Source organism: Oncorhynchus keta, chromosome 35 (assembly GCF_023373465.1).
Source record: "Oncorhynchus keta strain PuntledgeMale-10-30-2019 chromosome 35, Oket_V2, whole genome shotgun sequence".
NCBI lineage: Eukaryota > Metazoa > Chordata > Actinopteri > Salmoniformes > Salmonidae > Oncorhynchus > Oncorhynchus keta.
The window spans coordinates 31,684,559-31,744,567 of NC_068455.1; the positions used below are offsets into that span (position 1 = coordinate 31,684,559).

General features: G+C 42.1%; 1 protein-coding gene and 1 pseudogene across 1 annotated transcript; one reads left to right on the plus strand and one right to left on the minus strand.

The window, feature by feature from the left end:
• Positions 1–21,683: 21,683 nt before the first annotated feature.
• LOC118369091 (acid phosphatase type 7-like) lies at positions 21,684–46,866 on the minus strand (annotated as a pseudogene).
• Positions 46,867–48,079: 1,213 nt separating this feature from the next.
• Positions 48,080–54,878, plus strand: LOC118368344 (KATNB1-like protein 1). Its single transcript, XM_035752369.2, has 10 exons — positions 48,080–48,221; positions 48,878–49,004; positions 49,166–49,203; positions 49,694–49,961; positions 50,087–50,202; positions 50,293–50,343; positions 50,431–50,526; positions 50,607–50,705; positions 50,815–50,908; positions 51,007–54,878. Exons 1-10 carry the CDS (start codon positions 48,085–48,087, stop codon positions 51,037–51,039), a joined length of 1,059 nt encoding a protein of 352 aa, XP_035608262.1. The 5' UTR covers positions 48,080–48,084; the 3' UTR covers positions 51,040–54,878.
• Positions 54,879–60,009: the final 5,131 nt, after the last annotated feature.

Sequence of the window (60,009 nt, forward strand, 5' to 3'; positions counted from 1 at the left end):
CCATCTCATCTTCCTTCCTCCCTTTCTGTGCGAGGTATGTGATCACGCAGAGTGCATGCTTATTTGAATAGAATCCCTGTCACTTCTATTTTAACCAGGCATGGCCCGGAGATGAGTGCAGATATATCAGGGCCTGTTTATAGTTAGGCAGGTGCTTCTAGTTATTGATGTGATGGAAAATAATGGGTCATGTTTTTGAGAGACAAAATGATATGTTGGACTTGTCTCCCTTTTCTTCTATATCCTCCCTCCTTCTCCTCACATGTTTGGTGAATGGCATGAATGCCACCCTTCTGTGTCTTTCTATCCTGTTCAAAATAGCTGTATCTGTCTATACCTGATGGCCAAGAGGACATTGACAGGGACTTGTCTCTTACTGTTCATTTATTCATGTAGGCTGAAATAAGTAACTCCCTTGCAAAGTTCTACATCTCAGTACCAGGAATAGTTTCTTAGTTTCTGTTTTGGGGATGTGGTCTCATTCCCGGAATTCTTTGGTCATTGCCGCAAGAGTGTGTCACTACCAATAAGTACATGCTATTCCTATCTTCCTTGGAATCTTGAGTCATTATTGGCATGCAAACGGTCAATAATTAGAATATGTTGATTTACTCCTTGGCTTTTTCAAAAACCATAACCCCAAACCATCAGGTTATTCACTGTTAAGAAAACAGGGAGAAAACAGTTTGTTTATGCTGGTACAAATATGTTGTGCTTCTTTGATGCAATCTTGAACAAAATGAGCACCCTGAAAATGGTAAATAAGTTGTTATCTGACTCCATTTGAGCTCAAATTGAGCCATTCATAGTTGTATCCTGTTTGAATGAGAAAAGCAAAGGCTAATATCCACAAAATCAGCATGTGAATCAAATGATTTATTTATGTATAAAATAATAATTCCAGTGAGGTAGTGCCTCCGTTTTCTTTACAACCCCATGCAGAGTGTTTTTCCTACTAATTTTATGCTCAATAGTGTTGATTGCTATTGAAAGAAACTACAATATACAGAGAAACTCACATTTCACTGTGGGTATACATCATTCTTTGATTATAAAGTTTAAAGTCAGGCCAAAATTAATTTCATAAGCTCTTTTTTGGAAGTTCTGGATACCAGGCAAGCACCCACTCCTACAACACACTTCATCAGTGCCAACAGCTACTAGTTCCCAAGGAAAACAGTGTAAACATAATGTTTTCAATATTATTTAACGGCATTGATAATGTCTACTATTTGGATGATTGAGTCATGTTCTTAATGTTTTTGATTTTCCTGGACAAATGGGATTTCTTTCATAATTACTTTGTTCTGTCACAGTAGGAGCTCATTTATAATTTAGACTGGCCAAAACGACTTACATTTACCTGACGCATGTATCCAGAACCACCAGGGTTACGTGCCTTGCTCAAGGGCACATCACTTGATTTTTCAGGGATTCAAACCAGCAACCCTTCAGTTACTAGCCCAACGCTCTTAACCACTAGGCTACCTTCCGCCCACTTCATTGTCTAACAGCTGCAACTAAATTAGCATATTCCCCTTTTGCTATAGTACTTTGGCATTGCTGGTCCACAGTGGGCTTATTAAGTGTTAGAGGGAGGTTTTCTGGGTCCAGGGGAATAGACAGGCTTGGGCCACTCCCTGACGCACCCATACTGTAGTCGGCTATGTAGCATTTGGCTCCTAGGCCTGTATGAGACCATTTTTCTGTGCATAGGCCAGACTAACTTTTCCCTCTTATTTGACTTAACTGGCTGCATTCATTATAATCCATTATTCTATACTGTCAGTGGTGATATAAATCATTCCTCAGCTCATGAGGAATCAAAGTAACACATGAGGAATCATAGTAATACATTCAGTCTCCTCAGTAGAGAGGCTCCCAGAGAGGCCTCTGAGGATATGACTGAGGATTCTGTCCCTCGACGTGTTATTCAGAGTCTCTATTTCTGTAGTGTGATTGAGTCACACACACCAGTACTCTATCTGTCCTAGAGTGACCAGCACTATGATATCCTTGGAGATATAGACTGGCAGAGCCATCCAGCAAGGCCCGTCTTGTGTAATCAACATCAATAGCAGTTAATATGCCTTCTGGATCCGTCTGACAAGAGGATATGAGACCTCAGGGTATCAGAACAAGCCTAAACATCTGCAGTCCTCTTCCTATCTTGTCTGAGAAAATATGTGAATCGGAACCCTTTTGGTCCAAAACATCTCTGTCCCATCATCTGTTACTCCTTAACAGCCCGGTAACAGCAGCAGCCCCACCGGCCTGGATGCGGATTTATTTGATACCTCGGCTTGGCAACTTTGGAAATATTTGGCGATGTGGGACCAATTTTCAGGGATCACATCTCCTCGCCGAAGGTTGCTTAAGTTTTTTATTTAGACTGAAAGCTCATGAAAGGACCTATTCTTCGCATTCCAAAACCACCAGTCTGCATGTGCTGATCCATAGCAGAGCAAATGCACGGGGGATTTCATTTGTGGCATGGTTCTCAAGCAAGAAACAATGCAATACTAACGTAGAAATGGCAGAGGTATGCAGTTGAGCAGATGGTGACTGTGAATGTACTTGGAACCTATTAGTCAGACCCCTTGACTTGTTATGGCCTTATTCTAAATTTGATTCAATTGTTTTTTTCATCATCAATCTACACACAATAAACACAATAGGTTTTTAGAAATGTTTGCTCATTCATTCAAAATACAAAACTGAAATACACAAAATTATTCAGACCCTTTCATCAGTACTTTGTTTAAGCACCTTTGGCAGTGATAACAGTGGCAGGGTAGCCTAGTGGTTAGAGCTTTGAACTAGTAACCGAAAAGTTGGAAGTTCATATCCCTGTGCTGACAAGGTACAAATCTGTCATTCTGCCCCTGAACAGGCAGTTAACCCACTGTTCCTAGGCTGTCATTGAAAATAAGAATTTGTTCTTAATTCACTTGCCTAGTTAAATAAAGGTAAAATAAAAAAAAACATTTTAAAAAACAGCATTGAGTCTTATTGGGCAGAACGCTAGAAGCTTGGCACACCTGTATCTGGGGAGTTTCTCCCATTCTTCTCTGCAGATCCTCTCAAGCTATCTCAGATTCGATGGGGTGTGTTGCTGCACAGCTAGTTTCAGGTCTCTCCAGAGATGTTCGAATGGGTTCAAATCTGTGTTCTGGATGGGACACTCAAGGGCATTCAGAGACTTCTCCCGAAGCCTCTCCTGCGTTGTCTTGGCTGTGTGCTTAGTGTCGTTGTCCTGTTGGAAGGTGAACCTTCACCCCAGTCTGAGGTCCTGAGTGCTCTGGAGCAGGTTTTCATCGAGGATTTCTCTGTACTTTGGTCCTTTCATCTTTCCCTCAATTCTGACTAGTCTCCAATCCCTGCCGCTGAAAAACATCCCCACAGCATGGTGCTGCCACCACCATGCTTCACCATAGGGATGGTGCCAGGTTGTGCCATGATTCTTGGCATTCAGGCCAAAGAGTTCAATCTTGGTTTCATCAGACCAGACAATCTTGTTTCTCATAGTCTGAGAGCCCTTTAGGTGCCTTTTGGCAAACTCCAAGCGGGCTGTCGTGTGCCTTTTACTGAGGAGTGGCTTCCTTCCGGCCACAGCACTATAAAGGCCTGATTGGTGGAGTCCTGCAGATATGGTTGTCCTTCTGGAAGGTTCTCCCATCTCACACAGAGGAGCTCTGGAGCTCAGTCAGAGTGACCATCGGGTTCTTGGTCACCTCCCTGACAAAGATTGCTCAGTTTGCCTGGGCGGCCAGCTCTAGGAAGAATCTTGATGGTTGCAAACTTCTTACATTTAATAATAATGGAGGCCACTGTGTTCTTGGGGATCTTCTGCAGACATTTTTTGGTACCCTTCCCCAGATGTGTGACGCGACAGACTCCTGTCTTTGAGCTCTGTGGACACTGTCACTCTCTGTTGTTATCTATGCATAGTCACTTTAATTAACTCTATCTACATGTACATACAACCTCAACTAACCGGTGCCCCGCACATTGATTCTGTACCGGCAACCCCCTGTATATATTGTTATTTTCTACTGCTGCTCTTTAATCACTTGTTACTTTTATCTCTTATTCTTATCCGTATTTTTGAAACTGTACTGTCGGTTAGGGGCTCGTAAGTAAGCATTTCTCTGTAAAGTCTACACCTGTTGTATTCGGCGCGTGTGACTAATATAATTTTATTTGATTTTATTTGAATTCCTTCATGGCTTGGTTTTTGCTCTGACATGCACTGTCAACTGTGGGACATTATATAGATAGGTGTGTGCCTTTCCAAATCATGTCCAAACAATTAAATTTACCACAGGTGGACTCCTGTGGATATAGCCACTATATTGTGGTCACTGCATCCCATGGGCTTTAGAACAAAGTTCTACATTATTAAAAATGTGATCGATATGTGTGGATTTTTTTAAATATTTGTTGGTCTGATGTGATTAATGAGGAGCATTGTAGAAACATCTCAAGGATAATCAATGGAAACAGGATGCACTTGAGGTCAATTTCGAGTCTCATAGCAAAGGGTCTGAATACTTATGTAAATAAGGTATTTCCGTTTTTTTTTTTAAATGTATTAGCAAAAATGTCTAAACCTGCTTTATCATTATGGGGTATTGTGTGTAGATTATCCATTTTAGAACAAGGCTGTAATGTAACAAAATGTGGAAACATCAAGGGGTCTAAACACTTTTTTAAAATGTTTTATTTTTATTTTATTTAACCTTTATTTAACCAGGTAGGCTAGTTGAGAACAAGTTCTCATTTGCAACTGCGACCTGGCCAAGATAAAGCATAGCAGTGTGAACAGACAACACAGAGTTACACATGGAGTAAACAATTAACAAGTCAATAACACAGTAGAAAAAAATGGGAGTCTATATACAATGTGTGCAAAAGGCATGAGGAGGTAGGCGAATAATTACAATATTGCAGATTAACACTGGAGTGATAAATGATCAGATGATCATGTACAGGTAGAGATATTGGTGTGCAAAAGAGCAGAAAAGTAAATAAATAAAAACTGTGGGGATGAGGTAGGTGAAAATGGGTGGGCTATTTACCAATAGGTTATGTACAGCTGCAGCGACCGGTTAGCTGCTCAGATAGCTGATGTTTGAAGTTGGTAGCTGAGATAAAAGTCTCCAACTTCAGCGATTTTTGCAATTCGTTCCAGTCACAGGCAGCAGAGTACTGGAACGAAAGGCGGCCGAATGAGGTGTTGGCTTTAGGGATGATCAGTGAGATACACCTGCTGGAGCGCGTGCTACGGAGCATTACAATCAGATGGGATGGCATTTTTTTTTTTGTGTGCTCCTTTGGTTGTGTGTTCACATAGCTCTGTGGACGAGCTGGCAAGGCTTCGGGTGACATTCAGAGCTCCATAGAGGAGAAGAGACACACTGGGTACATACGTCAATTCAACATCATTCCACATTGGTTCAATGCAATTTCACTGTAATGACGTAGAAACAATGTTGATTCAACCAGTGTGCCCAGTGGGGAGAAGAAGAGAAGAGAGGAGATGGTGGAAGCACGGTGGGCTTGGAGTCATGGGGCACAAAGGAGTGAATCATCTCTCTGCTGGGCTTGGTGACTAGTGTATGTACTGTACACAACCGTACAAATGGCTGGAAACCTGAAGACTGACTGGAGAGACAAGTGTGTGAGCTGATCCAACACACCCACATTCACACAACCACACACACACACACCCACACACACACACCAACTAATGCCCATGTCAATAATCATATCCAGGGCAGGTCTGTCTTATGGTTGTGCAATATCAAAGGCACACATTATTTGTCTTTCCCAATGTGTGATTTTTCAAACAAATTACGTTCAGAGAAGAGCAGTTGTCATTTCTGTTATAGTCAACCTTTGTGTTAAAATCTCCTCTGTCGTTGCTTCATTCCTCTGGAGCTTTATAGGGTTGAATATTGGTATATTTGTGGTCTATTGTAGTCCTTACATGCTGACCAGACCACATGTGGGCATCCCCCCACACCAGAAGCTTCAAGAGGAAGCTTCTTACTGTGACCAGTGCCTGTAATCTGGTTCAGGGCATTAATCAACCTAACAGGGTGTTTACAAACAATACAGGAACAAGATCATCCACAAGATCACATTTGTAATACTATAGGACTTTGTTCTAAAGCTGTTTCTGTACCCATTGGATACAGTGATCACAATATAGTGGCTATATCCAGGAAAGCCTAAGTTCCAACAGCTGGGCCTAAAATAGTGTATAAGAGATCATACAAAAGATTTTGCTGTGAATCTTAGGTGGATGATGTTAAAACATATTTGTTGTCTTCTGTGATTAATGAGGATCATCCAGACGCTGCACTTGAGGAATTTATAAAATTGCTTCTTCCAATTATTGATAAACATGCACCTGACTGTTAGAACTGTTAGGGCTCCATGGATAGATGAGGAATTGAAAAACTGTATGGTTGAAAGAGATGGGGCAAAAGGAGTGGCTAATAAGTCTGGCTGCACATCTGACTGGCTGACTTACTGCAAACTGAGAAATGATGTAACTAAACTCATCAAGAAGAAGAAGAAACTTTATTATGAAGCCAAGATCAATGATATAAAACTTTGGAGTACCTTAAATGAAATTATCGGCATAAAGACCAATTCAACCAAATCAGATGGCTTATTCATCACAAAACCATTTGATGTTGCCAATTATTGTAAAGATATTTCATTGGCAACGTGGGCAAACGTAGGCAGGAAATGCCAACAATGAACAGTGAGCCATCGTATTCTGGCATAAAAAAAACAATAATGAAAGAAAAGCAGTGCAAGTTAGAATTTTGTAAAGTTAGTGTGGGAGAGGTGGAAAAATTATTGTTAACAATCAAAAATGACAACTTAGATGGAAAACTACTGAGGATGGTAGCTGACTCTGTAGCCACTCCCACTGTCATATTTTAATCTGAGCCTAAAGGAAGGTCTTTGTCCTCAGGCCTGGAGGGAACACAAAGTAATTCCGCTACCCAAGAATGGTAAAGCAGCCTTTACTGGTTCTAACAGAAGACCTATAAGCTTCCTGCCTGCTCTTAGCAAACTGTTGGGAAAAAATGTGTTTGACCAAATACAATGCTATTTCTCTGTAAACAAATTAACAACCGACTGCTTCTAGAGAAGGGCAATCAACATGTAATGCACTGACAGAAATGACTGATGATTGGTTGAACGAAGATTTGTGGGAGCTGTGCTTTTAGATTTCAGTGCAGCCTTTGATATTATTGGCCTGTTGTTGAAAAAACGTATATGCTATGGCTTTTCAACCTCGTAGATTCAGAGCTATCTATCTAATAGAACTCAGAGAGTTTTCTTTAATGGAAGCATCTCTAATGTCAAACATGTAAAGTGTTGTGTACTGCAGGGCAGCTCTCTAGGCCCTCTACTCTTTTCTATTTTTACCAATGACCTGCCACTGGCATTAAACAAAGCATGTGTGTCCATGTATGCTGATGATTCAACCATATACGCATCAGCAACCACAGCTAATGAAGTCACTGAAACCCTTAACAAAGAGTTGCAGTCTGTTGTGGAATGGGTGGCCAGTAATAATCTGGTACTGAACATCTCTAAAACTAAGAGCATTGTATTTGGTACAAATCATTCCTTAAGTTCTAGACCTCGGCTGAATCTGCTAATAAATGGTGTGGCCGTTGACCAAGTTAAGGAGACTAAATTACTTGGCATTACCTTAGATTGTAAACTGTCATGGTCAAAACATATAGATTCAATGGTTGTAAAGATGGGGAGAGGTCTAGCCGTAATAAAGAGATTATCTGCTTTTTTGACACCACACTATCACTTCTAGTTTTGTCTAATCTTTATTGTCCAGTTGTGTGGGCCAGTGCTGCAAGGAAAGATCTAGTTAAGCTGCAGCTGGCCCAGAACGGAGCGACACATTTTGCTCTTAATTGTAATCAGAGGTGTGCGTGCTCAGTCCCCTCCTGTACTCCCTGTTCACCCACGACTGCATGGCCAGCCACGACTCCCAACACCATCAGTAAGTTTGCAGACGACACAACAGTGGTTGGCCTGATCACAGACAATTACGAGACAGCCTATATGGAGGAGGTCAGAGACCTGGCCGTGTGGTGCCAGAATAACAACCTATCCCTCAACGTAATCAAGACTAAGGAGATGATTGTGGACTACAGGAAAAGGAGGACCGAGCACGTCCCCATTCTCATCGACGGGGCTATAGTGGGTCCTGAGATCCTCAAAAGGTTCTACAGCTGCAACATCGAGAGCATCCTGGTTGCATCACTGCCTGGTACTGCAATTTCTCGGCCTCTGACCGCAAGGCACTACAGAGGGTAGTGCGTACGGCCCAGTACATCACTGAGGCTAAGCTTCTCAACAGTTTTTACCCCCAAGCCATAAGACTCCTGAACAGGTAATCAAATGGCTACCCGGGCTATTTGTATTGTACTATGTCATTCATGCATAGTCACTTTAACTATACATTCATGTACATACTACCTCAATTGGACCGACCAACCAGAGCTCCCGCACATTGGCTAACCGGGCTATCTGCATTGTGTCCCGCTACCCACCACCCGCCAACCCCTCTTTTACGCTACTGCTACTTTCTGTTCATCATATATGCATAGTCACTTTTGACATATCTACATGAACATACTACCTCAATCAGCCTGACCAACCAGTGTCTGTCTGTATGTAGCCTCGCTACTTTTATAGCCTCACTACTGTATATAGCCTGTCTTTTTACTGTTGTTTTATTTCTTTACTCACCTATTGTTCACCTATCACCTCTTTTGCACTATTGGTTAGAGCCTGTAAGTAAGCATTTCACTGTAAGGTCTACAACTGTTGTATTCGGTGCACGTGACAAATATACTTTTATTTGATTTGATGTGAATACTATGCATGCCAGTCTCTCTTGGCTTAGAGTTGAGGAGAGACTGACTGCATCACTTCTTCTTTTTATAAGAAACATTGATGTGTTGAACTTACACACAGCTCTGACACACACACTTATCCCACCAGACATGCCACCAGGGGTCTTTTCACAGTCCCCAAATCCAGAACAAATTCAAGAAAGCGTACAGTATTATATAGAGCCCTTATTGCATGGAACTCCCTTCCATCTCATATTCCTCAAATAAACAGCAAATCTGGTTTCAGACAACATATAAAGCAACACCTCGCGGCACAACGCCTCACCCCTATTTGACCTACATAGTTTGTGTGTATGCATTGGTATGTAGGCTACGTGTGCCTTTTAAAAAAAATGAATGTAGTTCTGTCCCTGTGCTGTTCTTGTCTATTGATGATCTGATGTCATTCTGTATTATGTTTAATGTTTTGTGTGGACCCCAGGAAGAATAGGTATGGGGATCCTAATAAAATACCAGGGCACGCAGGTTGAAATATCAGAACAAACCCTGATCCAACTATATTAATTTGGGGACAGGTCGAAAAGCATTAAAGATGTATGGTAATTTAGCTAGCTAGCCTGCTGTTGCTAGCTAATTTGTCCTGGGAAATAAACATTGGGTTGTTATTATACTTGAAATGCACAAGGTTCTCTACTCTGACAATTTATCCACAGATAAAAGGGTAAAAGTTTGTTTTCTAGTAATCTATAATCCTTCAGGTTTCTTCTTTTTCTACTTTGGACTTTATATGGCAGTTGGCAACCAACTTTAAGGTGCATTACCACCACCAATTGGAATGGAGTGTGGACCTCAGTTCATCTTTCAATCACCCACATGAGTATATGCTCCTAAAAACCAATGAGGAGATGGGAGAGGCAAGACTTGGAGCACGAGTGTCACAAATAGAATCAAGTTCTATTTTAGCGCCTGGCTACACAGACACTCATTGACACGCACAAGCAGCAAGGCGGAGCTGCTCTTCCTCCCGGGGAAAGACTGCCCGTTCCATGATCTCGCCATCACGGTTGACAACTCCATTGTGTCCTCCTCCCAGAGCGCTAAGAACCTTGGCGTGATCCTGGACAACACCCTGTCGTTCTCAACTAACATCAAGGCGGTGGCCCGTTCCTGTAGGTTCATGCTCTACAACATCCGCAGAGTACGACCCTGCCTCACACAGGAAGCGGCGCAGGTCCTAATCCAGGCACTTGTCATCTCCCGTCTGGATTACTGCAACTCGCTGTTGGCTGGGCTCCCTGCCTGTGCCATTAAACCCCTACAACTCATCCAGAACGCCGCAGCCCGTCTGGTGTTCAACCTTCCCAAGTTCTCTCACGTCACCCCGCTCCTCCACTCTCTCCACTGGCTTCCAGTTGAAGCTCGCATCCGCTACAAGACCATGGTGCTTGCCTACGGAGCTGTGAGGGGAACGGCACCTCAGTACCTCCAGGCTCTGATCAGGCCCTACACCCAAACAAGGGCACTGCATTCATCCACCTCTGGCCTGCTCGCCTCCCTACCACTGAGGAAGTACAGTTCCCGCTCAGTCCAGTCAAAACTGTTCGCTGCTCTGGCCCCCCAATGGTGGAACAAACTCCCTCACGACGCCAGGACAGCGGAGTCAATCACCACCTTCCGGAGACACCTGAAACCCCACCTCTTTAAGGAATACCTAGGATAGGATAAAGTAATCCTTCTCCCCCCCCCCCTTAAAAGATTTAGATGCACTATTGTAAAGTGGCTGTTCCACTGGATGTCATAAGGTGAATGCACCAATTTGTAAGTCGCTCTGGATAAGAGCGTCTGCTAAATTACTTAAATGTAAATGTAAATGTACAATGATTGAATAACATGTACATTTATTTAGCAAAGCTTGCGTACGCGACACGAGCGGTGTGGTCAGCATGTTATAAAATCAAAGAGGGCCTTGTCTTCTGAAATGCGCCTTTTCCTATACTGTAGTCACAATGAAAATTCCTACTATGAGTGAAAATAGTTCTAGAAGGGGAACACACAAAGTATCTTTGACTACTAGTTCAGTGAGCATACACATGCACCAGACAAGGCAAGTGACATTCCAAGCATACGAGCACAGACAGGAAGTAAAAACCAAAGACAGGAAAAAATATCTCACCTTCACGTAAATCCAAACACTGACCCCACATGTCAGCTCTTGGTGCACATTGAGCTAAAATATGCTAAGGAGGGATTTAATAACACTGTGTGAGATGATAAAGACATGACACTGACAGAGAGGCCTATTTTATTTCTGACAGCAATTTCTGAAGTCAGACTGCAGCATTTTCCTCTCAGTGATATTAGCCAGAAGGTTTCTGTATGCTTAGACGTGGGCTTGCTGACGTAATTGTGTGAGATAGCCAGTCCAGCAACCTCTTCAAAGGGGAAACGCAGTGAGTGTCTGCACAGCCTCACAGCTTGCAAGCTGCCCAGTCAGTATCCAATGTGTCATCATGTACATTCTACCATGTAGAATCTACATGATATATTCTCACTGCTAAAAGATGGCAGTCAAATTGCATCTGTCTACATCAGTCCACAGAAAGTCTTTATCAACAGAACTAAGTTTTTCACATGCTTTCTTGTGAGGCAGACAGACAGACTGAGCCTGAACAGAATAACAGCTTTATTTCAGCTAAGAAAAAGTGGGAAAAGAGGAAAACGGTATTAACACTTGAACCTTTTACTTTCTTTTGATGATAACCCCAACAGGAAGGACAGGCAACGTCCCAATCTAAAACTATTTCATCTTTTGTCTTATTGGCAGGGATGTACAGTATATTGTTTTCAAAAATCTGCAGACTGGGAAATCCTAAATCAACAACAGAAGTTGGTTTGATTTTGCCAAGTCATGTTGTTCTTCTTCTTTCTCTCTCTCCGTTTCTGTGCTTTTGCATAACTCAGCTGCACTGCAGACGTAGACTATATTGTCATTGGATATGCTTGTTGTGTTTACTCCCTGTGGAATGAGCATGTCTGAAGTCAGATTTCGTGATTATCATTGGCTATTGTGTTCCCAGCTGTATCAACCTAAAAAGTTTCCGTCAAAATATCTGGAATTAAAAGTTTATTGAGTTTTAGGATTCAGAATGCATTTCTCTGATGAGCTCCAGAAGGTTGTGTGGGGACACCATCACTATAGGTGAAATGTCAATCGAGAGGAATATGAATGTGAGGAATAATCACCAGTCACATCAGGCTTCTAGAGGTTTTTCCATAGCAGCACTAGTGTGCCGCTTGTGATTATCACTTGATGTGTTTCTTTAATTATTTGTATATTCTCTACAGACTATCAGTAACATTTAAAATATCTATTAACCCTAGCCCTAACCTTATTCCCTATCCTAAGACTAAACTTAACCCTTACCCTAAACCTAGAACTAACACTAACCTTAACCCTAGCCCTAACCCTTATCCCATCCCTAAACTTAACCCTTACCCTAACCTTAGAATTAACCCTAACCCTAACCTTAACACTTACCCGTATTCTAATCTAACTAAACCTAATCCTAATCCTAACCTTAACCATAACATCTACAGATGGACTATCTAAATAACGTGTGACCAGACTGTAAACTGCAATTGAGCTCTTAGCTGGCTATGTTGTACACCATGACAATAAACTAAACCTTGAATATATAACTCCTAATGTAAACTCTAGTGTTATTTTTTGGGTACCGTGCTTCCTTATCTAGGGCCGACACTGAGAACTTGGGAAGAGCAGAATCAACACCCTCTGCATAATCAAAACAGTTGCTTTGTGCGAAGGTGTTAACTATGGAAAGTGCTAACCCATTTTCACAGTTAGCCATTGTTATGTAAATGTCAACTGAGAAGTACCAGCAGCCAGAAGTCAGAGCAGGTCCACTGAGTCCATGGCCTAGAGAGTCTCTGGAGCCAGGCCGTGGAAGTGGAAACACCAAAGTCTGAGCCTTTTTGATAAAATCGAGGTACACTGGGGTAAATCGTCAGTGGAAATTAGCCATTGGCTCTCATGACAAACAATATAATATTAGTATAGTATATTGCTGAAAACAATATATATATATATATGATGGTAGATTTTGGACCGGGTTAGGGTTAGCGCTAGGGTTAGGGTCAGTGTCATTATGCTCTGCAAATCAAACACTACACTTCCAAAAGTGCAGTGAGGTTGACTACTGGCCTCAGTTAGGCCACAGCCAGCCTCGTCCATATGTTGCCTTCTGGAGAACCCTCCTTCTATTGTCACTGAATAAAACCTTAGTCAGAGAAATTAATGAAGGCTCCACCACAAGACTCCTCAGTCCAAACTTTGGATTTGCTTTGGCTACTTTTAATCAAGAAGGGGAACACCCTGTACCCCAGCATTACATAGGATGGGTGGCTATGAACAAGAGATTTACAATCAAGTATGTGCTAGACCTGGAAAAATGATAAATACTTGATGTAAAGTGGAAAGGTGATTAAAATCTTTTCAGATTTTAAGGGTTTATTAATGTAGTTTAAAATGCAGTTTTCTTGTGCTGGAGTCAAATCCAAAATAATGTTGCCACAAAGTTCATGCACACAAACAAATGAAATAATCTCCATTATTTATTACAATAATATCTGAAATAATACCATCAACTATTTATTTACCTTTTATTTTTGAACTGGTGCCATTTTAGTTTTATGATGACAAATGTCAATCATTCAATCAAGGGGAGCAATTGAAAGTATAATGTTTCTAATGTGTCATGCATGGAAATATTTCATACCTTTTACATTTTGATTAATAACATTTACAACCTGGCAGGTAGCCTGGTGGGTAGGAGCGTTGGGCCAGTAACTGAAAGGTTGCTGGATTGAAACCGCGAGCTGACAAGGTAGAAATATGTCATTCTTCTTCTGAGCAAGGCTGTTAACCCACTGTTCCCTGGGTGCCGTGGATGTTGATTAAGGCAGACCACTGCACCTCTGTGATTCAGAGGGGTTGGGTTAAATGTGGAAGACATTTCAGTTAAATGCATTTAGTTGACTTGGTATTTTCCTTTCCTGTTTCCAAGAAATCACAAAAAATCTATGTGATGGGACAGTTTTAATTCTTCATAGAAATAAGAAAATGTGTTTGGGGTCAGAATGAACAACAGGTGTGAAAGCTAATCCCTCTGAGGTTGCGAGGGAGTGCGTTAACTCACGAGCAGTCCCCCTGACCCTCTGCACTGCTTCAGCCTGGTCCAGTTGTGTGGGATCATAATCACAGCACCAGACCAGACCCAGTCTCTATCAGATAAAGTGTCCCGGGCCAGCCGGAGAACATTCCAGAGCTGCTCCATTTCTGATCAACATGTGGACTCTTTAGAGCGAGAGCTGCGTGGAAAATCCTGCATGGAGAAAGCTGCCTAGGACTGATGATAAGATTTGCCCAGAGGGCTCCTGGTCAAGCCAACGGTACTGCGGTCGGACCCTCTGAAGATTAGGCCACATCTGGCCAGGGAAGGACAATGCAATCTGTCCCTCCCACGGCATGCCTTTGGGATGCCATCAATACGCGATAAGCTGTACAAAGATAGTGATTTGATAAGGGTGTTTGATTGATTTCATTACAGGCGTGATATTGCATATTTCTTCATATTTCTTTCAAATTGTATTAGTCACATGCTTTGTAAACAAGACTAACAGTGCAATGCATACTTACAGTCCTTTCCAACAATGTAGGGATAAATATGTACTGAAGAAAAGTATAAACACAACATGCAACAATTTTAAATATTTTATTGAGTTACAGTTCATATAAGGAAATCAGTCAATTGAAATAAATATATGAGGGCATAATCTATAGATTTCACATGACTGGGCAGGGGTGAAGCCATGGGTTGTCCTTGGAGGGCATATGCCCACCCACTTAGCATATCCCCCCTCAGATGATCCTGCAGGTGAAGAAGCCAGATGTGGAGGTCCTGGGCTGTCGTGGTTACATGTGGTCTGCGGTTGTGAGGCCGGTTGAGTGTACTGCAAATTCTCTAGAACAACACTGGAGACAGCTTATGGTAGAGAAATTAACATTCAATTCTCTAGCAACAGTTCTGGTGGACATTCCTGCAGTCAGCATGCCAATTGTATGCCCCCTCAAAACTAGAGACATCAATGCCATTGTTTTATGTGACACTGCACATTTTAAATTGGCATTTTATTGTCCCCAGGACAAGGTGCACTTGTGTAATGATCATGATATTTAATCAATCATTCAAATTTATTTATATCAATCAAATGTATTTATAAAGCCCTTCTTACTTCAGATAATGTCATAAGGTACTGTATGGAAACCAAGCCTAAAATCCCAAACAGCAAGCGATGCAGGTGTAGAAGCACGGTGGCTGGCAAAAACTCCCTAGAAAGACCAGAGCCTAGGAAGAAACCTAGAGAGGAACCAGGCTATGTATGAGGAGTGGCCAGTCTTCTTCTGGCTGTGCCGGGTGGAGATTATAACAGAACATGACCAAGATGTTAAAATGTTCATAGATGACCAGCAGGGTCAAATAATAATAATCACAGTTGTTGTAGAGGGTGCAACAGGTCAGCACCTCAGGAGTCAATGTCAGTTGGCCTTTCATAGCCGATCATTTAGAGTATCTCTACCGCTCCTGCTGTCTCTAGAGAATTGAAAGCAGCAGGTCTGGGACAGGTAGCACTTCCGGTGAACAGGTGAGGGTTCTCACAGAGGACAGTGGATAAGACAGGAGAAATACTCCAGATATAACAGACTGACCCTAGCCCCCCCAACACATAAACTATTGCAGCAATACTGGAGGCTGAGACAGGAGGGGTCGGGAGATCCTGTGGCCCCGTCCGACGAAACCCCTAGACAGGGCCAAACAGGCAGGATATAACACCACCCACTTTGCCAAAGCACAGCCCCACACCACTAGAGGAATATCTTCAACCACCAACTTACCATCCTGAGACAAGGCCAAGTATAGCTCACGAAGATCTCCGCCCACGGCACGAACCCAAGGGGGGGCGCCAACCCGGACAGGAAGATCACGTCAGTGACTCAACCTACTCAAGTGGCGCACCCCTCCTAGGGACGGCATGGAAGAGCACCAGTAAGCCAGTGACTCAGACACTGTAATAAGGTTTGAGGCAGAGAATCCCAGTGGAGAGAGGGGAACCAGCCAGGCAGAGACTGCAAAGATGGTTCATTGCTCCAGTGCCTTTCCGTTCACCTTCACACTCCTGGGCCATACTACACTCAATCATAGGACCTACTGAAGAGATGAGTCTTCAATAAAGACTGAAAGGTTGAGACCGAGTCTGTATCTCTCACATGGATAGGTAGACCATTCCATAAAAATATAGCTCTATAGGAGAAAGCCCTGCCTCCAGCTGTTTGCTTAGAAATTCTAGGGCCAGGAAGGAGGCCTGCATCTTGTGACCGTAGCGTACGTGTAGGTATGTAAGGCAGGACCAAATTCGGAAAGATAGGTAGGAGCAAGCCCATGTAATGCTTTGTGGGTTAGTAGTAAAACCTTGAAATCAGCCCTTGCCTTAACAGGAAGCCAGTGTACAGAGGTTAGTACACGAATAATATGATCACATTTTTGGTTCTAGTCATGATTCTAGCAGCCGTGTTTAGCACTAACCAAAGTTTATTTAGTGCTTTACTTTCCGGTAGCCGGAAAGTAGAGCATTGCAGTAGTCTAACCTAGAAGTGACAAAAACATGGATACATTTTTCTGCATCATTTTTGGACAGAAAGTTTCAGATTTTTTGCAATGTTACGTAGATGGAAAAAAGCTGTCGTTGAAACAGTCTTGATATGTTCATCAAAGGAGAGATCAGGGTCCAGAGTAACGCCGAGGTCCTTCACAGTTTTATTTGAGACGACTGTACAACCATTAAGATGAATTGTCAGATTCAACAGAAGATCTCTTTTTTTTCTTGGGACCTAGAACAGGCATCTCTGTTTTGTCCAAGTTTAGAAGTAGAACATTTGCAGCCATCCACTTCCTTATGTTTGAAACACAGTCTTCCAGGGAGGGCAATTTTGGGGCTTCACCATGTTTCATTGAAATGTACAGCTGTGTGTCATCCACATAGAGAAGATCTAAATCAGGCCAGAACTTGTCCGTGTAGACCAATTTGTGTTTCCAATCTCTCCAAAAGAATGTGGTGATTGATGGTATCAAAAGCACCACTAAGGTCTAGGAGCACGAGGACAGATGCAGAGCCTCGGTCTGACGGCATTAGAAGGTAATTTACCACCTTCACAAGTGCAGTCTCGGTGCTACGATGGGGTCTCAAACCAGACTGAAGCATTTCGAATACGTTGTTTGTCTTCAGGAAGGCAGTGAGTTGCTGCGCATCAGCTTTTTCTAAAAACAATTGAGAGGAATGGAAGATTTGATATAGGCCAATAGTTTTTTTTCTGGCTTTGTCAATAGAGGCTTTATTACTGCCACTTTGAGTGAGTTTGGTACACATCCGGTGCATAGAGAGCCGTTTATTATGTTCAACATAGGAGGGCCAAGCACAGGAACCCAGCTCTTTCAGTAGTTTAGTTGGAATAGGGTCCAGTATGCAGCTTGAAGGTTTAGAGGCCATGATTATTTTCATCAATGTGTCAAGAGATATAGTATTAAAATACTTGAGTGTCTCCCTTGATCCTAGGTCCTGGCAGAGTTGTGCAGACTCAGGACAACTGAGCTTTGGAGGAAAAAGAGGAGTCCCTAATTTACTTTCTAATGATGATGAATTTATCACTGCTGAAGTGAAAGCCATGCTCTCTTGGGGAATGCTGCTTCTTAGTTAGCTTTTAACAGTATCGGAAATACATTTTGTATTGTTCTTATTTTCCTCAATTAAGTTGGAAAAATAGGATGATCAAGCAGCAGTGAGGGCTCTTCGATACTGCACAGTACTGTCTTCCAGTTTGGTGTAGCGCCATTTCCATTCCAATTGTCTGGAAGTTTGCTTCAGAGCTCGGGTTTTTTCTGTATACCAGGGAACTAGTTTCTTATGACAAATGTTTCTAGTTTTTAGGGGTGTGACTGCATCTAGGGTATTACGCAAGGTTAAATTGACTTCCTCAGTTAGGTGGTTAACTGATCTTTGTACTCTGACATCCTTGGGTAGGTGGAGGGAGTATGGAAGGGCATCTAGGAATCTTTGGGTTGTCCGAGAATTTATAGCGTGGCTTTTGATGATCCTTGGGTGGGGTCTGAGCAGATTATTTATTGCAATTGCAAACGTAATAAAATGGTGATCTGATAGTCCAGGATTATGAGGAAAAACATTAAGATCCACAACATTTATTCCACGGGACAATACTAGGTCCAGACTGTGGCAATGAGTAGGTCCGGAGACATGTTGGACAAAACCCAATGATGGCTCCAAAAGCCTTTTGGAGTGGGTCTGTGGACTTTTCCATGTATATTATCTGCCATGACTACAAGTTCCGATAGGAATTCAGGGACCTCAGTGAGGAACGCTGTATATGATACAGGAGGCCTGTAAACAGTAGCTTTAAAAAGTGATTGAGTAGGCTGCATAGATCACATGACTAGAAGCTCAAAAGACTGAAACGCAGTCATTTTTTTTTGTAAATTGAAATTTGCTATCGTAAAATGTTAGCAACACCTCTGCCTTTTCGGAGGTGTTGCCACACCTGTCAGGTGGATGGATTATCTTGGCAAAGGAGAACTGCTCACTAACAAGGACATAAACAAATTTGTGCACAACATTTTTGAGAAATAACCTTTTTGTGCATATGGAAAATATCTGGGATCTTCTATTTCAGCTCATGAAACGTGGGACCAACACTTTACATGTTGCGTTTATAGTTTTGTTCAGTGTACACAATGAGTAAATATAACTTGGCTATATGCACGGGGTACCAGTACAGAGTGCAGGGTTACGAGGTAATTGAGGTATATACTGTAGGTAGGGGCAACAGGATACTACTGTAGGTACTAAACAGACGCAGTAGTGTGTATATGGAGTAAAAATAGTTTGTGCAAAAAGGGTCAATGCAGATTGTGTTAGCTAAATAAGTGTAGTAACAGGGCAGTATTGGATTATTCATAATAACTGCTCTGGAGGTCCTCCTGTTGATTTGGACGAAGCTCAGATAGTCTTCCAACTCAGGCGGTCAGCATCTGTACAGTAACGCTTGTTACTGGGAGGGGCAAATATATCAATCTTCCAAATTCATTCCCAAACATAATTATGATCAATTTCAGGTCTAAATCCAAGTTTCCCACTCTACCAAAACATGTTCTCTCTCTCACTCCAGCTCTGGACTGTAATGTATCTGTTCTCGCACACAGAATTGAGATGACGTGACAGGAAAGAAAAGCAAAGGTTGAGGTGACAGGAAAAACACTTCTACGTGCCTTTCTTAAGCCCTGGCCTGGAGAGACATCTCACAGACCTCCTCTCCCCCAGAGCTTACATAAGCAGAGTGCAGCCACAACATTCCCCCTCCACTCTGCCCAGGGCCATGAGTCTCAACCACACCACAGTACACCACGGAACAGCCCGGCACATCACCATCAGCAGACAACACATTTCATATGACTGCTGTCAGCATGGCCATTACGTTCTCAAGCTGGGGCTGTTTAAACAAGCAGCTGAGACAGCCAGTGGCCACACAGAGCAGTGCTCTGTCACGGGGATGATTTGCTCAGGTCCCGTCTAATCGTTAAACAAATTAACTTATTGTGAAGTATAAAAACACTCAGAGTTAACTATGTGTATGTAGGTTTCTCTCCCTCTCGCTGGGAAACAGGCCAGAAACTACAAACATCTCGTTATTATGTTTCTACATAGGAAGTATACAGGCACTACAATTGCATTAAGCTACTCTTGTTCCATGCGCATATGGGCTGTGTGCATCACGTCTCTATAGGCTGCGTTTTCGCTGTCAAAATTCAAGCCATAACCAACTGTGTTACCGCTAAACACTTAAATATCCCCATCAGCGCTGCCTGAAATTATCACTTTGGATCATGTTTTTAAGGACACATCTCAAATATTTTCACCCGCCCATCTAAGCGCAAGAAGCTGATATGGCTGATTGGTGGCAATAGTGGTGCTTAGGTAAAATCACTAGGGAAGCCAAGCCAGGAAAAGGTTTGTTCTATAAACCTGTTAGTTCATATACCTTGCCACAATGATATATAGGCCTAAGGCCGAGACAATAAGACCACACCTTATGCAATATACATTCAACCACACCTCATCACAAAACCAGGAGAGCAACATCTGTCCTCTGAAATCCACAAAGAATGTTGCATGTAAAAAACAGTTACATGACATACAGCTTGGTCAAGCAAGTTAATGTTCTCAACAATTTCGGACTAATAAATAAGCATTGATTTAGAACCACGGAGAGTTAAAAAGTCAAAAAGAAAACAGGAGCTGCCTCCACTATTCCAGCACCATTTCAACTTCAATATTTCCACATCATCAAATCACCTATGCATACAGTGACATCTGAAAGATAACAAAAACAATTGAGTCCAGTCAATCAATGTCAGCTAAATATAATGTGGTTGTCCATGGTACTGATTTGTGTGTGGTTTGAAATGTGGCTTGACATATCTGATTCCCTGTGTTTTTTGGTTGTTCACACTGCAGGAAAAATAACAGATTCAAATCAGATATGCAAACTTTAGAGGTGTCAAATCCACAAGTGGCTCCGGATTAAAAATCATAGGCCTGGGGCATTCCTGTGGACCAAAGCCTCTGTTACCAGACCTCTCATACCCTTCACCAGCAGGGGACAGTGCATGGGGAACACAAAACCACAACTAAATACCCTCTCCAGTAGAATATTACCTTAGAAGCGCCTGCTGTGGCATGGAAGTTGAGAAGGCAACATTCAATCCAGCCTCTAGGCCTCAGACTCCCCTCTGGACTGTGTATGTGTCACTCTGAGGGCCCATCACTGTAATCCCCAGCTGGATTGATGACCTCAGGGGGAACGGTGGGAAATTAGTGCAGCTATTACTCTCCTGTCTGACATGACACTGCCACTGTGCCCCGAGAGGAATCCCTCTGAGGCCACTGCCCTGTCAGTACCGTGAGGAGTCTGAAGTGGCCAGAGTGGGCCCTGTCAATCACCCCAATGAGGAATAAGGTGTTGAAACACCCATTCATGTCTACTTAAAAGACAGGTGTCATGTTGTGCCTTGTCATCATATGGTATAAAACGGTTTCTAGTGGACAGCGCAGGGCCCATTTAGCAAAAGGTGAGTGCCCTGTCAGATGCAAGCAGCACAGCTTCAATACTAAATCCCAAACACCACAGGGCCTTTGGTTTCTTTTAACCACTACATTTTTCCACTATGTGGGGAGAGAGAAGTGGAGCAGAGGGCCCTCCAGCTAACTGCTGCTGTCTACACATGCCTGCTTTAGCTGGTCCTCTTGTTCCTTGTGAGGCAGCGGGCCCTCCAGCTAACTGCTGCTGTCTACACATGCCTGCTTTAGCTGGTCCTCTTGTTCCTTGTGAGGCAGCGGGCCCTCCAGCTAACTGCTGCTGTCTACACATGCCTGATTTAACTGGGGTCCTCTGGTTCCCTGTGAGGCAGCGGGCCCTCCAGCTAACTGCTGCTGTCTACACATGCCTGATTTAACTGGGGTCCTCTGGTTCCCTGTGAGGCAGCGGGCCCTCCAGCTAACTGCTGCTGTCTACACATGCCTGATTTAACTGGGGTCCTCTGGTTCCCTGTGAGGCAGAGGGCCCTCCAGCTAACTGCTGCTGTCTACACATGCCTGATTTAACTGGGGTCCTCTGGTTCCCTGTGAGGCAGAGGGCCCTCCAGCTAACTGCTGCTGTCTACACATGCCTGCTTTAGCTGGTCCTCTGGTTCCCTGTGAGGCAGAGGGCCCTCCAGCTAACTGCTGCTGTCTACACATGCCTGCTTTAGCTGGTCCTCTGGTTCCCTGTGAGGCAGAGGGCCCTCCAGCTAACTGCTGCTGTCTACACATGCCTGCTGGGGTTCTGGTTCCTCTGGTTCCCATGCCTGACTGGGGTCCTCTGGTTCCCTGTGAGGCAGAGGGCCCTCCAGCTAACTGCTGCACTGGGGTCCTCTGGTTCCCTGTGAGGCAGAGGGCCCTCCACTGCTGCTGTCTACACATGCCTGATTTAACTGGGGTCCTCTGGTTCCCTGTGAGGCAGAGGGCCCTGCTGTCCTCTGGTTCCCTGAGGCACAGGGCCCTCCAGCTAACCTGCTGTCTACACATGCCTGATTTAACTGGGGTCCTCTGGTTCCCTGTGAGGCAGAGGGCCCTCCAGCTAACTGCTGCTGTCTACACATGCCTGCTTTAGCTGGTCCTCTGGTTCCCTGTGAGGCAGAGGGCCCTCCAGCTAACTGCTGCTGTCTACACATGCCTGATTTAACTGGGGTCCTCTGGTTCCCTGTGAGGCAGAGGGCCCTCCAGCTAACTGCTGCTGTCTACACATGCCTGATTTAACTGGGGTCCTCTGGTTCCCTGTGAGGCAGAGGGCCCTCCAGCTAACTGCTGCTGTCTACACATGCCTGATTTAACTGGGGTCCTCTGGTTCCCTGTGAGGCAGAGGGCCCTCCAGCTAACTGCTGCTGTCTACACATGCCTGATTTAACTGGGGTCCTCTGGTTCCCTGTGAGGCAGAGGGCCCTCCAGCTAACTGCTGCTGTCTACACATGCCTGATTTAACTGGGGTCCTCTGGTTCCCTGTGTCCTCTGGTTCCCTGTGAGGCAGAGGGCCCTCCAGCTAACTGCCTGCTGTCTACACATGCCTGATTCTACATGCCTGGGGTCCTCTGGTTCCCTGTGAGGCAGAGGGCCCTCCAGCTAACTGCTGCTGTCTACACATGCCATTTAACTGGGGTCCTCTGGTTCCCTCCAGCTCCAGCTAACTGCTGCTGTCTACACATGCCTGATTTAAGCTGGTCCTCTGGTTCCCTGTGAGGCAGAGGGCCCTCCAGCTAACTGCTGCTGTCTACACATGCCTGATTTAACTGGGGTCCTCTGGTTCCCTGTGCTAAGCTGTCTACACATGCCTGATTTAACTGGGGCCCTCTGGTTCCCTGTGAGGCAGCAGGCCCTCCAGCTAACTGCTGCTGTCTACACATGCCTGATTTAACTGGGGTCCTCTGGTTCCCTGTGAAGCAGCGGGCCCTCCAGCTAACTACTGCTGTCTACACATGCCTGATTTAACTGGGGTCTTCTGGTTCCCTGTGAGGCAGTTAAGGGGTTGTTGTAACTCCTAACAGTATGGTGTCCATTAAGACTGTTTATCGGGTCATTCCTATCTAGATGGCTTTAAAATTTGAGATTTATGAGGCTCCTCATGTTACCCTGTATTACTGTATAAACCATACAGTGCCCTTTAGATGACGAATGCTCAGATCTGAAAATGAGAAAGTGAGGTTTCATACCTGACACCACAGCAGTGGACCATTCACCTCCACATCGCCCTGTGCTCCACTACAGTAAGGCACAATCTGAGTGTGACAGGTATCAACAGCCTCATTGTCCTGTTTGTAAGAGTTTTCCCATTAAACGTTATCGCTGATGCCTTAATCCCTGTGTGAGAACATAACCTCAAATGATTGTACAGGAGACAGAGAGACTGCCTGGCATGGAAAAACCTGGACAGGAAGAAGGCATAACAGGCTGGGCATTATTCTCCATGGCAGAATCCTGCATTCTGTGAACACACTGGTCAGCTGTGCCAACCCTAGATAGGTGCCAGCCATGCTATACTGTTTGTCTTACTGATGTCCACATTACAGTGAGTCTGACACAGCCCTAAGAAGAGTAGCAGTAGAATGAATGGGAGAGTTGTTGAGGCCCAGGCTGGGTTGGGTCCAGCGATTTGGATGGACATCTGGAGCAGCAGCTGTGTTGTTGATTCACTTCTTTAATGATGTTTGACTGTAGCTTTACCAGTGTGACTAAAATGACTATTCTAGTAAACATACCATATTGCTTTGACAGTCTGTTGATTGCTCCTTTGGAAAGGGACATCAGGCATAGACTACTCTTACTGGAAATGAGCAGGCTGTTAAACAAGAATTGTTTGCTGTTTAGTGAACCCAAACAGAGATCTCTTATGCCCAAGGGCATGCCCCAGTACTGCCTGACAACAGACAATTCGCTAGCATACCCTGTTGTCACACAGCCCCCTATGCCCTTTAATGTTGAGGTTCAATGTTAATGAGTTGAATCCATGCTCCTTGGCGCAAGCTCTCATTTCCTGCCAGCTCCGAGCCTGCAGTCTCAGACCTGCACCTCCTCAGTTATTAGGGATTGACAAGTTCCAAAGGTCACTGACAAAGTAAGAACTTGTAATTATATATACATTTAGTGCCCAAGGTTAGTATTGAGGACCTTATAAGTAACTACAAGGTACTTACTGTACTATGTAAATACCTAGTCACAAAATCTACGTGGCATTTGATTTATTTATTACCACATACTTACCACATGAATACCTTCAAGTCAGTAATGCTGATATTTCTAGTCTCTCATGTTGTTTCTACGTACTTTACCTTTAGTTCTAAGGTGTTTATATTAAAAGGGCTGTAAAATACAATTATGTCTGTTTCCAGGTATCCCATCCCATGCAGACAACAGCAAATCTGTCTGCGATCTTATCCTGTTGATTCATGTTACCACCTTCACACTTACAGGTTAGGCACAAGGTAAGAGGGCTGTAAAATGAAGCCGTTGCTAATACCATGTAAATACCAGATACTTGCAGATCAACAAACTCTCCTTATGAGTAAGTGAAATGACTGTGTAGATATAATGTACCAATCATTTCCCTGTAGTTACTAAGTATGTATGTTGTAACAGGGCTGTAAAACGAAGGTTTCCAGGTACATCCCACGAAGACAGCAGCAAATCTGTCTGTGCACTTACCCTGTCGTTACATAGTACACCGTTCCCACATAGGGTAGGTACAGTATAAAAGGGCTGTAAAATGACTAAGTGGTAACATTTCACAAGCACACGGCTCAGAGTGAAGTTTAATTAATGAAAATCAACCAGAGGTCAGTAGATGCACACTTTGTTAGTATACAATCATATAAAAGTGCTAGCACATTTATTTTTATAAGGTCCTCAATACTAACCTTGGGGGCCAAAATATATACTATATAATCACATTGTTACTTTGTACATACTAAGTTACAATGTAAAGAGAAACAATGTAGAGAAACAGACTCTTGTTTTTGTCTAAACTCCATGGAAAATGTTCTATCTGCAAGTCATCATACACAGTACATGAGTATTAGAATTGGACAGGTTCCAGTTGGCCAACGTGTGTTCACAAAAAATACCAATTCTAATATATGCAGGGTCACATTTGGTATAGAAAGTGCAAAGCAGTATGCTACAGTAGTCCATTTTCAGTTTACATAAAGACTACAGTATATTGACATCGATTCCATCCTCATTGTCCACACTACTAGAGGTATATCTCAGCCAAAGACGTGACCTCTACATTGAATTCTGGTGGTGGTAACTACTTATATGTGTATACACCAATCAATTAAAGCAGGTCACCTTTCGAAATTGCCATTTGACCCAATTCTGATGATGTGAGTTCCAACCAGACAATCTGGGCCCATGTGCTGGAATGTGACAGGACATATGCTATTTCCATCCCCATTATGTCATCTAACCGTGATGAGCTATAGACACTACTTTCAACTTTTTGTTATTTTGACCCCAGTGGCATGCCTCCCACATCTCTACAACTAATATTTTGCTTTCATAAAAATTCCTAATCCACTTCGCTTTACATTTTATGGGAGGAATTTGTTTGTAGGTAGGAATTTTCCTACACACACTGTGCGAGAAGATCAACACAGGACTGCGGTAGCTTTGTTCCGGCCGCGACCCCTGTGTTGTGTTTGTTTCAGATTTACAATGGTGATTAGCTTTTCAAAACATGCGCTCCTCCTGTTGACACAACATTCTCGAGGCCTGTAAATCAGTGGGATTGTTATTAAGAGAAGATCTACAGCAGGAATTTGGGGAGATGTGCAGCGCATTGTAGTGGGCAGAGGGAAACTCTCTCTCATATCTCTCGAGGACAGTGACATTGTGGACGTGCAAGCACACTGGGCTTCTGATTTGATTACATCTCCCCACAGAACATCTGAGAGCTTGAATTCATAAAAAATGTCCCAGTTCAACTCCACAGAGAGGCAGGCAGTAGGCTCTCCCTGGTTTAAGCTGTTCTCCTCTTGATCTCATGTGGCGAAAAAATACCACACAGAAGTTGTCTCTCGTGGGGAATTTGTTGTTGAATGGAATACTTGAGACTCTTTTGGAAATAGATAAGCAGTGAGGATTAACCACAGTGCCGTTCTAAGGAAAGTTTGGAGTGTTCTAATAGGGATTCTTGATGGCTGTTTTGAATATAAGGAGATGTTTGCTTCCCAGTCTCACATCTGGTCTATCTGTGGTCATCACTGGAGACTGTTAACCCATCAGCCTCGCCAGGACAAATATGTAGGTATGGCCGTGACATTACTAATTAGCTTGTAGTGGTAAAATGGGTGAAGATGGAAGTAGTTAAGTTAGTTAATTTCTCTTAACCCAAACTTTCAGGGTGAGGGACCATTTAACATAAAGTTGTAAAATAGTGAACTACTCCTTTAATAGTTTCCAGAGCCATGCAATCTGATGAGGAATAACAAGGTGAATTCCACTGTGTTCATTTGAGAAACAGCAGGGTGACCCTCTCTACTTCCTATAGGCCATGAGGAACTGTCAGCCGATCACAGCAAACAGTAACTTTACTAACACACTATAACATGGACTGGGAGTGGCATTCAGGATTTCAAAAAGTGTCTGAAAGATCAAAGATTCCACTACACCCAAACTGCTTGCTTTTAACTTGCCAAGTGAAAGGGCACATTCCTCTCAGGGAGTTCACAAAATGAGCACAGAAATTAAACGTTCACCATCCATTGAACAAATGTATAGTGAAGAATAATATCAAACGTTCAAGGACATGCAATAAAACAAAAGTCCCTGTCGTCAAAACAGAGCAAGAATAATTTCTGACCTTTCACCACAAACCTGCTGTGTCTCTGCCGTAGACAGTAATAACCACATCGTATTTCAAAAATAGGCATGCGATCTAAAGTGACATGTTATTTTGTCCCTGAGTTTTTATTTTATTTGACAAAATCACATGAAGTCAAAGACAAAGAACCGTGAATACCATGTGCTACACAAAGCAGACCCCTCGATTTTATTTAGAAATGAGATGTACTGAATATCGTCCTCGTGTAATTGATTGAGAAGGAAAACATAGTAAACAAACACACAATTCAACCCCCTACATCCAATCCCATTCTATTCTGTGGACAACTTTTTCCTGTGCACCTCAGCACAGGGTCTCTGCAATATTTATTTGACCTTTATTTAACTAGGCAAGTCAGCTAAGAACAAATTCTTATTTTCAATGACAGCCTAGGAACAGTGGGTTAACTGCCTGTTCAGGGGCAGAATGACAGATTCGTACCTTGTCAGCTCAGAGGTTTGAACTTGCAACCTTCGGGTTACTAGTCCAACGCTCTAACCACTAGGCTACACTGCCGCCCCAATATACTGGGTAGAGAGTCAAAGGACAGGAACAGGCATAGTGGCATAGCCTTCTGAGTCAATATACCATTACATAATACTCTTACATAAGTCGGAGATTGCCCGCCAAGTGCCTGCTGCTTCTGGAGAAAAACACTGACACAGAGTTACATGGAAAAACAGGATTTATTGATGCTTGCTACAAAGTCTGACACCTTGTTTTACACTACCATTCTTAACTAACAGTATGGTCAAATAAGATGATTCAATCAGTGCATTTTCCTACTGGTGCTTTAAACACCAGTTTGTTTGTTCCATTCTCACTAACATGACAGTTTAACTGATGTTAGACATTTTCAACAGATACTGTACATAAACATCTAGGAAATATGAGTAGACAGTTATAAAATGTAGGCCCCTTTTCACAATTTGTCAGGGGAAACAAACCAAATTGTTTTCTGATTGAATGAAGCTTTAAGTTGTAGGGCGTTATTATTGTGATCTATCAAATAGCTTTCACCACAGGTTTGTGCCTTTCCCACTGTGCTCAACTGATTCACTCATTCCATCAGGATTCTGGAATAACCAATTTACTAAAGAAGAGTGAACAGCATATATTCGAGCAGACAGAGTTTGAAATCTGAAGTTTCGCCCTTCTTCCCAATGTGAAACGTGTGTCTAATCACTAACGGTCCTCCAAGGCTGGGCCTGTGTGTGAAGATTTCCATAGATTTCCATTATTCAGAGAATAGTAATGTATTTGATTGATAGCAGCTAGATAGCAGCTAACAGTGCAGTTCACAATAATTAGGTTGTTCGTTAATATCAGGAATCAAGGTAAGACCCAGATGCAGACACGTCAAATTGACAATGGTTTAATATTCCAACAGGGGCAGGCAATAGACAGATCAAGGCAGGCAGGGGTCAGTACACCAGGGGTGGGGCGGACACGATGGGTGGATTAAAGATGTTTATCTTTCATTTGCTGTATTGGACTTGTTAATGTGTGGAAGTTAAATATTTCTAAAGAATATTTTTTGAATTTCTCGCGCCACCTTTTCAGCTGAATGGGGTGGGGGAGTTCCCCTAGGGGAATGCCTAGCCATAATTAAAAATGGAACACTAGTCACTTTAATAATGTTTACATACTGCTTTCCTCATCTCATATATAAACTAAGCAAAAAAGAAACATTCTTTTTCAGGACCCTCTCTTTCAAAGATAATTAGTAAAAATCCAAATAACTTCACAGATCTTCATTGTAAAGGGTTTAAACGCTATTTCCCATGCTTGTTCAATGAACCATAAATAATTCATGAACATGCACCTGTGGAACGGCCGTTAAGACACTAAGAGCTTACAGACGGTAGGCAATTAAGGTCACAGTTATGAAAACTTAGGACACTAAAGAGGCCTTTCTACTGACTCTGAAAAACACCAAAGGAAATATGCCCGGGGTCCCTGCTCATCTGCGTGAACTTGCCTTAGGCATGCTGCAAGAAGGCATGAGGACTGCAGATGTGGCCAGGGCAATAAATTGCAATGTCCGTATTGTGAGATGCCTAAGACAGCTCTACAGGGAGACAGGACGGTCAGCTGATCATCCTCACAGTGGCAGACCATGTGTAACAACACCTGCACAGGATCAGTACATCCGAACATCACACCTGCAGGACAGGTACAGGTTGGCAACAACAACTGCCCGAGTTAAACCAGGAACGCACAATAGGCTGAGAGAGGCTGGACTGAGGGCTTGTAGGCCTGTTGTAAGGTAGGTACTCACCAGACATCACTGGCAACAACGTCACCTATGGGCACAAACCCACTGTCTCTGGACCAGATAGGACTGGCAAAAAGCATGACAATGCATGACAATGCCACCATCCATACTGCCTGCTCTGTGTGTGATTTCCTGCAAGACAGGAATGTCAGTGTTCTGCCATGGCCAGTGAAGAGCCTGGATCTCAATACCATTGAGCACGTCTGGGACCTGTTGGATCGGAGGGTGAGGGCTAGGGCCATTCCCCCCAGAACTTGCAGGTGCCTTGGAGGAAGAGTGGGGTAATATCTCACAGCAAGAACTGGCAAATCTGGTGCAGTCCATGAGGAGGAGATGCACTGCAGTACTTAATGCAGCTGGTGGCCACACCAGATACTGACTGTAACTTTTGATTTTGACCCCCCCTCTTTGATCAGGGACACATTATTTCATTTCTGTTAGTCACATGTCTGTGGAACTTGTTCAGTTTATGTCTCAGTTGTTGAATCTTGTTATGTTCATACAAATATGTACACATGTTAAGTTTGCTGAAAATAAACGCAGTTGACAGTGAGAGGACGTTTTTTTGTTGTTGCTGAGCTTATATACTGTAGTCAATCACCACCTTCCGGAGACACCTGAAACCCCACCTCTTTAAGGAATACCTAGGATAGGATAAGTAATCCTTCTCACCCCCCTTTTAAGATTTAGATGCACTATTGTAAAGTGACTGTTCCACTGGATGTCATAAGGTGAATGCACCAATTTGTAAGTCGCTCTGGATAAGAGCGTCTGCTAAATGACTTAAATGTAAATGTAATGTATTCTATTCTACTGCATTTTAGTCAAATCCACTGCGACATTGCTCAATCTAATATTTATATATTTCTTAATTCCATTCTTTTAATTTGAGATTTGTGTGTTTGTGTGTATTGTTAGATAATACTGCACTGTTGGAGCTAGGAACACAAGCATTTTGCTACAACCGCAATAACATCTGCTAAATGTGTGTATGTGACCAATTAAAATGTGATTTTATTAGGGGCGAACAGATTCTCCTGGCAGCCCTGAAAAGACCATCCACAATCCATCATCTATGCTACATCACAATCCTTCTTTGATCATGTATAGCATACTATCTTCTGTTTTTAGTCAAAGGTTCACCTTCTGTTTGTGGAGATCCACGCGCTTCCCTTAGGCTTATCCTCAGGATCCTGTGACGTTTGGAACACTGGACTGTGGCTCTGGTGCTGTCCTGACACCACTTTGATATGGGCATGTGGTTAGTCATCACATCAGACAGCATTTATACAGATGAAAATAATTGAATTGTGCACCAGATAAATAGCTGTTTGAAAGACCACAGCTCACCACCTATTGAATGTGATAAAGACAAGTCAAAGCAGTAAGCTACTTACAGTAGAGCCTGTGATGACATGTACTGGAGCTTTGGCTGTTCCATGCGCCCATTGAAAACTTTGGGAGAGGACCATTAAGGGGCTTTTCAGTCTGTGACATTGATGGAGAGTGTATGATATACTGATTATTCACATGGGAACTGACCTTGTAGCCGTAGACAGGCCACAGTCTCTCATATGTGTGTTCCTGGGCCCATAGCTCCAGGTCCAGTCCTGGAAAAATACATTTCAATAGTTGATATGAAACTTTAGATAGAGTATTTATCTACAGATTATGGATACCATCACAAAGGACAAAGAACAATTGCTGGATCACAAGGCCTTTTCATGCCAATATTGTATTATGAAAATATTAATTAGTTAACCCGTATATAACGTGCCTCACATGTTTTGCCTATTTATTCACATTTACTATCCATCAAAGAGCACTAAATATAATGGTTCCCAATAGCTTAGACCACTCAAGAAACTCTTAAAGGCAACAAACAAGCTAGAGAAACGTATAGGAAAACCTTTGGATGAGGGCTTTTTGGGTAGCGTCCAAACCAGCAGTCTGTCGTTGTAATAAAGGAAATGTGTTTGGATTGCTCTGCTCGCGCCATTGGGTCATTAGTCTGTCTGAGAGGACAGATTTGTGAGCGTAACACCGATTTAAGCACAGTGCTATTGTGTGAGGTCATCAAATGGAGACCATACTGTGGAGGCATAATACATCCTCCAGACCCGATGCAGGCGGTTTGGTGCCGTTCCGTCCGAGTCGGACCTGAGACAGAGCAGAGAGACAGACAGACAGACAGATAGCATGCTGGGAGTAGGATCTGAAACCTGAAATCTGGTGTTGCTCTCTCATGCCAGGCTGTCACTCCATATCTATGCCAAGTGCTAAATGAAACTGTGGTTCAAATTGCTGTGATTACAACATCTAACACATACAGACGTGCTTCAGTGCTAATGTGGACTAGCCAGTGGCCTAAGACGTTACAGGTCAGACCCGGCAATTCATGTGTCCAGCAACACAGCAGAAAACAAATCCTGTAGATACTTTCACGTCGCATAGAAGAGCCCGCTGGGACACAGCCTAGCTGTTCTTCACATATCTAACAATGCTATGTCAAGTAAATCATCAGGACCATGTGATTTATAAAGGGTATTAACAGAATGATATAGAGCCCCCTTGGCCAGACAATAATAACAATTGAATGAGTAAAAAGTTGCATGAGGGGGAGCAGGGAGTTATTCCTGGTTGTAAATCTTCTCTTATGTTCAGTATAGGGGATGTTTGGCCGGTCGACCGGTTGTTGCTCAGATTTGGTCAGATTTACACCCCTCGGGATGAGGAGAGATCAGAGTGTTTCTGCATGGCGCCAGCGGAGCTCGCTTCAGTACCAAGCTCAGTCCCCCTCTGCCTCGCTCCCTGCTGGACTGCTGCCTTCTACTGACCTGTCAGGCCCAGGGTGATCTACACCGCAGCCCTCACCACGTCTGACTGACCAGACCACTCCAAACACGTTGCTTAATAGAGGACGGCTGTGTTCATTGTCGTTACACGTTTTGGATGCTCCCACTCTAAAACCCCTTGTACGTGTTAACAATAGTTGCTGTTGAAGTTTACTTGTTAAAACAATTGCACATTCATTAATCTAGGAATACCATTCCTGTTCACAACTAATACAGAGAGTATCATTCATCCATCTATCCATGTAATTGACCCCCCTCTCCCTAATCAGTGAGTGGTTTTATGCCGTACATACAGTACCAGTCAAAAGTTTGGACACACTTACTCATTCAAGGGTTTTTCTTTACTTACATTTTTTTTACATTGTAGAATAATAGTGAAGACATCAAAACGATGAAATGACACATATGGAATCATGTAGTAACCAAAAACAACCTTCTGGCCCATAGTCCTGCGTGGCATCGACTGTGCCACAAAAGCATACTGAAGTGGCCAAATTAGGGTTGCTACAGTTATTGTTATTTTTGGTCGTAAACATTATGTTGAGTTAATTCTATGAGGGTATTCAATGTATTTTACAGTGAAAGGGGAGGGTCACGTGAAAACATATATAAAGTCTCCGTCAAAAGTTTGGACACATACTCATCCAAAAAAGTGTTAAACAAATCAAAATATATTATATATTTGAGATTCTTCAAAGTAGCCACCCTTTGCCTTGATGACAGAAGTGTCTTGGCATCCTCTCAAACACCTTCATGAGGTAGTCACTTGGAATGCATTTCAATTAACAGGTGTGCCTTGTAAAATGTTCATTTGTGGAATTTCTTTCCCTCTTGATGCGTTTATTTAATAGTTTTGATGTCTTCACTATTATTCTACAATGTAGAAAGTAGTAAAAATAAACAAAACCCTGGAATGAGTAAGTGTGACCAAACTTTTATAATATAATAATAATAATATATGCCATTTAGCGGACGCTTTTATCCAAAGCGACTTACAGTCATGTGTGCATACATTCTACGTATGGGTGGTCCCGGGAATCGAACCCACTACCCTGGCGTTACAAGCGCCATGCTCTACCATACTGTACATACAGTAGCTCTAAAAGTGGGTGCTGTCGTCTTTGTTGTTGTTAGAGCAGTACATGGATCTGTTTCCTCCCATAGTGATGATCCAGGGACACTCTGCTCGGTTCCCTAGCCTGTTGGCCTCCCGAGGAAGGATCAGACACCAGAGAATGAGTCACATCAGTGTGTGTGTGTGTGTGTGTGTGTGTGTGTGTGTGTGTGTGTGTGTGTGTGTGTGTGTGTGTGTGTGTGTGTGTGTGTGTGTGTGTGTGTGTGTGTGTGTGTGTGTGTGTGTGTGTGTGTTTGTACTGTTTAGAACACCATGGTCCAGTTCATGTTTTTCTTCATTGTCATAACATAGCTACTCTAAACAAAAAGTGTGTTACTCAAGATATTACATAATCCTAAAAAGGGCATTACTGACACTGCCAAGTCCACTAATACTGGTACTGTCAGGTAAAGGCTAAGTGCAATCAAAACCTTGATTTCCCTGTGTTTCATATACAGTTGAAGTCGGAAGGTTACATATACTTAGGTTGAAGTCATTAAAAAGCATGACACAAGTAATTTGTCCAACAATTGTTTATAGACAGATTATTTAACTTGTAATTCACTGTATCACAATTCCAGTGGGTCAGAAGTTTACATACACTAAGTTGACAGTGCCTTTAAACAGCTTGGAAAATTCCTGAAAAGTATGTCATGGCTTTAGAAGCTTCTGATAGGCTAATTGACATCATTTGAGTCAATTAGAGGTGAACCTGTGGATGTATTTCAAGGCCTAAATTCAAACTCAGTGCCTCTTTGATTGACATCATGGGGAAATCAAAAGAAATCAGCCAAGACCTCAGAAAAATAATTGTAGACCTCTGCAATTCTGGTTCATCCTTGGGAGCAATTTACAAACGCCTGAATGTACCACGTTCATCTGTACAAACAATAGTACGCAAGTACAAACACCATGGGACTATGCAGCCGTCATACCACTCAGGAAGGAGATGCGTTCTGTCTCCTAGAGATGAACGTACTTTGGCGCGAAAACTGCAAATCAATCCCAGAACAACAGCAAAGGACCTTGTGAAGATGCTGGAGGAAACAGGTGCAAAAGTATCTATATCCAAAGTAAAATGAGTCCTATATTGACATATCCTGAAAAGTGGCTCAGCAATGAAGAAGCCACTGCTCAAAAACCGCCCCAAAAAAGCCAGAATACGGTTTGCAACTGCACATGGAGACAAAGATCGTACTTCTTGGAGAAATGTCCTCTGGTTTGATGAAACAAAAGTAGAACTGTTTGGAGAATTTGTGGGCAGAACTGAAAAAGGAATGGGCCAAAATTCACCCAACTTACTGTGGGAAGCTTGTGGATGTCACATCTGCTCCCCCCCACCTTGGCGATTGAAGGTGCCAGGCTGCACTGCATCACGCACTCCTGCCATCAATTACTCACACCTGCCTTCCCTCGTCACGTGCATCAGCGATATTGAACTCACCTGGACTCAGTCATCACCTGTTTATTTCCTCCCCTATATTTGTCAGTTCCCTTGCTCTGTTCCCTGCTGCTGCATTCATTGTATTCTGTCTATATTACTTGTTTGCTGAAGCTGGTCCTGTCTCGTTTCATGTCCGTTCTATATTAAATGTTTGACTCCCCATACTTGCTTCGTCTCTCCAGCGTCATCCCATGTGACAGTGGAAAGCTACCCAAAACGTTTGACCCAAGTTAAACAATTTAAAGGCAATGCTACCAAATACTAATTGAGTGTATGTGCTAGCGGCACCCCTCAACAACATTCCGCTGAAAAGGCAGTGCGCGAAATTCAAAAATATTTTTGGGAAATATGTAACTTTCACACATTAACACGTGCAATACACCAAATGAAAGATACACTTCTTGTTAATCTATCCACCCAAGCACAACATATGATTATGTTAGGTCAGAGCCAAGTCACAAAAATACACACAACTATTTCTCCAGCCAAAGATAGGAGTCACAAAAAGCAGAAATATAGATACAATTTATCACTAACCATTGATGATCTTCATCAGATGACACTCATAGGACATCATGTTACACAATACATGTAAGTTTTGTTCGATAAAGTGCATATTTATATCCAAAAATCTGAGTTTACATTGCCGTGTTACGTTCAGTAATGTTTTGCTTCTAAAACATCCGGTGATTTTGCAGAGAGCCACATTCATTTCCAGAAATACTTATAATAAACATTGATAAAGGATACAAGTGTTATTCACATAATTAAAGATAGACTTCCCCTTAATGCAACCACTGTGTCAGATTATTTTTTTTAAATACGGAAAAAGCACACCATGCAATAATCTGAGTACGGCGCTCAGAGACCAAACCAGACAAAGAAATATCCGCCATGTTGTGTAGTCAACATTAGTTAGAAATAGCATTATAAATATTCACTTACCTTTGATGATCTTCATCAAAATGCACTCCCATGAATCCCAGTTCCACAATAAATGTTTTATTTGTTCGATAAAGTTCATAATTTATGTCCAAATTCCTCCTTGTTGTTAGCGCGTTCAGCCCAGTAATCCATCTTCATGAGGCGCGAGCACTAGGTCCAGACAAAGTCCAAAAGTTCCGTTACAGTCCATAGAAACATGTCAAAAGATGTATAGAATCAATTTTTAGGATGTTATTAACATACATCTTCAATAATGTTTCAACTGGAGAATTCCTTTGTCTGTAGAAAAGCAATGGAACGCGAGCTACCTCTCAAGTGAACGAGCGTCACGAGTTTGTGGCACTCTCACTCTCCCAGACCACTGACTCAAAGAGCCCTTATGAGCCCCTCCTTTACAGTAGAAGCCTCAAACAAGTTTCTAAAGATTGTTGACATCTAGTGGAAGCCTTAGGAATTGCAATTTGACCCCATAGACACTGTGTTTCAAGACTGTGAATTTGAACTAGGATTAAATGTCAGGAATTGTGGAAAAACTGGGTTTAAATGTATTTGGCTAAGGTGTATGTAAACTTCTGACTTCAACTGTATATCTCCACACTATGAGGTTGGAATAATACTGTGAAATTGTGAAAATTTTGATAATGCCCTTTTAGAAATCTCAGCCTGTTTTGGTGGTGGGATGGAGTTTTGGCTTGCCTGGCGACATCACCAGGTGCTAAATGAGTTAATAGGCCAATAATAATGAGAGTTCCAAACCTCTCTGCCAATAATACCTAGTTTTGTAGTTTTCCCCTCCCTGCTCAGACCACTTGCAGACAGTCCGAGCAAAATTCTTGCTTGAGAAACTCTTTGATTAGAAGCTATTTTTGCTTTTTTTATAACAATTTTAATTTAAAACAATCACCATAAGGTACTTAATTGTTACCCAGAAAATATTTGATATTGAGATAAAAATGGCTGCATTGGCCCTTTAAGTACTTTACCTCAAGATCCTTAAGCCACTCGTACTGCTTGAAGATGAGGTCTACGCCATAATCAAGAAAGAAGTAGATTTCATATGTATGTAGTGTGCAATCTAGGTGCCTTAAATATCTCAGTGAGATAATTAGAGTCAGAGACCTTCGCTTCCTCTTATCATTTTGTGGTCCTCTTGTCTGTACTCGTAAGCAAAGCTAATCTTAGACAGCTATTCAGAATACATTCTGCAGAAAGATTCATTCTATAACACAATGAGACTGTTTTTCTAATTGCTAGACAATTGTGGTCATTACCTCTCCCTCCCTCCCACCAATCCCACACTCACATTCGTCATGGAGATGACTATCTCTCCTAATGAGTACAGAAGTAAAACATCTGCTTTAAACCTGTATGGAATACAGCCATTTATCAGACAGATGTCCACATAAACACTACACCAGTCCCCTGCTATAGCAAAGGTCTGTCAGTGGTAACCTCTCCAGACAGGACAGGATGCGATCAACCGATATTTCCTGAAATACCACCACCTCTACCGTTGGTCATATTTCAACACTATAGCACCAGAACCACCAGACCGGAACACACATAGATAAGTTACCATAATGAAAGAAGACCCAAACCCAAACCTGTGCCTTGGAGAGTGTTCTGTCTTTGGCTATGCCGGATTAATTGCTATGCCATGCTATTCTATAAAATAATTTCTCTGTAATTAATATCACCTGATTGAGCTAACCATGTAAATGTAATTAACTAGAGAGTCAGGCACCACGAAATAACATTTATAGAGCTGTTATCTTCCGAATAAACTCTTAAAGATTTAGCAATATTTTACATCAATAGCAGTCAACATTAATCGTCATCTTACTTCAGTCTCATATTCTGAAAGTTGTAAATTCTTGGTTATCTGCAAGAATCCTGGCTAACAATTTGAATCAGCAATACAAAATTGGGTTTAATTATTTATTTACTAAATACCTAACTAATCACACAGAATAACATACAAATAATTAATTATACCTGGATAATTCCGTCAAATGGAAACGTCCCTAGCGGGCGGAACAGATATGACAGCTTGTTACACAAAGGAAAAGGGGCTGGGTTTGAGTGAAAGAGCGGGAAGACTGAGGATGATGTTGGCTTCATTCTGTAGTTTTTATCTGAACCATTCTGACATGGGATCGTCATCTCACATCCGCGGAACAGGAAGTTATGTTGTCGTCAAGAGCTTATATAGGAGGGAAGAGAAGGGGTGTGTGTGAAAAGTTTACAACCTCTGTCTCTTCACGTGGGCAGGCCACTGAGTGAGCAGCCCTAACTTATGAAAACCCACATCTCACATTTTAGAAGCTAAAATCACATTTCATCCCATCACAAATTATTTCATATTCAAACATTTAAATTGAACAACAATTCCATGTGAATCTGATAACTCTGATGTATAGACTGTCCACTGTGGAGTTTATGTCATCTTATCATTGATGAGAATGTCTCAGATGACAACTGAACTGACATCATATTCATTAAGTACCACTGCATATGTTCAATTGTTCGGATTACCAGAATATAGTTCATTTCCTCCCACATACTGATGTTCCCAGATTCTCTATGTTAACCAAGGGTTTTTTAAATGTAACCTTAGTAGGTTAGAGAAGAGAAAAGAGGGGAAGAGGTATTTATGACGGTCATAAACCTATCCCCCAGGCCAACTTCATGACAAGAGCGTCAGTCCCAGGCGTGCTATCCACCCACCCAAACACGTGCCATTTCCACAATATTTCAATTGGGAAAACCTGTGTTGACACACAGCATGTAAAAAGAAAAGCCTTTCTAGGAAGACGGTTACTAACAACGGCAGTCCAAGCCAAGAGCTAGACGTGTCTTTATGAGTTTAGAGATTTTAATTTCACCAATAAAACTGGGAGCCAATCTTCATTCCAGTTAAAACAGTAAAGTACGTGGTGAGGTGATGGGGGAGTCTGATACCTCTCCTGGCTTATGTAAGAGGCAGACAGGGTCAAGCAGCCCACCAGGAGAGCCCTGAGTGAGTATGGGTGCTGGAGGTCAGCTGACAGGGTTATTTACCCTTTACCAATTAGGTTAACTGAGAACAAACACTCTATTTATTTTACAGCAACAATCTGCGGAAGAGTTACAGAGGGGATGAATGACATCGCATCTTTGTATCTGTCCCATTATGGTGTTTGTGATTGCACAGGCAGCGCCATTAAGGCCATCTCCGGTTTGAAGTAGCCAATTGTATTCGACTATTACGTCTATAAGTTGGCAATCAAACTGAAAGGGTGCATACTGCCACCTGGAGTGTGTTGTTTGAAGAGGTATAAAGTCAAGGTTGGCGATTTACTGCCAACTGCAGTTATGGAATGTTCGCTCACAAGTATAATTCATTGGCTGATAATAATAATAATAATAATAATATATGCCATTTAGCAGACGCTTTTATCCAAAGCGACTTACAGTCATGTGTGCATACATTCTACGTATGGGTGGTCCCGGGGATCGAACCAACTACCCTGGCGTTACAAGCGCCATGCTCTACCAACTGAGCTACAGTCTCTTCTGGTGACCTGGGTGGAATTATGTGATCCTTCCTTAACCCATAGGAAGTCCTACCCAGTTGACTACTTCAAAATGGTTTAAGTCCTCAATGGTGCTGTCCAGTGTGCATGCTAAAACAGGCTTTTTGGGTACTATGTCCACTATGGAACTTAGCCAGGACACCAGGGTTAACACCCCTACTCTTATGATAAGTGCCATGGATCTTTAGTGACCCCAGAGAGTCGGGACACCTGCTTTAACATCACATTCTAAAAACAGGGCAATGTCCCCTTCACTGTCCTGGGCATTTGGGATCAGAGGGAAGAGGTATCCCCTACTGGCCCTCCAACCCCACTTCCAGCAGCATCTGTTTTCCCATCCAAGGACTGACCAAGAGAAACCCTGCTTAGCCTCAGAGGCAAGTCAGCAGTGGGATTCAGGGTGGTATGCAGAGTTGGGTAACCAGAGACAGTTCCGGACAGAGATTAAAAGGAAAGGTCAGGTTCAGGATAATAGAGGACCTCTAGTCAATGGGATAGTGCAACCTAGGGGTTAAGATTACATGGTCAAGGTAAAAGCTATGATAACTCAATAATTGGTGGTAACAAAAGACCGGTCTACCATTTGCAACAAAGATTCTGACATAATGCTCATTATGCTGTAACATACTTGATAATCACAAACCATCTTGTGTGAATTAGAATGGGAGCCACAGCAGTATGCAGCAGTATGAAGGAGCCTGTGAAGCCCTGTGAGCGGCACAGTCTGAGTCAAAGGTACTGTATTTAGTCTGGTTAATACCCCCATCTTGTGGTGGCTAGGCAGGGAAGCAGTTGACTGTCTGTTGGATGGACACGAGACCCAAGGTCTCCTTCTGGGACTCCACTTACTCCACTTACCGCATACATCAAGCAATATACATTTCAGGAGACCCTGGACAATACAAATAAAAAAGCACTTCTGTTAAGTTCAATAACATATGGACTTATTTTGGTCAAATACTGAATGATATACTGCATGTGCATGTCTGAAGAGAAATAACTAGAACTTCCTAGAACAATAGCTCAAAAGTGTTTCTTTTTTTTCTTCTATTGACAGTGGAAAATCTGATTAGCATAATTTAATACGCTTATTTGTGTCATTAATGGATATTGTGTCCCCATGACAAACAGTGAGTCATCGGTTGTTAAAAAAAAAGAAAGTATTTAACCTTTATTTAACTTGGCAAGTCAGTTAAAAGACCAAATTCTTGCTTACAATGCTTACAATGACGGCCTAGTTGTAACTAGACAGGCTGTTTCCATGTGTGTTTTATTTTCCTAGAAAATAATATCAAGATAAAAATCTGAGGGGAGATGTTCCAACTTTAACCTTGTCAAATGCAATGTGGATGGACTGATTCCTAATCCTAATCAACGTTCCCCCCAACGTTAACTGTTTAAAAACCACACATACTAACCAATCCGATCTGCCCTTCCATGTCACTGATGAGTCTGTGCTACAAGGAGCCCACTTAATCCAGGCTCTTTGAAACGTTAAAGAAACAACTGCTGTCTGAATATCACCAGCTCACGTCATGGCTCATTGTTTCAAATGGCACCAGTTACATCCTATTGCCTCAGACGGGCCAGTGATCTATATGTGCAGGGGAACAAAGGCGCTCTTGATAGTGGCCTTAGCATCTCATGTGGACACGCTGGTCTCATGCAGCTGGAATGCTAAGGACTCTTGTGGTCAGCCGGGCTTAATTGCCTTTCACTCTGTTGGTTTTGGGCGTTAAAAAAAAGCTGAAGCAAGCTGCCACGAGTTTAGGTTCTGACGAGCGCCACAGAAAAAAATGTGGTGTTATCTGAGTGAGGGGGGAGGGTACTGATTTTTGATTTCATGTTCTAATGTCTGGTGACAAGGCCAAGAAAAACAGGCTACAGTTAGCAGCTCCTTAATTGAGGCCAGACAGTAGGCAGACTAGGCACATTACACTGGGAAAGAGTAAACCAGGCCTGGGGATACAAGGAGCACAAACATTATGGTGCATGATTAGATGTTTTGCATTCAATCCCCCCTGATGCTAACACACTCACACCTGAAAGCACATTCTCGCATCTGCACACAGATGAACACACACAGACACACACGGTATAAGCATTTGAGATGTGTTGGCAGCTGATCCTCTGGATATGACACATCTGAATGGTTGAGCCTGTAAATCTCTGCCCTTTTTATGCAGATCTCTCACTGAGCTGATAGCCTAAACCCAGAATCCAAGGACTTAAGCTCTGGAACTCTAATATCTAAGGGGCATCGAGGTTGTCCATCATGAACTCAGGGTTATACAGAGTATGATTAGGCATAACGTTGAGTAATCTGACAAACGTTTATCAATAGCTATTATTAACGATCAGGACATACGATCAGGACACACAGAAAGAAATATCAAAACAAACTATGAACCAACTATATTAATTTGGGGACATGTCGAAAAGCATAAAATATTTATGGAAATTTAGCTAGCTAGCTTGCTGTTGCTAGCTAATTTGTTCTGGGATATAATCATTGGGTTGTTATTTGACCTGAAATGCACAAGGTCCTCTACTCCGACAATTAATCCTCAGATAAACGGGTAAACCAAGTTTGTTTCTAGTAATCTCTCCTCTTTCAGGCTTCTTCTTCTACTTTGGACTTTATATGGAGGTTGGCAACCAACTTTAAGGTGCATTACCACCACCAACTGGACTGGAGTGTGGACCTCAGTTCATCTTTTAATCACCTACGTCGGTATATGCTCCTAAAAACCAATGAGTAGATAGATGGCAGAGGCAGGACTTAAAGCGTATGGCTACGCAGACGCTCATTGACGCGCGTGAGAAGTGTGGGTGCAATGATTTAAATACATGTATGTGTAAGTGTATTTTGCAACGCTCCGCGCACGAGACGCGGGCGGTGTGGTCAGCATGTTAGTCCCCTCCTGAACTCCCTGTTCACCCACGACAGTGCGGCCCCGCACAACTCCAACACCATCATTACGTTGGCTGATGACACAACGGTGGTAGGCCTGATCACTGATAACAATGAGACCGCCTATAGAGAGGAGGTCAGTGACCTGGCAGTGTGGTGCCAGGACAACAAATTCACCCTCAACATCAGCACGACAAAGGAGCTGCTCGTGGACTACAGGAGGCCCCCCTCCACATTGACAGGGCTGTAGTGAAGCGCATCTAAAGCTTCAAGTTCCACGGTGTCCACATCCCTAAGGAATTCAAATTGTCCACACACACCAATATAGTCGTGAAGAAGGCACGACAATGCCTCTTCCCTCTTAGGAGGCTGAAAAGATTTGGCATGGGCCCTCAGATCCTCAAAACGTTCTACAACTACACCATTGACAGCATCTTGACTGGCTGCATCACCGCTTGGTATGGCAACTGCTTGGCATCCGACCACTAGGCACTACAGATGGTAGTGTGTACGGCCCAGTACATCACAGGGGCGAGCTCCCTGTCATCCAGGACCTCTATATCAGGCAGTGTCAAAGACTTCAGCCACCCAAGTCATGGACTGTTCTCTCTGCTACCACACGGCAAGCGGCACTGATGCAGCAAGTCCGGAACCAACAGGACCCTAAACAGCTTCTACACCGAAGCCATAAGACTCTTAAATAGTTAACCAAATAGCTACCCAGACTATCTGCATTGACCTTCTTTTGACTCGTCACATATGCTACTGTTATTGTTTAGTATTTATCCGGGTGCCTGATCACTGTACCCATACCTATATGAATATCTACCTCAATTACCTCGTACCCCTGCACATCAACTCAGTACTGGTACCCTGTGTATATAGCCAAGTTATAGTTACTCGTTATGTATTTATTCCTTGTGTTATTATTTTTCTATATTTTTCTCTCTCTATTGTTGGGAGGGGCTGATAAGTTAGCATTTCACTGTTAGTCTATACCTGTTGTTTACGAAACATGGGACAAATGCTATTTTATTTTATTTCAGCCCAGTAGACTTTGTCTGAGCGTCATTGTGGGGTAAATAGAGTTTCTGTCAGTTGTTTCCATTGGCTTAAACTCAAGATAGGAAACTGATCTGTCTCAGCCAGTGTTTATTTTGGACAAGGATTACTTGTTTAGATGGAGGTGGTTCTTGAACCAGCTCCAGACTTAGAAGCTGAAATAGCTCCCATATGTTCCAATGGCACAGTGGAGTTGACGAAAGTGTTTTCTACAGTGGAAAAGCTGTGGTTGCTCCACTCTGACCAAAAAGTTGTTTTTCTGAGATTCTACCCCTGCCTCACAGTACAGTACAGTAGCACATTATGGATACCAAGTCTGGGGAGGTCTGGCAGTCTGTCTCACCAAAATGAAATGCAGAATGTACTGAGTTTTTACCCAAACCATGTAACAATAGCATTGATTAGATGTGACCTGTACGGAATGCACCGAAATATGTACCAGGAGCGGAAAGCATTGGCTAATGAGGAGCAGAGAGTAAGCAGACTTCAACCATGTTGACTCACTGTTTATGAAGATTTCGTAATACTGTCCGTTTTTATCATCAGTTTAACACTGAATGACTGGTGCCTGTGTGTGTGTGGGTGTGTGTGGGTGTGAGAAAGTGAGAGAGCGAGAGAGAGAGAGAGAGGAGTAAATAAGTAGATAGGGTCAAGTTCAGGTCCTACTCACTATGCAGCCTCGTGGTTCCCAGGACAGGTCATATAGGGCACGTAGACAGCTATGGACTGGATCTGACGCATGAACTCATCTCCAATCCTACCTTTGCCCTGAAAAAGTTTGATTTAGTCATTTACCACAGCATAATACACAGTATTAGTGCTAATGAAGTCTGAAATAATAACGCTGACAGAATACATGTAAAAAGCACATTCAATTATCTAAAGCTAAAGTACTGTAAATCTTTCCAGACAACTTTAGGAATGTTCCATTTGCATACCAAACAAAACCCCAATGAAACCAGAACTGTTAATTTCACAAATATTCTAATGGTGGCAATTGAGCTTATGTACACATTGCGGTGGATGGCATGGCCGTCTTCTGGTTTTCAGTGGCCATTGCCCTTAATGAGCTTTCAGACAGAATTTCTATTTCTGTTTTTCTATTTATAATATCAAGGAAGCCGCGGAACAGAGCTAGACATTCCAGTTCAAACTCAGCAGGAATTTGCAGTTATTAATTTTTGAGGTTGTCTGCTCATTAATGTCCAGCATTTTTCTCCATGTTTGAGAAAAGTATAAAATGAGCCAACTTTGCTTTTTAATTTCAGGGAAACAGCAGCCGCTGATGTATACCACTGGGGATTAATACCCGTATATGTCATAGTAATTATGAAGTGGTCTAGGCTCATGACGACAGAGCCCACTTTTACATCTTACCCTGAGGATACCATAAACTTTGAGTGTGCCACTGTATGCCATAGTTTAACTTCATGGAAATCCCATGAGAAAGTGCTTAGTATAAATGGTATGTGTATCATTCTACCAACTGACCAGTGATGGACAAGCATGTACAGAAAACAAACATATTTTGACATTTTACCTCATGCATGTCATATGCAAAGTCCCCTAGAAAACAAAAAAGCACATATTCGTCATGCTTTGCACAATTTTTCCAAAGTGTGCTCCATATTTCACCTATGAGGTTTCAGGTAAGACCCAAGTGCAGACTGTGTTGAAGTAACAATGGTTATTGCAACAACAGGGGCAGGCAAACGACAGTTCAAGGCAGGCAGGGGTTGATAATCCAGAGTAGTGTGGCCAAGGTACATGACGGCAGGCAGGGTGAGGTCAAGCAGAGGTCTGTAATCCAGAGTAGGGGCAAAAGCACAGGAAAGCAGGCAGGCCCAGAGTCAGGACAGGCAAGGGTCAAAACCAGGATGACGAGAAAAAGAGAGACTAGGGAAAAGCAGGAGCTGAGACAAAATGCTGGTTGACTTGAACAAACAGGAGACAAAGGGCTGTGAGACATGGGTTTAGATCTAGACAGATGAAAAGTAGGAAGTATATGGAGGGTACGGGGCAACAGAGGAGGAACAGCAGACGGGCTATTGATTTCAGGCAATGGGCATGGCAGAACGGGCTCGATGGCACCAGTAGACCAGTCAATCGCGGGATTGTGTCGCTGGAGCCAAGAGAATCCCAATACCACAGGAATCTGCGGAGACTCAATTAGGAGGAATTGGATCGTCTCGCTTTGATTCCCTGACACTCGTAGGTAGTTGGGGATGGTATGGTGGGTGACCCGGCCTATAGAGCGCCCGTCCAGTGCTCTAACATCCATGGGAATGGAGAGGGGTTGAGTGGGGATGCCCAGCTTCGATGCCAGGGTAACATCCATAAGACTCATATCGGCCCCCGAGTCGATGAGTATCTGGAGAGACTTGGACTGGTCGCCCCACAGCAGGGTGGCATAGAGAGGGAGGTGAGTAGGGGAAGAAGCAACATTATCCTTAAGACCCACCAGAGTACTCATTCCTACCAATGAGCTAGGTCTCTTGAAGGGACAGGTAGACACATAATGACCGACAGTACTGCAATACAGACAACTCTGGGTGTTAAGTCTGTGTACTCCTTCTGCTGCATCGGCTCGGGGCAAATTGTCAGTCTTCGGAGGCTCTTGGAGGAACTCGGGTAAACTCAGATCCTTTTGGGGACGAAGACACCGGGGACTTCCGGAGTTAATCAGATGCAAGGTGGGATCCTTGAGTGAGCGATTGGGACCGCAATCAGACCTCTTCTCCCCCCTACTTTCCTGTAGCCGACCATCGATCCGGATGGTTAAAGCGATGAATAAGTCGAGATCCATCGGTAGTTCCTGGGCTGCAAGATCGTGCTTTACTTCCTCTGAAAATCCGTGCAGGAATGTGACAACAGCTCTTCCGGGTTCCAGGCACCCTCCTGGATGCCTGGAACAAGCACAAGGACAGGTGAAACAGATCAGGGTGTGACACAAAGTTAACCACAATTATACACCACTATGATTGAAGTTATTATGCAACGGCAACATTGATATGCTATTCACTTATGACAATCAGTCGGGAGTTAGCCGCATAACCACTTAGGATGAGATCATAAATGCTGCCGACCTGGGTCTACTACTGCAGTCTGGCCAGAGACTGAGGGTTCTCATTGCCCATGTCCCCATAGATGGACAACCTGGGACTCCAGCTAGCACTCTCATTCAGAGCAGTAAAGGAGAACACATCACTCCAGCCAGCCTCACTGCCACAGTGGTACACTGCAGTGAACACAGGAAAGAAAACACTGTTCTATCAATACTATGATGATGACCGAATGTGACAGGCCATAAACATCCATCATGCTAGTTCGGTGAACATGGAACCCTACCATAAGCAGAGGCAGGTCTCAGGGCAGTGAGTGTGACCCTGTGTATGTGGATCTCCCTCACTTCTGATCCCGTCCATAAAGAAATCTGTCGTTCTACCCCTGAACAAGGCAATTGACCCACTGTTCTTAGGCCGTCATTAAAAATGAGAATATGTTCTTAACTGACTTGCCTAGTTAAATAAAGGTAAAATACATTTTAAAAAGAGTTGTGTTGCTCTTGGCGGTCAGCTCAAACAGTCCCCCTCCACAGGCCGTACTCAATGGTGCTCTCCTCTGTCTCATTGATGGTGGTCCAGGTCATCTCCATAGAGGCAGGGAGTCCAGGGGAGAAAAGCCCCAAAGTTATCCAGCGAGGGGGCCTGCTGATCAGACTGCTCACCCTGCCAACCTGGATAGAGTTACCTCCCTGGATACTTACTGATCCACTTACGTAAGCTGGGAGAAACTCGCTTAAAAGGCTGGTATTGTTCAATAACTCACAAGTCTGTGCTTTTGATTTCCCTGTTGACAGGATTTGAGAATTAAACATTTGGTTAAACTCACTGGATATGACTTGTTAGTACAGTAGTGCTAATGTAATATACAGTAGTGCTAATGGACTATATAGTAGTGCTAGTGTACTATAGTAGTGTTAGTGTATTATATAGTAGTTTTAGTGTATTATATAGTAGTGTTAGTGTATTACACAGTGGTGCTAGTGTATTATACAGTAGTGCTAGTGTATTATATAGTAGTGCTAGTGTACTATATAGTAGTGCTAGTGTACTATACAGTAGTGCTAGTGAACTATATAGTATTGCTAGTGTACTATATGGTAGTGCTAGTGTACTATACAGTGGTGCTAGTGTACTATATAGTAGTGATAGTGTATTATACAGTAGTTCTTGTGTTTTATACAGTAGTGCCAGTGCACTATACAGTGGTGCTAGTGTACTATACAGTAGTGCTAGTGTATTATACAGTAGTGCTAGTGTACTATACAGTGGTGCTAGTGTACTTTATAGTAGTGCTTGTGTATTATACAGTAGTGGTAGAGGACTGCACAATCAGTCAGTGTGTCTCTGATAAGGAAGTCAGAATCAGTCTACCAAACTGATGAAACAGCAGCCTGTGGAGTCAGCAAATGCAGTGTGGCAAGGCATGATGAGTCAATAAAAGCAGATGTGATTGTTGATGTGTGCTTGTGATTGTTGATGTGTTCTCATTTAAAGGACAATTCATTCACTTTGAGTTAATATGTTCTTGCATTGGCTTTCTAACTGATGAGAACTGTGTCACTTTGTGATTGCCTCCATACAAGCAGCCTTAACGTTGTATTAAAAAAGTATTTTAGAGTGAATCAGTGAAAGATCCAATCCACTACGAGAATAGGATGAACCTAAAAGTTACCAAAAATAGATAATTCATTCATTCTGTATTTGAAGCAGTTAATATTTACATTTTGAATTGGACTGCACCAAGCATGTTGAACACTAGGGGGTGCACAACAATAGTCCACTATTCCTATCGTTCATTGAGTGCATTTATGAATCCCCAACAGTGTCTGGTCATTGTTGAGAAAAGTAACAGGGGCTCCGGTTGGGTTAAGAAACCAAGGCGAACGGATAGCAAAACCAGCCTTGTGAGATCAGACAATCGTAGAACGTCTATCAACACTGACAGGTAGGTGATTGCAGCTATAGCAAGCTATCTATTACAATAGGTTAAGCTCGAGGAAGTTTTAGTTATCTAACAAGCAACGTTAATTGAGCTCATCTGTAGCTATCCTTCCACATTCTACTGCTGTCTCGAGCTCGCTTGCTGCAAATGTTTAAACTACAATGCCGGTTTTACTGGCTGATAACTTTAAGAGAGATATGTATCGTGACAATGGTAAACGGCCATTAGCTTCCTATGAAGTGAAATGTGCAACATAACCAAAAGTGGCACTAAACATAGCTAGCTAAACTTGCTCTCCTTTTCTGGCTACGTCATTATTAAAAAATAACAAATAACGTGCCCGCGAGGAATTGTGGGTAAAACAGGTTTACCCAGCTGCATGGTGTAGCTAGATATGTAATTACACATTCTTTCCCTATGCAAACATAGGCCCAAAGAAAAACCTGGGAATAATTTTGCCCCTTAATGTATCTCTGACTTTTTTACGTGTATGTTCAGTGTGATGTAATTCAGGTTCTCGCTAGGCTATCAACCCTTCAAACAGTTGTTCTTATACAAACAGCTGTACATTCTCTCTCTGGATATTCCCATTACAGAGCTTTGTGTTTGTGTGAGGAGTTTTGATGTATATTGATTGCAATGTGTACTTTACCCTCCAGGATATTGATGATGGACTCAGACGAGCCAGAGGAGCATGATGGTGAAGAGGGAGAATATCAAAGCCTTGAAGAGCAGGACATGGTCCAGTACAGAGTATGCTACTCTCATCCAAAGTACACCAAGGAGGTAAGTTTCGGCAGGGAGGGGTTATGATTCTTCTCAATTGCAGTCTATTCAATTACTGTAACAACACATTATAGACATTATAGAACTGTATCAGCAATGTTTTGGTAACACCTCCATACAATTAATTGAAATTGATTTTGTAATATGTCTTTACCTTTTAGTTGGATTTCTGTAAAAAGGAAGACGTTAAGAAGAAGAGGTAGGTTTTTGCCATTTCAAAAGTACGGGTTTAAAGGGGCAATCTGCCATTGCTACATTCATCTTTGTATGTATAAATTAATGATACCTATGGATTCTTCAAGAATATAACTTTTTTTTGCCTCATGAGCTTAGTTCAACTATTTTACCCCATCAGAACCAAATATAAGCTTGTCTTACTCCAATGTTTGTAAACAAAGAAAATGTAACAAACACTATATAGCCTCAAAACATGGTTATAACTATACTTTTGATATCATGAAAGGTCAGTCATTGCATCCGTAGCTCTATGAATTTGAGAGTGGTTACATTTCTCCAGCCCCATCCTGCTTTTTACCAAAACAGGGGCGGGGGTATTGTTCAACTGCTGATTGCCACTAATGAAATCTTCAACTGGAACAAAGTACACACCTTGTTTCATGGTTTCATATAATTTATGATTGAGTGTAGTATTTCTGAGTATTCAGCCATATTTATGTTTCATACTGTAGATGTCCGGCAGGTCGTTCAGGGAACAACCCTGGGAGACAGAAGCGGGTTGTGTCGTGTAAGAGGAAGACCCACCATCTCAATATCTGTCGAAGGAAGCAGCCAGCCACATGGAAAACTTGTGATGTGGCCAACAAGGAGAACGAAATGGCCTGTGTGCAGGACATGGAAGAGATATTCTATATGGACCCATGGGAGTTTCCACTCACTGCCCCCCATCCTAACAAAACTGATGAGGCTGGTTCAAAAAACAGTGACTACTTCATAGAGGTGTGAAATATCAGTAGTGTATTATATTTGTCTAATGGGTGGGTTGTCTCATTATCTTATCATTGTGATATGCTTGTTGTCACAAATATTTGAATGTATTCCACCACCGCTCTGCTGTTTTTCAGTTATCAAAAGACCACAACACAATGACAGAGGTGCTCTTTGGAAGAAATCTGAGACTGAGTGTAGCTTTGACCCTGTGGCAAAGAAATGTTGGAGAACTGCTTACGTATTTTTTAAGGTACGGTAGAACTTGTCAAAATTGAAATATCTAAGGCTTTATTGACACAAAGTTGTGATTCTATAATAGCACAGCTCTTTTCTCCCTCAGGATCCAAGACACTGGTGTGTTTGTTGATTTTCTTCCAGTGATAACAAAAAGGTACATTTCTCATTTTATTTTTAGGGGTAAAAAGCAATGATTACAGTTGAAGTTTCATGACATTTATTTTCTATCTTTCACCGATAGCCTTGATGGTGAGTCAGAGTCACCCAGCGTTTCCATTGGCTGTTGTGTTGACCTTTTCCCCCTAGTGAAAAAGGTCCTCACTACTCCATATGAAGAGTGAGTACCACCGTTAATGACACACTTTTCTTTACAAATTCTTGAAAATCCAACTAAACTAATCCCATGTGGTCTTGCAGGCACCTGGTAGCTGGTTTACGATTGGTACAGTCAGTATTAAGACATTGGTGGCCAGAGCTCTCAGCAAGTGGAGGAACTGACACGCAATCTATGGATGGGTATGTTTACTTAACATGCTGACTGGAAGCTATGGAGATGTGTATTCTTTGTGGTGCAGGCATGTCCCATGTGTAACTAAAACCTCTCTGCTTTTAATGATCATTGCAGAAATATCCAAGTGTTCAAACAGCAGCTAAAGGAGTTTTGGAACCAGGAGCCTCATTTGAGTTCAGTTCCAGGAAGTGCAGGTGAAATAGCAAAGGTGGGTTCTAATTTACGGTACATGGTCATTTGAATATATCTAAGACAAGTGCAAATAGTGTTAGTGAAATCTCTGTCATCTTCGTTCTTGTTTTCTAGGTTATAGACTATTACCTGTTACAATTGCCCTGATCGCAATGGTGGCCCATGCCAAGCTCCCGTCTAGTCCTGATGACATGTCGTTGGAGAGTTGGAAACCACATAAGAACACAATAGACTTGTGACACAATGATCTGCACTACTTGACTTTTGATGTGTGCAAAAGCATTACCAAATTAATTTGAGGGCTCCTAAACAGTGCCCAAAGAGTGCCTGCTGTAGAGTGCCAGAGAGCACAGAATTTTAATTACAATTTCAGATGACCAACTCTTGTCCACAATTGCTAACATGACTTAACCTCACTAAATTTCAATGGTATGAAATTAATCCAAAGGATGAAAGTGTGTGCAATTGATTGGTTACAGTAGAGAACCAATTGAAGTTGTGTTGGATGAATTAAAATGGTACTTGAAATTATTGTATTGTAAATTCATTTTTATTTTATAAATGAAAATGCCAGTAAGGTTATGTGACACCTTTGTGTTCAGCAAGGCAGTGGTGTTTCAGAGTGGAATGGTTGGCTGTTGGTTGATGGAGTCGGAGAGAAAGGGTAGCGAGAGGGGGTACACTGAGTGGTGAGAGAGAAGAGGTGAGTCTCAGTGGGAGCATGTGTTGGTCAGTGCCGACAGCTCCAGAGTGACTGCCAGCCGGGCAGCAGTACAGCACAATTAGTTATTTGCAACCGCCACTGCCCCGAAAGCAAAGCTGAAGTTTTCATGTATTTTTAGTCAGGCTATACTGAAATACTCAAGCCCTAGTTAGAGCCGATAACTAGGACTGAGAGTATAACTACGTTTTTATTTGTCAGGTCACATGGTTAGGAAAGATTACTTCCCCTATTCATAAGGTACTTGTATGTGTTGTCTTAGTGCAGAGGTATTCCAGAATAATGAAGAAATGTGTTTCAATTGTGAGAGCAAAATTGCAAGATTACGTTATAATACTTGTATTGCATCAAATGGTTGTTTTATTCAACAGAATAGAGTATTCTTAACTATTGTATGTGTGTTCTACTGAGGACGGGCCTCTGGGAGATAACACTGACAGGAGATCTCCGATGTCTTTTGGGTGATAAAACCTAAAGAGCATTCCAGAGCATGAGTTAATGTTTCTGTTCTATACCGTACCAGGGAGAGATGGTTCCAGTTTGGAGTCGGAGGGCCAGACACTGGTCTATACAATGATAACTGTTGGAAAGCCATTTGGATAATGTATTTAAGGTCATTTGTAATACTGATTTCAAGGTCATTTGTAATATTGATAATTATGATATTTGTGATTTGGAAGAAGGAGAGGGCATTGCCTTTGACTAAGTCTATTTTCCTATGACGATATGGGTACAATCATTTTTCTTTATGGAGTTCTTAAGAGTAAAGATGTTAATTTCATTTTGTTATTTTAATTTTTGTTTTATTTTTTTGACCAGTAGTAGTGTTTTTTTTTCTTTCTCTCTCATGGAGAGTAATGTGTTAAAAATGAGGAGGGTACAGTCCTCTGAAGTTTTGGATTGAAGTTTGCACACCTTGAGTGATGTATATGGAGTGATATGTGAAGGAGTGTATTGTTGTGTTGTTTTTTCTGTTCCCAATGGGTTGTAGGTCTAACGTCCTGATCCTGTGGCTCTGCGATGAAGTTGACAGTGTGATAGGGAGTATAAGCCAATTTGAAAGAATAGTTTCAATAGAATGTGTTGTTATTCGCTTTGACATATGTTTAGACATTTGTATTAAGAATAATTGGTAAAAGTAATCATTTATCATATAGTTAATGAACGGAACTAAACTGTTGTTCTAATCTGTCCTCTCGGGGCTATCATGAAAAGTGACATCAGACGGTATCTTAATGCATGGAAGAGAAAATTGGACCGAACAGTGTATACCTCAAAACCCCCCTCTAACTGGCTGAAGAAGAGTGACGTTCAATACGACCCTGTCCGCACCACTTCTACCGAGAGAATCCGAGTCCGAACCAGCAACCGGTGTACAGCATCCAAACTAAGCTATCAACTGCTTTTCTCTCATGTCTTTTCTCAGGAGTGTGAGAGGAGTCCACGTGGAGTGAGCATGGGGAGAGATCTGTTCTAAACTTCTCTTGTGTTGCTGGTATACTGGTTGACGAATGGACAAGACATAATGGGTAGTAAAGGTGATGGCGGCTCAGGTGAGACATTGAAATTGGGACATTATCACGTCCATCCACTTTGAACTGTAAAGCTATCTGAAGAAGACAAAAAGGACGCCAGAAGAATCCGTGCCTGAAGGAGGGGGTTTGTCAACTGCCCAAAATTGTTTTAGACTTTTGGGGTATCAGGTTGATTGTAGAGGTCTACAATACATTAAATTATAGTAATTTAGATTAAGAATGCATTGAGATACTGATCTGTATTATAATCGTGATACAAAAATGTAATAGTAGAATTATGGGATAATTATACTGGATGTTAATATAAATGTACATTCTGCCAATGTGTGTTAAATTGAGTTTTTTTTAAACTTTGAGTGTTAGGACCAATTTGAATCACTGAGCAATGTCATTCAAGATTTTGGTTGGATAATGAATTGGGTTTTTAATTATGATTTGGAAACTGAATGATTTTTAAAACCGAAGGATTGATTTGAGTTTAGTATGTTAATAACTATATGAGTGAAGCCATGAATGTATTAGGGATTGATTGTGTTGATTGTAGTTATGAACTAAAGATGTTGACACTATTCTAAGCAAGCCCTGGTGAATGGAGAGGGTGAACTCTGATCTGGAGAGTGAAACTGAAGCTAATCTATTTGCTCTATAGGCATTGCCTTATAAATAGTGGAATCATGATGCTTGTCTTGAGCCATGTTCATTAGGCACCAATGGAATACATTTTACTTTAGCCAGGAGTCACTACCTGGATTTGTTCAACAAGATATGCTAATTTTAGTTTCTGGGATGGAAATAGTTATTTCCACCATGCTGATCCATTGGAGTGTGATAGATAACTAAAGCTTATTTTATTCAACTCCATTGTTGCATGCACTGCATTATGCATTAAACATGTGCTTTTCACTGTCTATGAAGATATAGCTTTGAATCTTATAAACTGTATGCATTTTTTGTTTTTCTTCATGGGTTTGTGCAGGTGACTGTAACATAACCTTCCCAGACAAATTGCTTGAATGCTTTGAAAATGTGTTGGTGGCTGAAATAGGAGACCGTGCTGAGTTTCTTGGAAGGAGGCTGAGCCAGTGCTACAGCAGCCGGTCATGTGCAGGAACCCATGCAATGAGTTATTGCTTTTATGCTTCTTGGTTTATGTAGAATAAACTGTATATACATTTTTGACGTGAATGAATGTTCTTAAATCTTGTAATTTTCTTTTAAGTTGAGAGGACTCTTGAAATGGGGGAATGTGAGAGCAAAATTGCAAGATTACGTTATAATACTTTTATTGCATAAATGGTTGTTTCATTCAACAGAATACAGTATTCCTAACAGTTGTATGTGTGTTCTACTGAGGATGGACCTCTGGGAGATCAAACTGACACGAGATTTACGATGTCTTTTGCGTGATAAAACCTAAAGAGCGTTCAAGGGCATGGATGAATGTTTCTGTTCTATACCGTACCAGGGAGAGATAGTTCCAGTTTGGAGTCGCAGGGCCAGACACTGGTCTATACAATGATAACTGTTGACACAGCAGATACATTCTGCTATGTATTATAGGTACCTTTCATACAAATCTTAACCTTTGGCCCCAAGGTTGAAAGGGGTGTATCTTGGCTATAAAATACCTTTTTTTACTTTTGTCTCGGGGCTCTCAAGGAATCATCAGACCAGCCATCGCTATTTCAAAGCTCTCCCTAATAAAGGTTCAGTTTCAGTATAACTCTTGACTTGGTGTGATACGTTTGTCTCTTCTCTTCTCATTTGATAATACAGAAATTAACCACCACACAATTTACTGTATATTTAATCATCATGAAGATAAGTTGTTTAGGCCTTATCATTATGGTGCTTTGTTTAGGACTTATCATTATGGTGCTTTGTTTAGGCCTTATCATTATGGTGCTTTGTTTAGGCCTTATTATCATTATGGTGCTTTGTTTAGGCCTTATCATTATGGTGCTTTGTTTAGGCCTTATTATCATTATGGTGCTTTGTTTAGGCCTTATTATCATTATGGTGCTTTGTTTAGGCCTTATTATCATTATGGTGCTTTGTTTAGGACTTATCATTATGGTGCTTTGTTTAGGACTTATCATTATGGTGCTTTGTTTAGGCCTTATTATCATTATGGTGCTTTGTTTATGCCTTATCATTATGGTGCTTTGTTTAGGACTTATCATTATGGTGCTTTGTTTAGGCCTTATCATTATGGTGCTTTGTTTAGGCCTTATCATTATGGTGCTTTGTTTAGGACTTATCATTATGGTGCTTTGTTTAGGCCTTATTATCATTATGGTGCTTTGTTTAGGACTTATCATTATGGTGCTTTGTTTAGGACTTATCATTGTGGTGCTTTGTTTAGGCCTTATTATATCATTATGGTGCTTTGTTTAGGACTTATCATTATGGTGCTTTGTTTAGGCCTTATTATCATTATGGTGCTTTGTTTAGGACTTATCATTATGGTGCTTTGTTTAGGACTTATCATTATGGTGCTTTGTTTAGGCCTTATCATTATGGTGCTTTGTTTAGGACTTATCATTATGGTGCTTTGTTTAGGCCTTATTATCATTATGGTGCTTTGTTTAGGACTTATCATTATGGTGCTTTGTTTAGGACTTATCATTGTGGTGCTTTGTTTAGGCCTTATTATCATTATGGTGCTTTGTTTAGGACTTATCATTATGGTGCTTTGTTTAGGCCTTATTATCATTATGGTGCTTTGTTTAGGACTTATCATTATGGTGCTTTGTTTAGGACTTATCATTATGGTGCTTTGTTTAGGCCTTATCATTATGGTGCTTTGTTTAGGACTTATCATTATTGTGCTTTGTTTAGGACATTATAGTTGAAGATCATCTATCTTTGTAAATCGTTTTTAAAATCACAAATAGCTTTAAAATACCTCTTTGCATAACAAGGTGAAACAGGAGGTGTGGGGATGGGGAAACAAATGTATGGTATGTGTGTGATTGATAGTCAATTTTAAAAGATGTTTTGTTTGTTGTTCCACTTGATCAACTAAAACAAACTGACATTGCAACACCAAGCCAAGGTTGCAATCTCTACTTCCCAAGAGTGGAGGAAGTGTTTGGAAGGTGAGATATGAATCCCACTTGACACAGATAAGTGAAGGCTGGCTTTAACCCTTGGTGTTTCCTATTGTGACATGAAGGAAGCTTAGGCTGAAGTCCAGTCATGACTGGCCTGTAGAGGCTGTGTGGAAAGGACTGCACCTCCGTGGACTCTGGGTCTATGGTTGGCAGCCTGATTAGCCTTGTTTGCTCTCTCTCTCTCTACCCTTCACTCTCTGTTTAGTGCTATCAAAGTACAGTTTACTGTATGTTTGACAGCTTATAGTCACAGAGCTCAGCACACACAGGCAGTGGTGCAGTAACAGTGAAGGTAACAGTTTAGTAAGTTTCATTGTTACTAAAGTAGGATTTCTAGTCATTGTATAGTGGACTGTTGTGCTATGAACTGTGACATGAGTAGAATTACATATTTTTGTCCATGTATGAAAATGGATAATTATCTCTTGAATGGGTATAGTAAAATAGTTTGAGAAATGATGCATTGCCACTGGGTGAATCCACATGAAGGAACATCCAGTTAGAAGAGTTTTGGGACATGGACAGTGGCATTAGCAGCAGCACTGGTGATAAGTCTGATGGGAGTACACACCGAATCCCTGCTAGCTGAAAGGACACGTCTCCTGGCCTCTGAAGAGCACAAGGTGGTCCTCAACCAGGGAATTAATGGTATGGACATTCATGTAATGTCATTACTAACAAAATGTAGAAATGGATTCTACAGTAAAACGTGTGGCTGTATCTGTAGCAGACTTGGGTTCAAATATGGGTATTTGATATTTTCAAATAATGTGGCCTAAATCAACTACAGCTATTGGAAGTATTTGAATGTACTTGTAATGCGTCTGTGTGTAGCTGGTGTAGATGAGTCAGGCGCAGGACAGCAGATATGAGTAATGTACGCAATTTAACTGAACACTAATGACATTACACGTCAAATTATCCAAGGCCACAATTACGGACCGCAATACAATAAACAATCACTCACAAACAAACATGGGGGACAGAGGGTTAAATAATGAACAAGTAATTGGGGGATTGAAACCAGGTGTGTAAGACAAGGACAAAACAAATGGAAAATGAAAAGTGGATCGGCGATGGCTAGAAGGCCGGTGACGACGATCACCGAACGCTGCCCGAACAAGGAGAGGGACTGACTTCGGCGGAAGTCGTGACAGTACTTTCAAAAATGTTCTATAAAAAGCCTAATATTTGAAAATATTTTCAAGTACTTACTTCCAAATACATTATTTCAAATACCGAACAGACCTGGGTTTAAATGCATGGGAGTATTTATGTGTAAAATGTGTAGAATATTATTTAAATTATTCACAGCTGTACTTCCACAGCTGGAAGTATTGACTCTGGGTTGTGAAGACTTACGCAATCAAGACATCTTTGTTATGTTATTGTTAGTTAATTTAGAACATTTTCTCTTTTTTTCACTTTGAATATGTGGAGCAGGTTTTGTAGATCTATAGGGAAAATAATTCCATCCTTTAATTGTCCATCCTTTAATCTTTCTTATTTAGATTTACCTTAAAGGCAGCAACTTGTGAAGACTGTGAAAGGGGTGAATAGATTTTCACTAGGCACTGTATAGAATTTTGCAACAAAAAAACATTTGAATAATTAATGAATACACATCTTAAATCTATGAATAAAGCATCTGAACAGTACTATTTCACACTCACACAAGAAGGCAATCATAAGCAATCATTTCTGATGAAAAAACACCAATGTGAAAAATGTATGTATATAGCGTTTTGGAACGGTGTATTTCCAAATACATTCCTACACTACTTCTGTTTAAAAATAATAATCAAAATACTTACTTCCAAATACCTTAAATAGTCTGATCTGTCATGAGCTGAGCTGTTATGTATCATTTCAGGGGGATTTAATTTGGGCTTTAAATGGTATTGATTGAGAAGGGCTTTACTTCTCTGATGATGTAGAATGAGAAGCCCTACTGTATGTGTGGGCTATGTGTGGTAATTTTAAGTCTCATATCTTTGCTGATAGACAAACAAGTTTGTTTTGAGTCTCCATTATTCTGGAGGTAGTTCAAATGCCAAAGTCTAGACCGTAATGACTTATTGACCCTTCTGCATCATCCTTTCTATACACTTGTTCCACGTTTCACATTTCTAATCTGCTAATAAAAGCATTAGTGTATCGTTGTGACACACTTTTGTCATACTAAACAGCTGAGAAATGATGTTAGAGCATCAATGTTTGATGAACACGTTGAAATCCCATGTGTGTTGGAACTGCCAATATCCATGAGGATTAGTCCATCGCTGAAAAGACAGGGAGTGGCAGGTTCAATGGATACTTTGGGATTTTGTCAATGAAGCCCCTTATCTACTTCCTCAGAGCCAGATGAACTGGTGGATACAATTTTTATGTCTCTGAGTCTTCATCCTGTATGACGAAAGTTAGAGGTAGTTTCTCGTGCCAATGCTAATTAGGATTAGCGCAATGTCTGGAAGTCTATGGTATCTACTAGCATGCTAGCAGTTGCCATAGACTTCCAGTCATTGCGCCAACACTAGTTAGCAACTTCCTTCAAACTGCATGCAGAGACATACAAATCCACCAGTTCATCTGAGTCTGGGGAAGAGCTTAATTTCCAAAATCCTGAAGTATCCCTTTAATCATCATCATAGTACCTTGAATAGGTGTAAGTAATGCTTAGAAAAAGCTATCCAGATTATCTGCTTTGATTTACTCAGCTTGACCTCATGTTACCCATCAACTCTTTGTGTGATCTAAGTACTGTGGGTGTTAATTCAGTTTGTTGCTATTTCACCCTGCAGAGTACCCCAGATACTGTTATGAGATGTTGATGGGTTCAGGGGTTCAGGCCAGAGATGGAGTGTACCTGATTCAGCCTGGTGATTACCCCATCCTGGCCTACTGCGCCATTCAAGAGGGTAGTTGGACCGTAGTACAGCACATCACGGTTAACAGCAGCGTGGACTTCAACCGCACCTGTATCGAATACAAGCAGGGTTCCTGACTGGTGACCACTGGCTGGGGAATGGGGAATGAACTCCACCACCACCTCTCCCAAGGGCCTGGACGCTACAAGCTATGTGTCAAGCTAGTGAACAAAGATTGCCATCACCAAGATGCGCAAGTATGTCCTTTTATGGTGGAGGAAGAGCGGTTTGGGCTCAGGCTGCATCTTGGTCTGTTCCAGGGCTCTGCCTTAGACACTCTCACCTAAGACACAGAGAACTACCTGCATGACAACCAGAGGTTTACCACCATGGACCGAGACAACAACTACTTCCAGAACTGTGCTGAACTGAAGTTTTAGGGTGTGGCGGGAGGGGGATGGAAGTACGACGCCTGTGCTGGAGCCAACCTAAACCGCAGGAACATCATCTACTGGCAGAAGGACTGCAACAAGGAGCACCCGTGTAAGTACGCCTGGAGGATGGTAAAACCCTCGGACACAGTGATGGTGGTCCGCACTGGGGACTGTACGAAGGATGAACTGTGAGTGTTGTTTGGAGATTAGGTTTATCAATACCATAGATGTCACGCCCTGATCTGTTTCACCTGTCCGTGTGCTTGTCTCCACCCCACTCCAGGTGTCGCCCATCTTCCCCATTATCCCCTGTGTTTTCTGTCTGTCTGTTGCCAGTTCGTCTTGTTTGTTCAAGCCTACCAGAGGTTTGTCTCAGCTCCTGTTTTTTCATAGTCTCTCTTTTTCTCCTCCTCCTGATTTTTGACCATTGCCTGTCCTGACCCT

Excerpts from the sequence above, each read along its gene's own strand:
- LOC118368344 (XM_035752369.2), top strand. The coding sequence starts at position 48,085 with ATGAATCCCCAACAGTGTCTGGTCATTGTTGAGAAAAGTAACAGGGGC. Across the intron at positions 49,204-49,693 it reads GAAGACGTTAAGAAGAAGAG|ATGTCCGGCAGGTCGTTCAG; the intron begins GTAGGTTTTTGC and ends TTCATACTGTAG. Across the intron at positions 50,706-50,814 it reads GACACGCAATCTATGGATGG|AAATATCCAAGTGTTCAAAC; the intron begins GTATGTTTACTT and ends TGATCATTGCAG.